Source organism: Atractosteus spatula, chromosome 15, assembly GCF_055471065.1.
Source record: "Atractosteus spatula isolate fAtrSpa1 chromosome 15, fAtrSpa1.hap1, whole genome shotgun sequence".
In the NCBI taxonomy this organism is placed as follows: Eukaryota; Metazoa; Chordata; class Actinopteri; order Semionotiformes; family Lepisosteidae; genus Atractosteus; species Atractosteus spatula.
Window position 1 is genome coordinate 18,286,823 of NC_142720.1, and position 72,089 is coordinate 18,358,911.

A 72,089-nucleotide genomic window follows, 5' to 3' on the forward strand; every position below is an offset into this window, starting at 1 on the left:
CGACCTCTCAGCATCCTTTGACTCAACAAAAAATATCCTGGAATATGAATTTCTGAAAGTTAACATCCTTTGTGATGCTGAAAATACGCAACTTTGCAAGGTGCAGTATGTGTATCTTAGCCCCAACTCTGTTTTCAACATTTCCTAGTGATTTAAATTTGAACCCCAGTCCAGAACTAAAAATACTCTCCAAACTACCATATTTACCTTAATATAAGTCATTTTTCCCCCCAGATTTCAGGGTGGTATAAATTGGCCTGTGGATTATAATAATCAAATACAAGTAAAAACAAATTCAGTTGATTTGGTTGTTGACATTTACCACCACAGTGCTGATCTGTGCATACTCTAACAAACAGCCATTCTGCTTGGATCTGGTGTGTTGTCACCAACAAGCGATATAAAAAAAAACAATTTATATGTAAGCTTTAGATTTTATTAATTTTTTTATCCAAAATGAACATACTTTTGTGTTAAAGAAGGAGGTGATCCTGTGTGCTAAACAGCACGAGAATCAGACTGGAAAGCAGTTTGGAGTGGATTCGCAGTCACAACCCATACGATAAAGTTTAAAGCCCTTGAGACGGCTACAAAGCTAAACATTCCCATGTAAGAATCCAGAGCATCCCATGCCTGGATGCTTTTCAGGAGGAGGAATGGGTTTTATCATTGCAGTGTTGTCTTAATTTGCTTTAGGCTAAGTGACATTACATGTCAGTCTGCTTTAATCTTATCAATCCAAAAAAGTCCTCATACCTGGAACTCCATCCCCACATTTCTTCCAGATATGAGGGCATTTACTGTATTATTCACCTTTTGTCTTTTACACCTCTTCATCTTCCTACATTTAAAACCCAAGACCTCTCCCCCATTTCAATTCAGAAATGTAACATGCTTCATAAAGTCTCTCCCCCTTCCACAAATTTCCAAATCTGGGTGCAGCTTATATTTGGGTGAATATGGTACTGTTAGTACTCTAGCCACAGTGCCTTGATAGAAATGGATCTTCAGGCAATTGTCAAAATCTTTGCTGAAGCATACAAGAAACCTGCCATCTGCTTCATTGCATGGTCATGTCATCTAGATGCCAGACTCCTAGCTCCTTGTGACAAACACATCACCCTTAATTTCCCCAGCATCACTTAGTTTTTCACATTTTCAGTGGACTGTCATCTTTCAGACCCCCTCCAGGAAAGTCTGTATGTTCTTCCTTCCAGATTAGTCTTCACTTGGTTCTACTCAAAATCACTAGCCTCACCCTTTATCTCCATTAAATCACTAAGCACTGCACATCACATTGATTAGATCTCAATTATTCACTCATTACCAGGCACAAGCACTCAGTTAGAATCACTCCATGTCACCCAACCAACATCTTCACTAATATCACCTCAACTCTATACTCTTCATCTTCACCAAGCTCTAGACATTAATCAGTAACTTCATCACTCTCCAGCCTGATCATATTTGGCCAGTGACATCTCTGTAGCCAAGATCTGCACCCCTGACAGCATCAGTTTGTGGTTCCCCCTCTCATTTCAGTCTCTCCAGGACTGTACATTTGCCAATGGTAAAGCTTGGGAGTACTCAGGACTCAACCTGCCATCTAGACTCCCCCCCCCCCCCCATCTGTAAGGAGCAGGTACACTACTCTACACACCTCCAGATACCAACACCAGTCAGCCCTGGTTTATCTGGCTGACTGTTCCCCAAGAGCACATGAAGCCTGGCAAACAAACTACCAGGCAGCTCTCAGTACAATCTAAACTATACTTTCCTCAAGTATCACTCATTCACTAAGCCCCACAGACATGGGGAACAGCACAACATAGTACTTCTGAAACCTCTCTCTAAAGCATTCACTCTCCCTCCCTATAAACTGAAGTCTACACTCAACCTAAGAGCTTTTTCCTCCTGGCCTTTCTTATATACCTCTTAAGTAGCTCAGAGGCGTGGCTAATTCCATACAGAGACTGTCCTATCAGCTCCTTTTCCTCATGTGGAATGCCACTCTCTTTGAGTGCTAATTACTCGATTGGCCCAGGTGTGCCTCATTTTATAGTTTTTTTTCCATCAACTCTTTCATCAACAATTTCTCTAAGAGCCACCTCTCACCACCTGACACTCTTAACGAAAGCTCACTTCTCCCAGTTTTGTCAAGGCATACATCCCAGAGGAGGCCAGGATGTGCATTTCAATTATATGGTAAAAGCAAACGTGAAATAAAAGCTTGATTTAAATGACGTCCTGGCAGATTATGGCCGTTGATTGAACCAGATGGAGGAAGAAAATCTGGGAAGGAGGCCGGCACTTTGGAGCTCACAATGTCAGAATAAGGAAACAAAATGAGAGCATTGAAGAGAACATACTATGACCAGATGTCTACCAAGGCATCACCTGCTCAACCTGCCAGAGAGTGTGTGCATCCCTTATTGACCTGTTCAGTCTAATACTAGCTCATGGAGGATAATCATCCTTATCCTGAGGGATAGTCTGTGAATAAAATAATACTGTCTGCAAGCCATAAAAATGTTACTCAATTATTGTGGCAAATATATTTGACGATTACAAAACCACTTTCACCAGGATTGTGTGTAACATAGAATGAAATCAATACAGAATTAGAATTACCAATGAGAGTAGAATTAATATTGGTGTGATGTCAATCATTTTGTTAAAACTTGTTAACTGTAAATGGAAAATGTGCACTGTTACAGTTTTACAAGTTATCTCGTGCATATGAAATATTTAGCATGAAATGGCACTCATCATATTAATTTACAATTTCTGATACATTTTAAAGGTAAGGCTTGCCTCCAGCTTTGTTGCCTTTGCCATATAGTAAATCATACCACTGAATTTATTATTAAAAACAATCAAGAAAACATTACCCTCAAAAAACTATGCACTTAAATGCAATTTTGCTGAAGCAGCCTTAAGAAAATTAGTGTTCCTTTAACAAAAACCAACTGCATTGCGTAACTCTTTTCTTTCAAGGCAATGTGTTTCCTGAGAGTTTCTGAGTGCTCAGCTTGTTAGGGTTGGCAGTGTTTAGAGCCTCATCCCCAGGGTGTGTGAAGGTGCTTCAGGGTTCTGTCAGTGGCTTAGCCTCCCCTCTGTGTTCCATCACGACTGTGTTTGACAGACAGTCCTCCCAGGAGCTCCACAACCTGACAGAGACCATGTGTCTGGGTTCTGGACAGGAGAAACACAAACAATGAACAAGCTCACTAGTTTAAAGCAAAGCATCAGCCTGAGGGTCTAGCAGTACTGTTACCCCTGACACATACATTAACACCAAGACACAGGCACATTCACACAATCAGTTTCTGATTTATACAGGGCCCTCTACCTTAAAGAACTTTAGAAAGGTCAGAATACGGTTTGCTAAATTTACAAGAGTAACAAAGGAGTGCGAACAGTATATTAGAACTCAAAAGAAAAATAATCAGTGCTGAGTATTAAAAGCTTTATACCTTAGACTCTTTTAAACCTTAGACCTTATTAACGGCCTTAGACTCAGATGGGGTGTATTGTAAATTTCTGTCTTGTAACTTACCCTTGTACATGACCATAAAATATACACTTGGTTAATATGTTAACAAAGACACAAGTCCAAATATTGAGCTTCTCTGAGGTGAAAACTATTTAAATTACACAAACACCAAAGCATTCCCTGCTGTCTTGAAGTGATTCTGCTTTGCTTCACTTCACCAGCTTCACACAGAAAATAATATTTTTAATCTGACTAAATGTATTACTCAAAAGGTAACCTCGTCGACATATTCTCTCTTAACAGCCTCATGTTTATTTTCTTTTGAGGATAAACTGGATGAAACAGTCTTATTTGCTTTTCAACTAAAATATTCAACAAACCCCGTAAAGTGAATATGAAAGCCCAAAGGGATTCAACACAGAAAGAAAAAAGAATGCATAATTTACCAGGCTTGCTTAACTCATCCAATGCATGCAAGCCATTTTCGCACATGTACAGCATGAATTCTACAGAACAAATACATTATGAAAAGCAAACATCTCCTCGCTGATTGAGTACTGAGTGTACAGGTAGGATTCTTATGCGATATCACATTAGCTGGGTTGCGTGAGGCAGGTTCACTCCCATACAGAGCATTTGCTAATTTATGGTTGCAACACTGTTGTATTTACGACTCCTAATTGCCAGAGCAATAAAATAAAACATCCCTTGGAGGACCAAGCTACTTATTAGCTTGGCCTAATGTGCAACATAATCTTTCAGCCAGTCCTGAGCCTGCATGTTCCTGTGCCAGGCCTTGGTGTAGGTGCCAGGTCCTGTTTGTTTTAGTCATGCAAGTCCCTCCATCTTAATTACTGTCATTATCAGGAAAGACTCACCCCTGGAACACAGAGGTGGAGGAGTGGAGCTATTGTACATGGTTTCTGCAATAAACCCTGCAAGAATGTTTTCCCTTTTAGGACTAATTTATTTTCTTGTGAATTATTGTAGCTTGTTCGTATAATATTTCTCTGTATTTCAGGCCCTCACAAGCCTAGCGTATTCAGGCCATTGGTATTCTGTTCAGTGCGAGAGCCCTACAACCGTAGTCTAATACAGTGATTATAATGACTGATTCTTTGCTGTGCTTTACTTTGTCAAAGGTGCTGTAAAGTAACACAAGCCAGCCCGGGCCAATGCTTTAACCAGTTCTTTCTGGAATGCTGTTATGGTCGTCTTCTTATATATCCTGTGACAGAAATTTAGTCCCAGACTTTGTACTTTTAGCAAATGCCATGTTATAAACCTATAATTACTCCTTTATTACACCTTAAAAACTAAAAATGTTCTGCATTTAAGAAAAATACCATGCATCCCTTGTGTCTAGTTTCATTGGTGATGGCAGCACTATCAGCTGGTGCTTATGCGCTTCCTTCACATGCTGAAGCCCGAGCAGAACTTTTCATTTATGCAAAGATCAAAGCTCCATGGTAGAGAGGTGGACTTGGGGTGACTGATGCAAAGGGGTGCAAAGGGGTCAGAGCTGAAGAAGGGGTGTGGGATGTTGGAGATCCCTCACCTTACTGTACCTCCCAGGACCCCTGGTTGCCTAGCCAGTGAGAGCGCATGCTTCTCATTATCAGCCTGTGGGCTCCAGCCGCCACAGGCACTGACTCATTGGCGGCTGCTATCCCCAGGCTGCCTTTACTTCAGGGAAATCCATAACTCCAATTCCAATAAAACACAGATGGTGCCTCAACCCCCCATATTAGAAGGCAGTTTGTTTTCAGATTCTCTCTTTATATGCCACTCTCTTCTTCTCTCGTATTTCCTTTTACATTTCCCTCCCTCCATCAGAATGCAATCTCTCCCATTGCTTTCTGTTTGTTTTCTTCCTCTTCCATCAAAGCCGTTCCACTTTCCTAGGCAAAGATCTTCTTTTGAAATGTGTTCTTCCACCTTGTCCACGCTGCTGCCACTCTTCAAGTCATCACCCCAGCAATACTCTATCGAACCACTCAGTCTACAGCTCAGCAGGCCTCCTTTACCTCCTTGTGTTGCTGGGAGACTCCTGGGCAGATTTTATTTGCAATGAAAAACAAACCTCATCTGGAATACAGCTGGTACTTAACTGCAGCACAAGTCCATTAAAAAGCAGAAACAGTAGTTTCTCATCCAGTTGTACTCATCTATGGCTTTATCATTACTGTAACATTAAATACTACTTAAGAACAAAAGATAAACCTGAACAGAGTTTTTCATATGTATACGCTGCACTGTCTGTGATGGAGCAAGGGAGAAATAAAGCCATGAACTTTTGTATCTTGTTCAAATTTTGTCTCTAAAAAGAACATTCCGACTGTCTTCTTGAGCTAGGCAAGGAATACAGCTGTTTTCTACTTATACTGATCCCTTCAGATGTTTCTTTGCCACAGAGATGAGTCTTGAGTCTTTGAAGTTCAGTTTTTCTTTTAAGCACAGTGCGACAGTGCTTACTGAATGTCAGAGCAGGTACCCAGCTGGGTTGTATTTCCGGGTGACTGTTTTAATGGGAGCTCTGGGGAGGGGTGACGACATTGGAAGGGGCTGGATGAGAAGAGCAGACAGGATGGCGACTGCGGGGAGCCTGTTGTTCTTCCGTGGAGAGTGGAGAGGTAGAGGTCGAGGAGCTGCTCAGTCGAGATGGAGCTACGAGGCGCCACCCCGACGCAGATTGAAGGAGTCAGGGTCCGGTCATGCTTGAAGAGGTGGCTAGTGGGGCGGAGCGGTGGCTCTGTGGCTCAGGATCTGCGCTTGTGGCTGGAAGGTTGCCGTCTCAAATCCCGCAGCTGGCAGAGGAATCCTACTCTGCTGGGCCCCTGAGCAAGGCCCTTCACCCCAGATACTCCAAGGGTGCTGTACAATGGCTGACCCTGCACTCTGACCCCAGGCTTCTCTCCCTGTCTGTGTGTCTCATGGAGAGCAAGCTGGGGGATGCGAAAAGACAAATTCCTAATGCAAGAAATTGTATAGGGCTAATAAAGTGATGTTATGTTATGTTTTGTGTTAGTGGGAAGAGAAGATGGGCAGGGAGCAGAGCAACAGCACCAGCTCCTGCAGGAACTGTGGGGTGGAGGGACCGAGTGTGGGGCAGTGTGAGGCATGAGAAGGAATGATGAAGGACGAAAGTCAGAGGTGGACAATTGGAGGGCTGCTGTTGGAAGATGTGTTAGAGGGGCCAGTAGGGGGGCGCTTACCCTGCGGTCTCTGTGTGGGTCCTGATGCCCCAGTATAAAGACGGGGACACTATAGTTTAGAAAGACACCATCCTTTGTATGAGACGTAAAACCGAGGTCCAGACTTTCTACGGACATTAAAAATCCCAGGGCGTTTCTCGAAAAGCGCAATGGGTTGCTTAAAAGGTTTTCTACGCTAGAGGGCAGAGGTCGGTGAGAATTTGATGAAATGAAAATCCAGTTTTATATTCAATATGTTTTGATTCCAACAAAAACGTGATACTTGTATGTCTTCCAAGATTTTATAAATCGAGCAAAGATAGTTTTTTACATTCATGATGTTCCGAATCCCCAGCAATAAATATTTTGTGAAACTTGATAGCCATAAGAAGGCATGCCTTACAGCCTTTTTTATTCACTTTTTACATTTCTCAGTGGGGATGTCTGACCACCTCTCCAGCTCCTCCAGATTCCACAGCCTGCTTTCTTCAGTTCTTACCACAGGTGTTAGGAGATTCACATGAAAAACCAAAAACTCATTCAGTCACTGGGTCACTGAACCTTTTACAAGTTCACAAGGGTAACAACACAATGACACAAGTCACCAAATGTTGTCTCTGAGTTCTATGGCTGTCACTACAGTTATTGAGGATGATCATATCGTGTTAGATCTTCAAACTGGCTTTCCCTATGATAATGTGGTGAGTGTTTTGCTTCTGTGTTCATCCATTTATCATCCATTATCAGAAAGTTTTTTTTTTTTGCTTCTGGTAAGAGTCTCTGCAACCTGTAGTCTGTCAAGGATGCACAGAGTTCAAGACAGGACTGCACACTGGACAGGACACCAGTCTATCACAGGGCACACACAATTCAGAAACAGCAATTAATGTAGCAAGTTTGTCTTTGAAATGAGGGAAGAAAGTGGAGTTCCTAAAGAAAAAAGAAAGACACTCATAAGGATTTGTTTAGCCAACACTGGAGCTATTGAAGTCAATAATCCTTTGCTTTAGATCTTTGGACAAAACTCTGACTTTGCTCATTGTGCATAATTTAATTGCAGGTTGAACGCTGTATTGTTTAGCTTGAATGTCTTGATAGCCACAGCAATCAGTGGCACTCATAGTCGGCATCAATCAAGACTTCCTGAAGCTTTGAGAGATTTTCTGAGAAATCTGAAACCACACGCTTTCCTTTTCCTTTCAGAATAACATTAGTCAATGGTCTCTGCCACGCAACAGGACAGTCCCTTCACCTTCACCTGCACTTCTCCTGGGAAACAGGATTTAAATAATTGAAGACTGAAATAAAATAATTCAAAACATACAGGCATGCAAAGTCATGTTAATCATTCCATTACTATGTTCTTAGGAACCAGAGAAAAGGTAGGATTGTGAAGGATGAAAGAACGTACAAAAAGGGGTTTCAAACAGTGACATATCAAAATAGAGAAAAACTGGACAAGGCTCTGACTGTCAGTGATGTGATGTGCGGTTAAGAGATACATATCCCCTTGGGTGGCAAATTGAGGTGAATAAAAGATTGCTAGCATTTACAGGCTTGGCTCTTCTGAGTAACAGTTAATGTGCTCTGGAGGGAGCTGTGGGGTGTCTGGTTCGGCCTGCCTTCCGCCTCTTACAGCTGTTTTGGGCAGTCGACCAAGGTGATGCCAGATGGACTGACAGCAGTGCCAGCACTCCAAGCCCAAGGCTTGAAATCTGGAATGGTTTCACAATTATAACATTTTGTTTAATTTAAAAGCACACACACTCACACTCTGATGGAAATATCCCATAAGGAGTGCAAATTAAAAATACACATCTCGAATTACCCATGTGTTACAGTTTTTTGGAAGCCCTGAAGTGTCTGCTGAAGTCTTGGCTTTTCTCTTTAAGCCATACCCCAAAACACTGTCACGCGAAATTTAAACACCTAATACAAGAGGAGCAATAAATTACAGAGCTTAATGCATTTATTGAGGTACACAGACTACATGTACGTTGAAATGGTCTACTGACAGCCACTATCACACAGATTGTATTGGGAACTCTGCAGGAATTCCAGTCTCCATGTTTAGAAAACAAATCACTGGCTCACGCCGCGCATGTCTCCTCTATCACAATAAACCTTTGAGAACTCTAATGATGTACTACAGCCCAGGAACTGTTAGCTTTGGCCAAATGTCTGTGTTTTCAGCTTTCCAAAAGCTCAGCTCAGTTTGGTCTCTCTCTATCCCCAAAGCCACCGTGACAAAGAGCTCTGACTGGGGAAAGCCAAGAGCATAGTTAATCCTGGTAGTTGGGCTTGCTGGGGGCCCCAGTCTACCTCCCATCAGATAGTGTTCAAACACAGGATGCATGGGTTAGAATCAGACACAGTTCTTTTTGCCTTACATAATATTTCTTGCTACTACAGTGGCTATTACCACAACTCTGTCTACTACTACTACTATTAATACGAGTTGTAATTTAAACAAGAAATGAAATGTTAAAAGATATGTACAGGTAATAACTGGAGTTAAAATGCGTTTTTCCCCATATTCAGGTTTCTCAATGCAAACAAGCCTCTTGTGAATATGCTAGCTGGAAGGGAAGCTGGATCTGTTAGGTAATTTTCACATTAATAAGTGGAGTGCCTAAAATGTTTAGCAAAGAGCTATATAAAAAAGAAATTCATTCAATTGGATGTGTAATCTTTCTCATTAAAAGCTGTCTGAAAATTTGGTTTAGTTTTTAGAAACCTTGTACAAAATGTGTAGCCATTTCTGTGGCTACAAATTTCAGGGGTTTTGACACTGGCATGAAAGACTATTTAAGCCACTAAGAGTGACATTTATATCCACTTTAAACCTTTGAAACTGAAAGTTAAGACACAGACAGGCACACCTTTTACAGCTTTTAGCTGTCAAACACACAGCACGTGTATTTTTATTTTTCCATACAAAAATAAACAATATATCTCATCATAATTAATGTTATCATTATATATAACAAATATCAATACAAGCCACAACAAAACAAAACAGATGGCAAATTAATATTTTGTTGTATTTTTTTGCTCTTTGCTTTCACTGAAAGCAAATCTTCATGGCAAGATCTGTTGCCTAGTCAAATATACATTTCTCATTTCCTTTGGAAACTTAAATCCTTGATTCATCCTCATGTCACCTCTCAGTTTTACCTCAGAGAACACTATAAAAAGGGAACCCTGCCCTGGAAAATATATTTCAGAAATGGCTGACAATATGCCAAATAACCTGATGTTTTATATTCACCGTTAACACATTCACTCTGATGTTCTTAAATAACATTTTTAAGACTGGTTTCATAGACTCTAATCAGCACCAGTCTGGACACTCTCATCTAAAATATTTATGTAGCCAAGATCAGGGCTAGGTGGGGTCTGTGAAACTACTGCTTCGGGCTTTGCTGCCAATGCTCTGAAGAAGCATTGTCTGTTTTAAATTATAGATCTTAGTGATATTTTTACACTGTAATGCATAAATATGAAATTTGGTCAAGAAGGAGATACAAAAACAAAAAAACTTAAAAGCATGATTCCCCAGGTAGTACAATATACAACATAAACACTAAATCCATATTCAATAAAAAATAAAAGATTATGAATGTGTTTCTCTAAAACCTGTTCTATATATACAGCATATAGAAATATGTCCTATAACTTTGGAAAGAAAGATAATCTTTTTTAGAACAATTGATTCTTTAGACTTCCAAAACATTTCCCAAAGCAAATACAGCTGAGAATGAAATTTGTATTGCTAGGAAAAAAAAATTCAAAGAGCACAAAAAGACATTATTAAAGACAAGTGACTTATCTGTGTCGGCTATGGGCAGTGCTCCTGTGTCATGAGCCACATCTGTCTGATTTTTTTCCAGTATTGTAAAGCCAGTGAGATTTACTTCATCGACTGCGCATGTCCATTTTCATCTGGTAAGGTTGCCAGCACTGATGTAAGCCTCTAAAAATGGCTTGGATATACAGTATTTCGTTTAAAATTTTCAAAGATGACAAAACACAATCTCACTATTGAATAATGAGGTGAACACATTGTAAAACATGAAAAAAATAACAGTAAGAAGGTTCACAGCACAAGAACATGGATTAACAAACCAATTTCCTGAAAACCTCCTAAACATCAAACACTCAAATTTCAATATAAGAAGTACTCAAGGGGGCAAATGATAGAACCAACAACAAATATTGGGCAAAGATACAGATGGGTCTACTGTAGAGCACAAATTGAAGAGCACAAAACACAAAGAATCAAGCCCTGGCACTAAACAGTACCTGCATAAAGAGCAACCCGAAACAGGAGATTGCCACATGTATCAGATGTAGCATTTAAATGCTTACAGCTCCCCTTGCTAGGAAAGATTTATAAATGTCAACGCCATCCCAATACATGCACTTTCTGCACTTTGCACCTCTGCAAAGGTTTCTAAGGAATGGGAGCTGTCTAACTCTTTGACAGTAAACATGAAAAATAGTATTTATACAAATGAATTACACTACAAGAGCAATAACAATACGAATGATACTAATCAGAATAATTATCACATTTTCCAAGCGGCAGTATTGCACATGGTCTCCTGGTTCAGTCTCTCTGCTGAGTAAGTCTGACACTTCAGAGACAAGTTTCTTCGAAAAATAGTGCAAGGGGGTGCCACCTTTTCCCCCGCCCTCTCTCACTTCATGCCTCCGTCTCTGCTCCTGCTCTGCTCTGTCTCTGTCTCCAGCGCCCAGGAACTCCCAGGGCCGCTCCAGGCTGCTGTGTTTGATCCAAGTCACGCTGAACCCTTGTCAACTAGTCGCTTTCAGGAAAGTCACCTTCCCTGGGGCTGCCACCAGGCTGGCAGAGCCCGTCTTGAAGGACACAAGCTGGTGACCTGGGGATGAGGAGGGGGAGGGAGAGTCACAATCCCATTTCTCAAGGCAGCTAAAAAGATACACATGTGCAACAAAGCTATGGCTGGACTGAAATACTGCTATCAATTAAACATGTTTTTGAGCTCCAGATGTATGGGTGTCTGTGTATGTGTGCCTAGATGCTGACATAATTCTAGCGTATGCAAAGCCAGAGAAACACTAGAAGCACTTTTCATTTCATTAAAAGAGACATAACAATGGCGGCTAAACATTGAAACTGTTTCTGTGAGGAAGTTCTTCATATTGTAGTGTTGCAGTAGTGACAGAAGTCAGCACAGCGATACAACATTGTGACGTTGCTCCTGCTGCACAGAATGTTATTCCAGTAAGGTAATTTTACCTGCAACAGCAATATCCCATGTCATGTAATGCAATATGTATATACCACACCGCCAGACACTCAGAGAAAGCTGAAGAAATCATTTACTATACAAAACGAAGGAATGGAGTCACGGGCACTTGTAAAAACGGTATGTTAATTTAGCATAATTATGTACTTTGCAAACAGCAAGGTGCAAATGGCTCACAATATACAAAGACTTTTTTCCCTTCTCCCTTAAAACCATTCCTTCAGCTCCGACAGACTTGAGCTGGTCAGAGAAAGTTAAAGAGGTAGACAGAGAAAGAGTGAGAGGGGGAGAAAAAGGAGTGGAAAAAGTAACCAGGCACGTGAAAGTGCTCTGGGTCCAGTAGAGCCTGTTTCAATAAAGATTAGCGATTGCGGTGCTGACGTCTCCCTTTCAGCTGTGTGGTTTAATTAAGTGGCTGAGCCAGGCTTCCTTGTGCAGCTGAACATGAACTAGGGAGGTTGTGGGAGAATGAGAGGCCTGATGAAAGACGGAGGGTGGCGAGGCTGCTATTACTGCAGCCATCCATCGACACAAAGCCTGTTTAATTAGGGAGTTGTCTTTCACAGCGGGGTCATTACTGTCGCTGGGTGTCTCCCAGCACAGCCTGAGAACAGCACCCAGTGAAACACTACACTCCAACAGCACACTCACAGCAACAAAAACACCGGGCAAAGTACTCTGCCCACTTCTCCTCTCGCACTTACATCATTCAGACATGTCTGAGACGGTGATGGGCAACTCTTTCACCACAAACCTGCAGTGGCCTCCAACCCTCACATGCAGCACGGAGAAAATGTTTGTGAACCCCCACCGTAATTATGGGAATTACAACTTCTTACCAGGAGTCCGTTATTTAATTGAAAACAGTCTTGTCTTAAATAGCCAAAAGGGTTTATATTTATCAATGCAATGTCCTCTGAGACACAATGGTGTATGAAGCAGAAATAAATGAATATTCATCCATTACTCCATCCATTGTCAGACAGACGGATCTTCCAATGGAAAATATTCAAGGCCATGGTGATCCTACCCAGGGGCAGCCTTCCTGGCAAGATCTCCTCCATCATCCAGGAAGTCACACAGAACCCCAGATTAACATCTAAGGATTTGCTGGCCTCCCTTACTGTGGCAAAAGTTAGTGTTCATGCCTCAGGCATCAGGAGCAGACTGAACGGGAATAGATTTTACGGGAGGATAGCCAGAAAAAAAAACATTGCTCTCTAGAAAGAACATTGCTGCCCATCTCACGTTTTCCAAAGAGCACCTGGACAATCCACAAGACCACTGGAAGAATGTTGTCTGGATACAAGAGACATACAGTAGGTTGGAACATTTTGACCCCAATGAGAAAAGCTGTATGCGGTGAACACCAAACACTGCCCTGTTTGAACCTCATCCCAACTGACAGACATGGATCAGGGCTGCATTGCTGCCTCAGCACCCCAACTGCTTGCCACCGTGGACAGAGCCATGAATCCGGCATTAGCAGATTCAGGAGGAGCATATCAAGCCATCCATTCGCTCACTTAACTTGAGTTAAAAGTAGGTCATGCAGAAGGACAATGATCCTAAACATATAAGCAAAGCCACTGTGTAGCATAATTGCTGAAAAAGAAGAAAAGTTACATTTTGGATTGGTCAAATCAAAGTCTAGAGTTAAACCCCTTTGAAATATTATGGGCATACCTAAAGTAGGTGTTCATGCAAGAAAACCCTCAAATGTCACTGATTCTGTAAACCAAAATCCCCCCAAAAATCACTAAAAGATGACCATTTCAGTAAAAGGTTAAAGTTATTGCTGCTCAAGAAAGTGTCATCAGTTACTGAATCTAAAGGATCACAGACTTATTCACAGGGAAATTTATATTTGACTGAGCTTGTTAATAATTCAAATCTATCTTATGTTTTTGTATTATAGGTTTATTGAGATTATCTTCATCTTTTATTAAGACTTTCATTAAGATCTAATTATGTTTAAGATCCATAATATATATAATATAAGAATATGGACCAACCAAGGGGGTCTCCTAACTTTTTTTGGTATTGTATTTGCCGTACCGATATTCTGCCTTGAGCAGGACAAGCAATACTCAAGTACTAAATGTGCAATGCAAAAAAATCAAGATGTAAGATCTGAATACTTTTTTTTACTATAACAAAATAATTGAAGATGTTTTGTTGACTGTTGAAAGACTAGTCTTTCAAAAGACTAGTCTGCTTTCAGTTTTACTTCTTTGCTTACTATTAGTAAATATGCACTACTTTTCATTCCTGTACTTTTCTGTTTTTTGCATAAAAGAATGCCTTTGACATTACACACTGTAGTGATTAGCCGTGTCAAAGCAAAATGCAGATGCCTTTCAAGTGCAATTCAAACCAAATTCTATTAAAATATCTGAACTTCAGAGAGTGGATGTACAGTATGAGGGGCAAGTCAGGTACAGGACTGCTTAACAGCAACATGCACAACACTGAAGATCAATGTAACACAATTTCACATTTTCAGTTGTGTCATTAGATACATGCGACCAGGATTCCTTATTCCCCTTGGAAGCACATGAAAGATTGTAGCACACACATCACTGTGATTCAGCAAGGCAGTGCTGGCAAGGGCTTCCTTAGTTTGCAGTACAGCTGGCTGGAACAGTGCTGATTCGACTAACAATCTGTGATACTGAATTAGGAAAGCACAAAATAGAAATATAGAGGGAGATTACAAGCTGAATAAAAGAAGTTTCACACAATAAGAAAATGAAGAATCCACTCACATAGTAATACATACAGAAACACAATAGAATTATATATTAAGCTGTTATCTTCAGCCACCAACAAAAATAATCAATTTAAGTAGAGCGAAACTGTCTCCTTAACACAAATGTTAAGTACGAGAACCTGATAACCTTTCACACCCATGCATAAATGCTATAGGTACTATACAGTTACTGCCTACTCAATCAGAAGCACACATAGCCAATGAGAATGAAAGGCATGTTACACTGAGAGACTGTGTAGGAGAGGGGAGGAGGTGGGGATCACCTGTCCATGTGGTCTGATTGGTCATCACAAAGGCTCGGCACTGGGCGTGGCTTTCACACACGCCAATGGCCTCGCGGACACTGAAGACTGATAGCAGGCAGCCTTCATGTTGATAGGATGGCCAACAGCGGTAGTTGTCCCCAGCAATGGTAGCATCAATCACACGCTTGTACTCTGTGGAAGTGGAAAATAAGCAATTTTTTTTTAAATGGTGGTGATTTTGTAATGTTTCTCTATTCTGAAATAAGATTGACAACAGAGGACAGGAAATAATAAACTGCATGGATACCATCGTTTTGATAGATAATGGTTCATAAAAAAATCCCTTAGAAAAATGTTCTAAAAAAATATGACAATTTCTGTTTTTGAGTACATTTACACTGCACAAAACTAGCATTCTCATAAGGAAAATGCAGTTTGCCTCGTAGTCTGTGATGTATATCCTCATTGATTCATGCATAAAACATTTTTACCCTGCCTGCGCGAGAGTTCTATTAACATAACTTCAGAGGAGCCGCACAGTTGTGTTTTCACAGATGCCCTCTGGGTTTTTAAAGGATTCAGTGGACAGAAGACATCCTTGAGCTGAAATCTTAAAAAAGCAGGAGTGATTGTATTTTACAGGATACTGATTAACTAGCAGAGCCGACAAACAGAGGTCCAGTTAGGCACCCAACAGATTAAAAAGAGGATATTGCAGTCTGGTTGCTAATTTATTGTTCTTTTGTTGTGTGTATTGGGTTATGTGTTTCAGCAAAACAAGTCTTGCAAATAGGCCCGTCTATCATCCATTGTTTGTCTGTATGGCTTTTACATGTAGTGTACCAATGCCTTTGCAAAGGGGAGGCTGTGATGACTAGCTCCTTTCTGCTATGCTGTTTAGCACAGGCTGTAAGCTGTATCTAGGCAACTGCAGGCCAAGGCAGCTAGATTAAACTAGAGCCACACATGCATAGGAGATAAAAGCATGGAATCTATGAAAAGGAATTATTCACTTTCCAGTAGCCTTTTCCTGAAGAAAAAACAGTCACACTAATGTGCCCTGGACGTTCATTTCAGAACACCATCCTTCACGTCTTAGGTCAATAATTTTATTTAAAAACCTTGGCTCAGGAATGCTACAAAGCCCGAATCAGTAAATATTTTTGAAAATACATGTGACTATTTAGTACACTTAACTACATCCGAGATAGAAAAGGATATAGAAAAGAGCTCCACATCATTTCACAGTAAAACCCAGAAACACAGCAGTATCAAGCAAGTCTACTTTAATAAATGGTGTTAAACTGAAGTATTTCCTCCCGTGCCATGTCAGCTTGCTGTACTCTGTGCAGGGATGGGTGTAAGTGAATGGGTATGTTCGCGTGTATGACAATTGTCATGTGTTCCTACTTGGGTTGACGTAACAATGAGAAACATGCGTTATGTGAACCACAGCCCCTGTCCACATAATTTTCTTGTTAATTTAAAATATTTTTTTAATACAAATGCTCATGATTATGGTGATTAATGCTGCAGTGGAGATTTAGTCTTCACCATAGTGAAGTCTCCCCCATCTCTGCTTTCTGCGTGTGTTTGATTGGGATACAAGAGTGTCTGTCTGCCAGAGGTTTTATCTCTCCTATCCCCTGCTAGTTCTTCCTCAGCACAATGGCTCAAGCTGAGATCAACTGTCCTCAGTGCACACCACAAGTGTCCCAGTACTCTAACACAAAGACAGCTCTGTAGGCTGGATTGTGCTGTAGGAGGACTAACATCTCGTAATTTCAGAGTGCTGACAGACTTCACTCAACAGGGCGCCGCATAAAATGGGAGAAAATGAAGGCAGTTAAACAGCACACCTGTGGGAGTGTTTGTGTGCCAGCACCCGCTGACAGCACCCAGACATCTAAAGCTCAGAAAGATCTCAGCAGTACTGAAAAAGGGCCTAAAAGCAGAGAACAAAGAGCCCTCTCCAGCATTTTGGGAAAACAATTTGTCAAAATGTCTGTTTGACGAGCTGGACTATTTTCATTGTCTATGAAACAAGAGTGATCCAGTAGAACTGGGTGTCAGACACTGGGGAATATTCATTCTTTTTCAGTGATGCTTTGTTCAATCCCAAAGTAGCAACTTATAGAACGTGGCACATGCTTGATCATATTAAGTGTACCGTCTGCCTTTTTTAAAAAAAAGGTCTTCTTTTTGAATGTGAAAAGACTGAGGCAGTTAAGAAAACTGAATGTCACGCATCGCTTTTTAAGACTGAGTCACTCCCTTGCCTGACTGCACTGTAACTTTCTCTCACCACTCACCACTGCACTGCCCTGAGCCATACATCACAATGCACTGCAGTAGACATTAATCAGGCAGCTCTGTGCTGACTGAAAAGGTGGTTAAACTTGCCATTAAATCTTGTTTTAAGATGGTTGAGCTGGTTCACGAGACTGTCATGATGACTCAATAAAAAGTCCACTTTAAAATCCCTTTCACTATAAACACCTAGTCAATTTACTGTGAATCAGTGCTCAGTGCACAGTGCCCATTAGTTCCAGCAAACATATTTGGATGCCAGGCTGTATTTGTACACCAACCAGCTGATTTTGTGGGTCAGTTTACAAACCTATTTAAGACTGCGGGCTAACAAGTTAAACATAAGTAAAAACAGAGATATTGTTTGGCAGCAAGGAGCCAAATTTATTACTTCTCCTCACTGGACTGGGAGTTTACAGAGCATGACCCTTCGCTATAAAGCCTGATACTAAAGCTAGCTACAGTAAAAGGAAATATTGTTGTATCAACAGTTTTAGTCTTAACAATTATTTGAAGAACTTCATTGAAAAAAAAACATTTGAAAAGTGAACTGGCACATTTCCCCACAGTTTTACAAGTCTTATACTCTAAATTTACTTTGGTCTTTCATCTTTTCCTATATTTCCTACTACGTTTTACCATTCTACTCTGTACGTTACTTTTCTTGTGATTTCAGTACATTTTTGTGAGGGAAGAATTTCAAATGAAAACTTCATGATCCTAAAATATACATATGAAAGTCTTAACTCTAGTTTTAGTCTGATAGCTCTAGTAGGTAACAGTACACACTTAGGTAGATCAACAAAATTACACTGGGTTAGGTTCTAAATGGACTGAATAGTGTGCAATATTCAATGCTCTTGCAACACGCAGGACGAGACTGCACAGAGTTAACTTAAGCCAAGTCACTTAAAAAAATAAATTCATATCACCTCTCCCTAAAATCTCTCATCAATCATCAACTGTCTACATCTGCTTTTCACTGCCACCGAAGCAAGGAGAGCACTACAGAGAGAGAAAGACAGAGACAGCTCAGAGCTTTAGATTACTCTGTTTTTTAACATGTCACTGATTATGACCTATTTGAACTCGACCAAGTTATTACTGAAGTCTTAACCCCTTTAATGTGTTTTCTTATTCAACTTATGTGAATTATATCTTACCCTTTCCTGTATCACCTGGTGCAAAACAGTCACAAACATTGGAAAAAATACATACTTGGAAACAACCAGCTACATTTTTTCCCAATATTTTTATTCTCTTATTATACATACATTATGTACATACATTAGGTCTTTTAGAGGAAAACATACAGATGGGAGTCGAATGTATTATGTGATTGTGCTGTACAACGACACAAAATTAATAGTATTTTTTGGTATAAAGGGAACTTTAACTCCTTCTGTTATCCTGGTTTTGGATTTAAACAAAGTGTTGCCCACGTAAATTGACAATCATGTCTGTCTCAAGCATTTCTTGGTCAGGTGTTCTAGAAAATGAATCTCTTGTCACAGTCATCTGGTCTTTCTCTTTGTTCTGTTCTGTGTTCTTTATGAGCATTAATTGAACCTGCTTTTTATCGTGGAGAACACACCTTCAGAAGGCTTTGATGCAGGAAGACAAAAGCTTCACCTTCGCACACTCTCAGACATGCATGGCAAGTCTCCAACTGTGAGCAACCTCTGGCATAGTGTACCATGGTAAATGCAGTTAACCTACATTTTCCTGTAGTTACATATGGTTTGGTTTGTGGTCAATTAGGCCGCGATTTCCATTATTTTATATCATTCCGTTTCATATTTCTGTATTTCACAGTATTGTGGGCAGGATTTTATTTTGCATGACTTTACTCTAAGCCTGTCTAAGGCTTGTGCGGCACAGGAAATTGAGTGGGCAGAACTCTCTGTTGTGAAACACAGACCTTGGGTACCACTCGGTGTAAATCCAGGCACCTCTTCCTGTCGGAGGTGGCACACCCAGTGTCAGCTTTCCACCTAAATTGAAGCCTCCTGACAAAGCAGTTAATTTGACACCTTGAAGACGTGATCTCTTAATTTCAGAGTAGAGGGCATGACAACATCTTGTATTATACACCAACGGCCACTTAACAAATAGAAGATTATGGATAGGTTTTCGCTGATCCTACTTTAATTGCAGTTTTTTTCCAGAAACCATATTTTGAAAACCAAAAAGAAAGAAGTAAAGTCCTTGCACGCTATGAAACACCTGCCAGAGTAAGCCTGTTTCTTTTAAGAACAAAAGCAGGTTAAACACTTGTTTCTTAATAAACAGAGGCCTCAGGGTGCTTTATCCCTTGGATGGAAATCAAGAACGTAGCCTTTGCTTCACAGTCTTTAACTGGTACCACCCCATTGCTTAAGAATACGGGACAGGTTTGGCATTAGTGACACCAACGTTATAGTAGGAATTTCTTCCCTAGAGGAAGGTAAGGGCAGGATGACGACATGTTTAACAGAAGCTGAAGAGCTGTTGATATATGCTATCTTTCAGCAAAAGGTTACGTTAGCTGCTGTGCAATTCCATGTCAGCACATATTCAAGTACTTTCTCCAGAGAATGAATAATACACTGACTAAAGGCTGGAACACATCAAACCTCCAACTTTACGTTAACAGACTGCATAACCAGCACTTAATGGCAGCCTTTTTTGTGTGTGCAAGAGGCCTCTTTTATCTATCCCAGAAAAACCTGCAATTAAGCAACGGATTTGTAATTTCCAGGCGGTAGAAGGGGTGACGTTTGGATTTAGTTCAGAACATAGTCTCCTTATATTGTAACTTACTTGAAACATTGAGGAGAAACTTAATTAACATGTTTAATTAAAAATTAGTTTGATGTTAAAAATAATTAAGTCTTTTATTCTTCAGGTCAGATAGCAGAATTGCCCAGTGGGTTTATTTGTATTAAATGGAGATGCAACAGTGGCAGTACAATAGTTAGCGTTCTTACCCGCTCTGGGAGTGTGTGTCATGTTCTGCAGGTAAAGACCGTTCCTGTAGAGGTGCAGCACCTTCTCCAGGTGAGCCAGAGTCTCATTAATCCCCCAAATCAACTCTCCTACACAAACAAAGGCACAACACACTATTATTTCAAGAGACCTCAGGTCCTGCACAACACACTATTATTTCAAGAGACCTCAGGTCCTAGCTGGCTGAGAGAACCTTCCAACTGAAGAAGTATAAGTGAGAGCAAGATTTGACACAAAGAAAATTCACAGAGGTCAAGAACAAACATTTCCAGAATACTACTGTGATAGGTTTGCATATCTCAATTTTTTAGCTTGGCAGAAGCTGTAATGTATAAATAGGATCCCACACAAGAGGGTTTCTTTACCAAGTTTTGTTAATTGTCAGTATATATGTCCCAGTCTATAAAAATTAATCTGTCATTAATTAAACCATGTATGCAACCACAGAAAATATCATATGAGCACTACAGTTATTTTGTTGCTCTTATGCGTACTGCAAGCATGAAAGGTTTTGGCAGATCAATGCCTTTGGCTAATGTGATTCAGAGAGTACATGCTTTGCCCCTTAACGAAGGCAGCTCTAACTCCCATTTAAGAAGGCTCAGTTCAGTGGAGGATGCACATCACTAATACAGGATACTCCATAAAGGAAACCTAAGACAATAAGCAGCCTGTCTGTGACTTCCCTGAAGAAAACAAGATAGCATCTTAGCCAGCCTGCCCCACGGCGCGACGGCCCAGCGCCTTCATGGGCTGTTGTGCCCTAGAAGACCAGATTTCAAATACCGTCTGACATACCATCTACTTGATGAGTACACAGATACTGCACACTAGCCCAGAGGGAAAATGCAAAAACAGAATTGAAAAATGCTGGTCTGTTTTGCGGTGTGGAGTGTGTCCAAATCATGCAGATGAAACAGATAGCAGGGGGCTGCAGTAACTTGAGCTTCTAGGAGCCACGACTCCTCTTTACTAAGCTTTAACATCAGTGAAAGAGAAGGTGGCGAATCCCACCAGAGTATCTCATGTGCAGCACATCACTGACCCACATTTTGACTTTTGGGGTTTATTGGCTAAAAACTAGAATACATCTAGTTCTCCTAGTCAGGAAAGCTGTCAATCTGCTGATTGCAAAAGAAGAAAAAGATGAGACCATGGACATTGACTGAATTCCAATATAAAATGAGCTTCTGATATCTGAGATACCTTTTGATTTACAAATTAAAGCAGAAATAAACCAATACATCAATAGTTGTTAGGAAGACAAAAGTCCACAGAAGGTAGACAGTAAAACAGATAAACCAGCAGTTTCAAAAGGCCACAGAGACCTCAACACTCCGGAGCTGTGGAGTCTCTCACCTGTAGAGTTGACAATTTTATCTAGTAGTGGTCTCAGAGCTGCTGGAGCACTGTGAGGCAGAAGGTATGTGAAGAAGAACCTGGAACACACAGAGCAGGGAGTTTCAGCTAATTGCTGTTGTCTACAGGAGTGGAGATTACATCTGTTGCTCTGAGAGGAAGATTGTAAGCAAACAGGTGGAAGAAATTCTTTCATGATCAAAAACAGGATTTTTTAAACCTTTAGTTGTGTTTAGGAGATTTCAGATTAAAGTTAAAAAGGAAAGATCAAACTGAATGAAACACTTAAGCTCACAATGTAAAATACAACATTATTTTCCAAACACTGATTTCCAATCAGACTAAACATTGTGGATCTTGGATACTTATTATACTCATAAGAAGAATTTAAAGATATTTTACCTGTGCTAACTTGACTTTTTCAAATGTCCAGTAATCATGAATAACTGTACTAAAAGGTTTCCAATACTCATTTGCTGCCTTTTGAACACTGTTCAGTATTTATATGAAAAAAGTCATTTTTTTCAATTAAACTTCACAGTGAGGGTCCCAAGGATACAAACCAACATCTACATGTTTTCAGTCTAGCTGGGCTTGTAATGACTTGAATCAGTTGGTTACTGGTGTTTTTGCACCAGTTTACCACCTTCTCCCAGCTCTTTAGGTACTGGTACTTTAAAGAGACCTGGACAACCTGCAGATACACTGGCCCTCCTGGACCAGGAGTGAGGGCCCCTGATTCAAAGATTCCTGTGGAGCACAGTGCTTTGAAAATGAGTGTTTCCTGGCTGGGCTGGCTCACCGGTAAGCATTGTAGAGGTTCCTTTTCTCATTGATGGCGAGACAGCGGCCCTGACTGGAGCAGGGCAGAGTGAAGTTGCGGGCAGGGAACTCCATGAAGCAGTCGGCACTGGAGGAGCAGGGAGTCTCTTCCGCGCTGGCGTCATCCAGGTCCGTTACCTTCAGCTCCCCCTCCACCAGGACAAACTGCCGGGGCCGGAAATCCAGGAGCGTGACGGAACCCAGGGGGGAGTTGGCCAGGTAGTGCAGCAGACGCACCAGACTGAGACAGATCTGAAAGAGAAAGGCTGCCAGCTGTACTTCCAGCACAGACAGGAGGAGGAACAGGACTGGTGCCACTTGAAGCTATGAGAGCACTCAGAGGACTGCAGCTCGCAAAGAGCAGTCAACACGCGAACTGTTGACAACCATGAAGAGGGTCAAAGACAAAGAGTACAGAGGTTATTGATGAGACTTTTTTTGAGTACTCTGAAAATCAATAATGCCAGAATAAGATTGTCACGTAGCAGTTCTTTCCGGGCCCTATGCAAATGACGCGATCCGGAATAGTGAAGATACACGAGGGAGAAAGTCATGCAGGAAAGGCTCAGGATACAGGGGGGCGTGTCCGAGGTGAGCTGGTGTCCTGGGGAAGTGAGTCCGGGCGAACAAACAAAGCCAAAGTCCAAACGGGGAATCCAAACGGGAGAGAAGAGTCCAAAGCCAGGAGATCCATCCAGGGTAAAAACCATGAGCCGGGTCGGGACCGGTGGGGCAGGGGATCAGGAACAGAAAGTTAAAACCATAACGGAGCCAGACACAGCAGGACCCCGGGCTCTCACGATGCAGAAATCAATGAGGAACCAGGAGTAAGGTCCGCGTCTGGCTTTTAAAGGGGAGTGGGAATAGGGAGCTGGTGCAGACAATGGGAGGGAACAAGGAAGGTCTGGAGCACCCTTAAGAGGAGGGGTTAGCGATCGTGACAAAGATGAAGTATCTACATTATATTTGGACTACATTGGACTCATAACTAACTGATTGTGGGCTCGAGTCTCTGCTGCAGACACTGCTGTTGTACCTTGAATTAGGTACTTTACCCCAGTTGCTCCAGTCCACGCAGCTGTATAAGTGGGGACCAGCCATTCCTGAGGGTTATCCCAGCGGTCACATCCAAAGGGTAATCGCCGTGCTCTCATGTGTGCTTAACACAACATAAACCAGGATGAGCTCTGGCCCAATAAACTACTATGGCTGTGGTACAGACTTTACCTTTATCTATATGCTCTATAGAAACCATGTATTACTGACCAACAAACAAATAAAGGCATGTATCTCAGACAGGACACTTTAAAAATCTGTCTCATGTATTCTCTGCTAGAAATAAATTCCTTGGAAACATGAAAACACACAGTTGAGAAATAGTTTCTGAGTGTGAAATGCTGTTTAAAATGTCCCTAATTCTTCACCTCTCTTCACTGAGCACCTTGGTCTTGCAGAGTCTGGCCTAAGAGTTGGACTGTGCTGCTTATCTCTTCTTGGCTCTGTTTCTTTGGCTCCACTGCCTCCATCAGCCCATGACCACCCGACCTCCCCCTAAACAGAACAATGGTCTGTTCGCTTTTGTTCCCATCAAACAATCCAGTTTTGTTTTTTTTCTAATTAAGCTTGGCGGCTCCTTGTTGGCCTGTGAATACATTGACTCGGGAGCATCCCGCCTGATAGTTCAAAACAGACAGTTATTCTGTGCTTCGCTGTGTGGATTAAGCCTGTTCTATTGTGTCTGTGAGGCAAAGGGCTCAAGACTTGGCACACCAAGAATGACAAATATCTGTGGTTGGGAGAAAAGCGGGAGGTGGAGGGGATTTACTTTGTTAAAGGAACAGTACATGATTCACCCTATTGAAATCACATTAGGCATCTTTTAATATACTGGGCTTTAAGAGAGACTCAGAGAGGTCAAGGAATAAATTGAGGGGAAGCTGCATTCTCAATCTCTGCTCAGCCTTGTCCAGGCCAGGGCAGCCTGGAAAGATATTTCAACACCGGCTTCAAGGGACAAAAAGGGGATTTAATATATGCAACCCTAGGAACCCTGAGTGGCTCAATGATTATGAGCACTAACTTTGAGAGCAGGTTAAACTCCACAGTTCAGTCATGTCTGGGTATTGTCACAAGCTGCCTGTGACCAGGATTCCCCAAACTATTGCTGCCAGGATCTGGGTAGGGTTTCAGTTAATCGGGTCCTCTAGGTTGCCAGCATTCCAGTAACTCCTGCCTGCAGCTTGTGGTGATGTCAGTGCGGGACGCACTGCAGCTCCAATTTATCTCTAAACCTCCTTTATGTTGCTGCAGAGCTTTGTAATTTGTGAAAACATGAATGAGTCAAGGGGTGGAAGGGTGAGAGCAGCCTGTCTACACGTCCTCATTCTCCCTTTGTGTGTATGGGGATCATTCCTGTGAGTTAAGACACAGATGAACCAAAGATTCAGAATGGGTGGGATATACAATAAATGATCGCCAATGTATAACAGATAAGGATCGCCTAGTAAAACCCCAAATTTTAAAAGGCAACTTGGCAATGCCTGTGCTACAGATCAATTCTCGACTTTCTTTTTGTGATGGGAAAATCCACTCATATATAATAATGTATGGAAGCATGTGTCAAACACCAAGTCACTCTGACAATCATAATCTATCCACCTCTGGTTCCAAACAGACACCATCAGAGCAGAACAGCTTAACCAAGAGCTTCATTTAAAAATAAAGCATGAAAAGAAATCGTGTTGCCTTCCATTTGCCTGTCTGAGCCCCAGTGTATATCACTCCACACAACTGTCACAATTTATTTTTATTAGTTACTGGTTTTTAGTCTGATTATTCTCTCTCCTGCTTCTTTGATAAATTAGATTTCTTGTTTGGAATGCACAAGAAGCAAAAATACCCAAGTATAGCACAGACATAACAGCAACATCTTTTAAAATATAACTAACCACATTTTAAGACCTGAACACCATATACAGCAGCTGTATGTGAAAATGCATTTTCTCCATATGATATTTAAATATTGGTTAACATAACACATTTCCCCTAAGTGGTAAAAAAAATACATTATGTTGCAATGTACAGCATTTTAGGGTTTTATGTTCTCTTACTTAATGGGACTATAATGCTTTAAAAAAACAAAGCACATATGAAAGCAAGTTCCTGTTCTAATCTAAAGAACAATGAACATCTATCTTGTTTCACTGTTTATTTTAGCTTTTTATTCAGGCTTTTTAAAGCAGATTGTAAAATCATTAACCCTAGACATCAGCAACAGCATATGCAACCTCGGTAGGGAATAAGCCTACCAACATATATTCGTGCATAATATTTCTACTATGAAAAACACAAAATAGGTTGTCTGCTGGATTTCGGCACAATGAAGTGAGATACGAAAGCATATTCCCAGCGGTACTGTGATATGAAAGTGTACATCAACGCACATAGGAAATGGCTGCAGACCTAAATAGGCTATTTGAAATTCACTGAATTTACAGAGCTGTTCCCTGGGGTCTATTAATGCCTCATATGAATTGCAAATGTCGGTGAAACATTTGTACACGCCACGGTTGGATGGTGAGCAGTCTCTGGATTAGGTTCAGTCTTCAATGCACTGCCACAGTCAGGCACAAGGAGGGACATTTAGAAAATAAAACAAATTCTGTTTCACACTCCATGAAGAGAAGCCATTCAGGCTCAAAGTCAAACCCTCCTTTCAACTTTCCACTGAAACACTGTCCAAGACTAGCAGCCAGTGCATTCCGTTAAGCTGTGTCCACCCAGTCAAAATACTCATCTCATGTGCTCTTGGTGTATCTGGGTCAAAGCAATTCTATCCATTTTGCTTACAGCTTATATAATAGAGCGATCTCACATTAAGAGAGCCAATATCTAATATGACAGATGTGTTTGGGCTATAGCACACTCAACCTTCAATTACATAGTTATTTTAGTTCTCTTTTTTGAGTGCCATTTTGTAGGCAGAAGACTATTTCCTGCACATCTCTATTTCTTTCAGTCTGTCTTGCCTTGATCAAGCAGACAGAACAACATGTTACTCCAGATCTCTACACACGGTAATATTTTGTGGTCTCTCATTCCACGCAAAGCCACGTTCAAGCACTAGCGCCCTATTGCACTTTGAGTCCTGCTCTTGCAGACAGTCTGTGCCCTGCGGAGCGCACAGGCAGCCAGTGAAAGTGTGCTCCTCCGCAGACCCTGCTGGAGATTTATGTGCTGTAATGATTTCATGCTCCCAATAGCGGGACACTCCCAGGCCACAGGAAGCAATAGGAAATAATTACAGGGGCTGCGCAGCGATAAAGATCGGCAGTGGAGCTCGTATCTATCACTGTCTGTCTGCGGGGAGGAAGCAGGCTCTCGCCACAGGGCAGTGCTGGAGTCTTCCGCCCGTCATCAGGGCCCAGCCGGGCCTTCTTGCCGCCTGTCTGTCCACTGGCTCCTCTGCACTTGCCAAATGAGAACGAAGGGCCAGTTGGATGGAGTTCGTCTTGCGTCCTTGTGTGTGCTATATCCTACCCTCCATACTTCCTTTACATTCCACCCTTGTTCTGGACTCAGTCCAACATGTCCTATCAGGTACAGCTCATAAATGAAGTAATGCATTCTTAATTTCTCTAAATCCTCTTACTATGCAATCATAAAGGGGCATCATGTGACTCTTAAAGAAGTCAGAAAAACCTCAAAGACCACGCATAGCTTTTCCTTCAGTTTTATTTCCCTCTGCCCCTCCTCCCATATTCAAGTTCTATTCTTGTTCAATGCAGTAATGCTTTTTTCAGCATAAGTGTATTTTAAACACTTTTTTTAACATGTTCAAAAAAGGATTTAATACTTTCCTAGCCGCACTAAAGTCATCACAAACCAGTATACTTGGCTGGGACTGCTTTACTTACAATCATTAATCGGCATGAAGTAGGTGCATTCAAGGCAGGCAGCACAGTTAATATTTCAGATTCAAATTAGTACTGAGGGGTTTGTTTCACATCTAAAGCTTCCAGTCTGCTTTATACTGCCTACCTGCAGCTGGACACAGACAGTGGGAGCAGTGCAAATGTAATACACGTAATGACCCCAAAACAAGAAAATATACAGTGCATATAGTACGTTGTGCTCAGGTTGAACTGTGAGAGGAGCACAAATTCCTCTCATGTTTAAAATAGTTCTAAATACTAAGAACATTTAGTTAATCCATGTGAGGGAAGTGTTTTTTCATGCCATTGCGCTCGGCAAGTGCAAAATAATGCCTGGATATGTGCAAATTGTTGTTGCTGTTTTCTTCATTTCCAAAGGTTATAAAAAAAATCACAGATATTAGAGCTTGCTTAATAGAATGAATGTTTCTACATGCGAAAAAATATTTAAATTTGAAAAGAAAACATCCGCTGTTTTCGTTCAAGTGGCATGTCAGGGGACTGTCTTTGTTGGAGACTCTGAATTGTCACACACAGCCTCTTCCATCACAGTCACACACAGAACACTGTTTACAAAGATAGGTTTTAAATACCAATAGAATGGACTTTTCTAAAGGCTGGTAACTGAATTCAAGTCCCCTCCCCCAAATTATAGAATCTATAGATGAGTATTCTAACTAACATTAGTCCGTCTGTAGTCTTGACACCTAAAACTTTTCGAAGTTTCAGTCCAGCCTTCTCAATGTGTTATCCCTATAATTGAATATCACGTGTTCGTTTCATGTTCAAATATGTTGTTTGAGTTTTCTTTTGAAGAGAAAAAGTGTGCACAAAATGTCAGGCAGGGCAGCACTCAGGCATGGTTAGGAACAGAGGCACTTACAGACAGAATTACATGATGACAAATGCAAGCAGGCGGGTAAGCACACAGACAAGCAGACACATGCACACAAATCAAACCAAAATCAGTTTCAGGACTAACAGACTGTTGAAATGGTCATTCAACAACAGATTAACTGGCTGGCGGACTGAGGGACATATACAGACAAGCAGGCAGATGCTGTCCCAAGCTCTGTGTATTACTTACTCTGAATCTCTCCTCCCAGGAAGTCTGCAGCAGTTGGATCATCTCCAGCGGGCTGCCCAATTCTGTGATGGCTGTCAGAGTGTCACTTATGTCATTGCTGTCGTGGTAACAGTAGCCGTACAGCTGCAGAGACAAGGAAGTGGCCAGCGGTCAGAGATCCGGTTCATAACTCAACCCACCAACCCACGAGCTTGCACTGATACACCCATTCAACGTCTGCACCCCTAAGCTATGAAAACACCAAACCAATAAGAATATAAACTGGATTTGGGCAGAGCAACAAGGATCAAAGGAGGTGCAGGCTGAGAGTCAAGTGCTGAAATAAACTGAGGGTCACATTCTGACCCCATTATTTCACATCATATGGTGCATTAAACTCCGAAGCAATGTCTACATTGCACACTGTATACAGTACATGTACATATCCACAGCCATTAGGATGAAGGCATACCATTGTGAAACCTGTTTAAAAACTGGCACATATCATTGGCCACAATCCCCAGCTGTTTTATTTCTTACATCTCACATATTTAGATATTTGGATTCTGGGGAATCCAGCTGCCCAGTTGTGGATTTCCTTGCCCATTATCGTACTCTTTTCAATCGTAATATATTTTCAGCTATCATTTTAATCACTGTTTTACTCACTTTGGTTTTAAAGTGTTTCACTGTCATTTTTAAGGATAACAGACATTTGTACTGTATTGTATTATACTGTATATATATGTTGTATTATATATGTGTGCCATTCTGATCAAAGTAAATAAAAATGCTTCTGGTGCTGTAAAGCTGTTTTCCACAGAATGCAACTCCTATAGACGTTCCAGTGTCAGAATGCTTATTTACTTGCCCCATACATTTCCTGGCAATCATTCACAAGAAATATTTCCATAAGCTAATTTGCCAGAATAACTAGTAAGTATGGAAAATAATGAATTTAAACAAATTTACAAGAAAGAAACTCTTGTAAAGCACTGCACAGTACATCCAAGGAGTATTAAAATAAAAAAGCAGGAGAAAGCATATGACAGAAAATCTTATTTAAACTCCTAAAATATAATTTTACTAATAATATTGGTAGGTTATTGAAATATAAACAGGAAAGGTTCATGTTTATAGATTATTATCATTCTTGTTAATGGAGCATTTATTAAAATAATATCAAAGCACGGACTTAAAAAAAACTCTAAGAGTGACCAACAAGTATACACAACAGAATAAATATTTCCTCTGTACTAGCACATGTATTTACTCTTATTTTATGTGCATATGGAACCCATAAAGTAAGGTCTTTTTAATATAACAGAGAATAACCAATGCCTACCCAGGCAATACCAAGAAATCTAAATATACATGTTTTTAGATCAATTATATACCACCGTGGTACTAAATAATTATATTTAAGAGAACACTTATCAGGCCACATTATTGTACTCACTCCTTCTCGAGCTAATTTGTGTCAGAATTTCTATTAAAATGTTCAAAGTGATGTCTGGGCCTAATCCACACACTATATATATAATATATTGTAATAAATATAATATAATATAATCTTGTTATATTTGCAATCCACCCTCGGAGTCTCCAGGATAGGGTAAAAAAATTCATTTATAACCAAAATGTGTTTTTACAGAACACACATTTGTAATAAACCTGGAAGGTCTATAAAATTAACATTTCAATCTCTCAATTATTTATTCTCACTTTGCTGTAATTGACAAAGCTGTATTTTTCCATGGTTTTGTCTGAAATGTTTGCATTCATAAATTAGCAACAATGTTACTGATTCCTGAAAATCAAAGCTTTATAAAAATTACATCTTAATCCAACAGCAATAATCTGGAACAAATGTGTTTCTAATACAATATACTACAGAGGCTGCTTATTGCATCAGATATTGAATGTTGCAAACTCAACAGCCTGAACTGCAGCACACCAGGGACTGTGCAGAGACTTCAGCTTGGCTGAGGAGGAGGGTTTTACTAAAATAAAGTTGTTTCCAACCCTGTAAATTGTATTTTGTTGTTATGTTTTTCATGTTTGGACAACCAGGCCAGGCAACTGGGTGGAGTGAGACAGGGTTTTATTTTGGTGTGTTTTTCGTTTTATTGCTACCTTAAAAAAATTGCTTGTGCCTTGGAAATGTGTCAGGCAAACATGGGTGTGAGGCAGGGGAAAGCTCTGTGTGACAGTGCTGACATCACCTCTTCATCCAGACTGAATCATAGCCTTTCCTCTGGCCAGGGAAACTACTGCAGAAGATGGGTCCAATTAGCTAATTAGGTCTAAATTAACTGATTACAGTGTAGATGGAATGACAACCTGAGGTTTAGTGGATGGCTGGCCTTAAAGTGGTAATCAACCAGGAGACAATGACACTGTTGAAGGCAGGAGCATAGCCAAACTCCTGACCAGGTGACCAGAGAGAGGCAGCCAAACAGCAGGATACGGAGGTTTTAGAAACAAAGGCTGGGCTGCCAAGCGTGTGGGCTGAGAGTGATTAAATCTGGGAAGGCATGCTGGCAGGGAGCTGCTGTGCTGTGCTGTGGTCACAGCAGGCCAGGCAGAAGAGTGCTTTCAGCTTCATCAACGGCTGCTGCTCCGCACGCATTTAAACAAATGCCGAGGCAGAAACTGAGTTTTAAAAAGGAAATTCGCAAAAGCCCTGCCATCCTCACATCCCAATGTGCATGTGTAAGACAGAAAACCCCAAAAAGGGTTTATCCACAAGCTTGTCCATCTGGTCTCTGCACCGACTTGACCATACTAACCAACTCTGAAACTGTGTGTTTCAGCATGCTGAGCAAAGTTAACACATGGCAGCTTCTAGCACCTCTCCATATCAGTTTGCACTCCTTGCAGGCCTTAAGCATTCTTCTACAGTAAGTTTCATCATGTTATACATCTTTGGACTTTTAGGTTTGTGAGTACACTAGCAACGGTCCTGCTGCTCTTAGTATTTCTAGTAAATTAAAGGTGAAGATTAATATAAAATGCTTTCTAAGCTTTGTATGCATTTATTGTCAAAAAACAGCCTGCTATTTGTCCAGATTGAATTCAGTCAGGCTGCTGATATTTGTGTTCTCTAATGGAGGTTGTTCAGCTGTCCTGTGGAGGACACGGCTGTTCTGTAACCTTGTGCCTTTGCTTGCTTTTTAAAGGGACAAATTCTTATACATTGTTTTGTAAAATGTTTGTTTTCAAATACCTTCTTTAGCCTGGTTTAGAACTCTTGACCTGTTGGTCTGCTTTAAGGACTAGATGTTTAAGGATGCTTATGTCTAAAAATCAGGAATTGTAACCCACAGTGCCCTACGTACAATATGAGTGTATTGCCTTGCTTACAGCATCTACACAACTGAGGTTACCATCTTCATCAAATAATGAGCTACCTCTTTGAGGCCAATCACTTCCCATTTCAATAGGCTGCGCCTGCATCCAAGCTGAGCTATGGTACAGCCAAAGTTTATATTTACTTTCGTTTCTATTTATTTGGTGCATTTTTAAATCCAAAGAGGCACTCTGGCATCTCCTACTGTGAATCCCCAGAATTTAGGATTTACAAGATCAACACAAAGATCCAGCTTTTTATCAATTAGTAGATAGCTCTCAAGATTTGCTATGCTTATAGCCCCAATGCAGAAATAAACCTAAGACAAACCATGAACAATTAGTCCCAATAGGCAGGTTTTCCATAAGCAACATAAGCTATCCTGATTTACTACATACAGGTAAAGGGATTAATTTGCCACTTAAAGTGTACAATCGCATCTTGAAAAATAAACAAGAGCTTCTCAGCAAGGAGAAAGCAACAAAAACAAAAGAATCTGTTTTAAAAGAGAGGGTGAAACTGCAGGAGGTGAGCTAAGTGTGAAAAATTCAATCTTCTTAAAAGAACTCATCATAACAGGAAACCCTGGCAACATCCTTGTTCTTGACAAGAAACGGTGAGTCAGCACCAGGCTGTGCTGATTATGAGGAACACTGTGGAGCTGAGAAGCTGCTCAACAAGGAAGGCAGTCAGGTATCTCAGAAACAGCTAGGAAGAGTAGAAAAAAATCTGCCTCTAGGTGCAACACATCCAAACGAAACACCCCATCAATATTCACCAAACATCTGTGCTCTGTGTTGTACATTAACAAACCCGCACTGTACAAAACATTTATGTGTCTGACATTATTAATACATAAATAAACTCATGGCAAGGTAAAGCTGGCTGTTACCCCAAGGCACTTTTTAATGAGAAGGTTCTGGCAGGAAATCAAAATAGGAATAGAAGCGGACGTGTTTGTTCAGAGCAGAGAATCAAACGTCTGCCTGTGAACTTGTGTGCCCAGAGTTGCCCAGTGTAAACTTCACCAGAAATTAATGGGGGGCACTTCAGATTAACAGCTAGATTTTCTTGAAGGACAGAATAAGGACTTGTCTATAAAATATACAAAATTATTTTACTTTTTTAATTCAAATCTAGCTCTCAAACTACTGCATGTTTGCCTTGAAAGGTTCTAGAATAGTGAATAAGCCCTGTTTTGAACACTTTGAAAGTGTTCAAAATACTTTAAAAGAAATATAGTTGATAACATTCATTGGGGGAAATGTGCATTGCACAGTCCTGCAACAAGTATGCTTATCAGTTGAATTATTAGCTCTTTTTTGTTCAATGCTTAACCATTAATTATCAATGCATACTGTACTTTACAGTGTTTGCCCTACTTTTTACATTGACTGCTTTGAATATATTAAATGGATTTCATGACAAATTGAATTCAAATCAATACAGCCTCCTGTGATTCATGTGTAAAGAACAAACACTGTCATTAACTTTTTAATGAAATACAATGAAGGTTTAATTAAATCCATAATGGGTTTTGTGTAATCACTTGACAACAAATAGTAGCTACATTTGTGCAAAAGGATACGGGTTTGTATATTTGGTAAAAGAATTAAGCCATAAGGGCTGACTGTTGATGACAGCTGTTGAACTATTTGTTGTTTTGAACTTGTTTGCACCTCTCTTCTGCCCAGATTTTGATCAAGTGTTTGAAGTTCTGGAAGAAACACTGGAAACAAAGTCTGTTTTCCAGTGCAGGACAACAGAGTTGAGGTAGCTGGCCACCTTTCAAAATAGATTTACAAAGCCAAGACAGCGGTGAAAGGAGGTTTTTTTCTGATTTGAGAATCATTAACACTTATGCACAGTGGGAATGGATTTTTTCTGTACAGGAATGAAACAGAAAATGAGTCACAAAAATTGGGAGAGGAATATACACCCATAAAAGTATTAAAGTGCCAAACACCTTAAAGATACAGTCAAATTCTAAGGATAACAAAATATAAAATTCCAGGACAGGAGCAAAATGAAAAAAATCAGCATACAATAAAATTAATGACAAAAAACAACACAGACTTTAACCTTGATCTGACTTTGGAAAGTTGCTGTTGTTGCTGCAAGATGGTATTGCACAATTGAACTTTAAATGTATTTGCATAAAAAGTGAAGTGATTAAGCACTCTTAGGAAAGGTGATCCGACATTCTGGTGTATTTATTTTTTTTTCAGTTTCCTTCCCATAGAAGGCTGGGGTTAAAAGTGTTAACCCTGCCTTAATTGTGCCCAGTGGCTGCCTTATCTACCACCCCAGAGTGGCCTTCATTCTAACACATCAAGGACTGGCCAGTTTTTCATTAACACAACCTGGTTATTTATTATCACACTGACCGATATAATTGGATTCCCATATTTGTACAAACCAAGAAAATAAAGACTCTGTCGGCTAATAAGAGGGACTGAAAAATATAGGTTTATGACTCTGACCGTAAATACCAGAGCATGATGCCATTACCCTGAGCTAAGTCTTCTGTTATGTATTTTATAAATAAAATTCTCTGTTCTCCTTTGGGCATTTGATGTTTTTATTTGTAGGCATTGATAATTTGAATTATTTGTCTTTAAAGTAACATTTATAGTTACTGTTACGCACAATCAGGCTATTTTTTAATCTTCAAAATGTGCTTAATCTCTCTTTCGCCTTTTCTCCGAGCTCCCAAGTTCTGTATGTGGTTGTTTTTTGTATCTCTTACTACTTTTTCGTGCTATTCTGTCTGGAAAAAACCAAAACGGCTCAAAATAAGACATACCACGGATAAAATAAGGTTGTGGGCATTTCTCCTCCATTACACGTTTCACTAAAAATGTTATCCATTACAACTGCTTCAAAATATTTGCTGATTTTATGAACATACAATTCATCGTGAAAAAAAAATGCTTATTTTCACTTTACAACCTTTCCCCATTAGAGCTGAACTGTACCGTTCACTTCAAAAGCACAGTGTTATTTGTTGTTTCCTTTTAATTTTGCTTTATGTCAAGTACAGCTGTAGGGCAGCCTACCTGATACGTTACAAGCGCACTGAGAAGAGTTGCCATTCGGAACTTTAAGCGCAGTAGTCTTTGCCCACAGAGATTTGTTCCCGGCAGACATTTATCTCATTCTCAGATCAGTACAAGCCTGTTTTCCTTGACAAGAATTTATCTTGTTCACACTGTGAGTCACAGGAAAGAAAGAAATGAAGACCGACTTTGAGCAGCGTGCTGGGTTGAGATACATGCCCCTGCACACCTCCACATTTTGGACTCGCAATAATAATCCGTGTGTTTAGATAGCAGGTGTGCCTGTTACAACGTTGGAAAAATCCTCCAAAAAGGAAACCATAACTGCCACGAAACATTACAAAACCATGGCAGTATTTAAAACTTCCACACTGTTGTGGAAACCTGGAAAACAATTAAAGGTGTCTGGCTATTGTAAAAAAATGAAGCTTTTTCAAGCTTGCAAACAAAACTTGGTTTTTGCATATGCTGTTAAACTATTGAAAACAAATTAAAGTACGGTTCACTGGCTTCGAACCTTTCTGCTGCACACACCAGTTACTGTTCCAGTATAATAAGAGGATACTAAAAAGATTACGATTTGATGCTGTCTGTGCTATCACAAAGATTGTTCTGCGATTTGTTTGAATTCCAATATTCCACAGAAATAAGACAGTGTAGAGCTCCAGACAGAATTTTCCAAGCCTCCATTCCATTTCCTCTGACGAATACGTGGCAGTGAGTTTAAGCTATGAGATCTGAGGATGAAAATGCAAAAAGCAAATCAATGATGCTGTGCCAGGTCTGAGTGCTGAGGACCAAGAGATAAGCACCACAGTCTCTCTGCTCTTTTTATAGCAAAGATGACCACGTTTGTTTGTACTTCTGACCCCATTAATGCTTCTTAATTACTTTTGATTTGTGTATTAAATTAACATAAGTTGAAATCAAGTACAAATATGTTACAAGACAATTCTGAGGTTGTTTCAGGCTTTCTTTTACTAAATAACACATCTAAGGTATTTGCCAGACTTGTAATATGTTGCATGATGCTCCTTGATCAAGCTTAAGATAGTAGGTCTGACACGTAAAGGGTACTGGTGCACCATCAATATGCCGACCATACCTTTGTTGGATATTTTTTTTCCCCTCACACACAGTGAGTTGCGTCTAGCATCCACATCCATAATGGCTCAGCAACTGCACGCAGTTTGATATTTTAAAAAACTCTTGAATGACATAAAACACAAAAAACATCAGGACTCCTGTCAGCAAATGAGTCACGACACCAATGAGAACAGAAGAGCATCTGCTGCTGTACGATATGTATAAAAATAGACTAATCAAAGTGCATTCTACTATGTAGGACAAAGCAGCAGGCCAGGCGACACTTCTCTGCTCTTTACGCTACTGAAAAGCCCTCCTGCAATTTCAGAAATGAAGCCCTCGGTACACACTGTTCCTGATGCTCACTGTACTAATGTTGGATAAAAAGGAAGAAATTGCTAATTTCTCAAGTGCTGTCTCTCTGTTCCTACCCCATACCCATAGAAGTATAATTTGATAGAAATAATCTGCATACATATGTATGCTTTCTGCGTTTTACATATAGGTCCATGTCCTGTGTTATCATATTGTGTCTTAACACGTTTAGACAACTCTTTAAACTTTTAATACAAAATGTGTTGCAAACTTTAACAGTATGTATAATATACACACATTATTTTGTCCCAGTATTACTGTTCTTTTGTTAATTTTATATCATTGTGTGTTTTATGAAATGTGTTTTTTTTGTTACTGATTTCTCTCAGCCCTTGACATTTTTCAGAGACATGCAAATATATCACAGAGATCTTTAACAAACGGCTGGCGAAATAAAGCCTTCTCCTTTAGCACAATCTGTTCATAAAATGAAATAAATTTTGTCAGACTGATTAAGCAAATTCTTCATAATTTTCAACAACAGTAATAAAGCTATGTAAAATCCAAATGAAGACTCTGTAACTCCTATAAATCTTATTTAATTGAATCTGCAATTACTTTTAATTTATCACATGAATATAAAACTCCTCACCCTACCTTCAAATTAACAGCTCCCTGGAGTATTCTACTGCAAAAGACAGGACCTTAAAAATATTTTTTGCTCTTTACTTAGTTACAGTATTTTTAGCTGCATTAACAGTCCTGCACAGACCTAGTGTAGAAATGGCAGGACAACGCCTTTTCTGGTAATATCTAACAGAGCTGTATATTGACATTTCTGGCAAGATACCCTTTTAAAGACACATTTAATGGAAAATATTTTGATGATGCAAAAGCATAGATCAAATGCAGTATTTGAATTTTCTTATCGATTTGCAGTGTATGTAGTTTATTGGTGGTAGACTAACACTATATTTGTTGTCAAACGGCTCAGTGATTTTTTTTAATATTGAAAATTAAATCTATACCATTTAACCGCATTGCAAAATAAAATGTTTCCCATGTCTGATAATGTAAGAATGACCATAACATTTTCTCCCTTCACGATAATTAGCCTGCCTGTGCCTGGTGCTGAAATCTTTTTACACTGACCAGAGACGAACCTGCTTTAATGTTGGTGCACTGTCAATTTCCTTTAGCAAAGAAATATCATTCATTTAAAAACGAGCGTTGCTCTATTTCAATATTTCTTAATTCCTAACAGAACCTGCAGAGACAGATTTCCCTTCTACTCCCTGCAAAGCTCTGTACTCCTGCCTCCCTACGACCTGCTAACTCCATTTGAAGGAGACTTGCGTGGGATGAATTTTTATCAACCGAAAAGAGCTCAGTACTGACCAATTAGAGGTCGCCCATGCTAGTCTTTTGACGGAACTCCTAATTAGAGGGCTCACTAAGGGCGCGTTAGAAAAAGCCTTTGTACCGAAAATGCACAATTAGCTTTTGAGCACAGCATCGTGCTTTTGTGAAATTCAGATCTCAAACGTATACCCGATTATCTGTCTTTGGCTGAAGAGCTTTAATGGTTTTGATCGGTGCTTATTGATGTGTTTCTTTGTATTCTGTATCTTCGAATAAGTCGAAAATTCCCCCAAATAAATAATATGTCAAACATGCTGGCTAGATTACAGAAATCCACTTGGATAATAGTTCGTTTATGAAAGTACTGATTCAGGTTTTTTTTTGTTAAAATAAAATCTATATATTCTGGTATCTAATGGTTGAAGAAGTCTCTTCTTTTCAGAAACTCTTACCACAGGTCTTTACTGCTATGCATAAAAATATTTACACGGACGCACCTACGATTATGTATATGGCAACCATTGAGCCCAAAAGAATACGGTTTACCGTCGGGCAATAATTCAGTCCGACGTTGAACTGCCATTACAGTTTAACTGCCACTTTTGAGTCGTTGATTGTTCTCGTGTGACCTCCTGCTCATCATGTGCCCGTTCCCTAAATTAATATAGACGTTGGTTTTAAAAAAGAACACAGACTGTCTGTCTTGTCTTAACTCATTTCTGAAAAAAATGTCAGTGCTTTCCATAACTTGCAAACCACAATTTATTTAAAATTTGACATTTAACTTTCACCTTCAGGTAGCTCTTGCAATTTTAATTGAGCTGCCAATATGAGTTTGGAAGAATAAAATCGGTACCATTTTCTGCGACTATATCTCAGCAGAAATAAGATCAAGTTAAAAAGAAAAGATTCCCCACTCAGTTATAAACATATCTGGTTTCGGTTTTCATTTCAGCCGTAAAGAATATAGTCAGTTCAATTGAGATATTTGACTAATCTAAAGGGGTGCGCTGTTCCTAATTTGTATTAACAAGAAGGGAAAATAAAAATGTTAGAATTTCGGAAATGCTCTCCTCTGTTGTTTACAAGAGTTGATTATTGATTTCCCAAAGGACCGGGCGCTACAGAACTTCACTAAAGCAAATAAACTCGAGACAGACCAGAGCCTACTACCCAGGGCTCCTCCGCGGCTTGAACTTTGTAGCAAAGTCGGTTTGGGAAGGTCAGAGTAAAATCACTATTATAAAGAAAAAATGTCAAAATACAAATGTTAACCACAAGGATAAACCTCGCTTTCCACAATGGTAAAAACAATTCTTCAGTGGTAAGCGTTACAATATACAGTAATCAGTTTTGAAACAAAACATCGAGTCACTGGCATGTCAACAGGGGAAACTAAAAAATTAAATGTAAAATGTGATAATAAATCTCTCAATGCACTTAGACAAATGCACAATTCGGCGTTAAAGGTTAACAGTTTATGTTAATATAAACACGTATGGTGTAAATTTTAACAACTGGGGGCTGTCTTTTATTAAGCCATTTAAAAATAATGTGCATTGGGTAATGGTTTGTGAATGAGTGAATGATTTATGTAGTAAGATACTTCCTGTGTTAAAGGATTAAGATGAGATGAATTTAGAATAATAAGCAGTATTTGGTGTCCGACCACGGAAACCAAGGTTTATATCGACACGACTTCCAATTAGTACGAGCGCACCTTGTGAAATTGACTTATTCTCTCAAAACGCTGTGATCCAATAAGCCCCCTCTTAATAATTTAGCTTTCATTGAAACAGCAGAACCGAAAACAAAAGCTTAAGAGAGCGAACAGATTTCTGCTCAAGAGGGGAAAAAGTTAGGTGGCCTTTGTAAGTTCACCGTGAACTTACTGTCGCATTTGTAACATTTCATCTAAAACCCCGGACAATAATGCGCGCACTGTGCATTTTAGGAATCCATTTGTGCATCATTACGAATTCGTGTGCGATTACGATTATGCGCGAAGTCTTGTTTACCTTCAAGATGTTAGGGTGTTGCAGTCTCTGCAGCAGAGTCATCTCCTTGATAATTTTGTAGGACGCCAATCGGTAACAGTTCCCAGGCGAGGCGTATTTCTTCACGCAGTTTTCCATGTCGTGCCCCCCGAAATCTACGGATTTCAAAGCCACGGAAAAGCTTTCGTTCAGGGCCACCTTGTAGACCGCTTTGGTATAGCCCGAGCCCAGATACTGCACGTTTGTTGCACTGTCTATGCTGCTGCAGCCCAGCATCTGTCGACTGTTAACACTGTTCATTTTCAGGTCGAAATCAACCTGGGCTCTCGCGTATAAGGATGCTGAGGATGAGGAGCCGCGGTGGTGAGGTTCCGTGTATCTGTTATTCAGTCTTTCCGTTGCTCGGCTTTGCTCCGAAGAGCTGCGCGGCGCCAGGTCCATCAACCGCCGTCTTTCCAGAGTGCGAACGGGGTTCCCGGACCCCGGCGGCGGTGGCCAGTTCTGGCGGTACCGAAGAACCTCGTCGTACCTCTCCTGGATCTGCTGCAGGAGATCGCGGTGGTGGCTGCTAGCGGTGGGCTCTCTATTCATATAGGCACCAGGCGGAGCAGCGGGGTCCCTCAAATTAAGATCCCTGCTTCCCGCGACGTGCTGCTGCTCCTGGTAGTAGCGCTGCACTCTGTTGCTGTTGTTCCGATGGCGATCGAACCCCGGGATAAAGAGCAGATTCATCAGGGTGCCCAGAAAAAAGGAGAAACAAAACCCAGCCGCCACAGCAATCTTCCTCCGCTTCATTGTGATCGGTTTTATTATCAGCAGCCGTATTCTTTTCTGTCCTTTTCCTATTCCCCCACGCCTTCCACCTCTGTAGCTGCGGCAGATGTTCAGTTGTGCAATCAAAAGGGTTGATTTTGACAGCTATGAGGTATCCCGATGGAGCGAAGGATGCAGAATGCGCGCAGCTCAGGTCTTCATTTTGTATTTGTGTGTGAAGAAGTCGCGCAGGTCCAGGATCCACCCCATATAAGGCTGATCATTATGACACTTGCCTCCGATGCCTGACTGCACACTCCGCTACTACTGCTATAGAATAGGCGCATTAGCCAAGGTCCGGTCTTTCAGAGAAAGCCCTTGAGCGACTGAGCACGAGTGACGTCAGTTGATCTACAGCTCAGGGTTTCTTTCACAGCCTCTGCGCCGCCCTGGACGCTGTAGTTCTTTCGCTGCGAGCCTCGTACACGTAAGCGCAGAAGCGCGGGCGAGAAAGACCACAACTCCCGGAGTGCGAGGAGGCGCGGCGGCTTGCGCGATGCTCGCCAACCAGCAGCGGCTGGGCGGGTCTCGGGGGGGCGGTTTAGTCCTGGCAGCCTCAAATCCTGCTGGCACGCGCAAGGTGTGAGCTGGAGCTGCGGCGGGGCGCGGGGACGGTGCCCGCGCCGCTGTCAGGTTCTCCTGCGGGCTTGTTGGGTCGAGCGCGTTCATTAGCCAAACGCACATTTACTCTCTGCGGTTGCGGGTGTTGCGAATCCCTTCTCACCTGTCAGAACTTCAGTAATAAGAACGTTAAGGGTTGCGAGCAAATGAATTCTGTCTTGTAGTGTGTAAAGTATACAGTATGCACCAAAATGAAATACATCTACCGTTACTGTGAATAAAACAGACGTTGTAATTTTACTGTGCATTTATATGTCGAGAGATTTCTTTTCGGATGTTACAGTAATACCTTTTTGTTAACGTATTAAATAAAATTGCTGTATACATTTTCCTGAAATTATGGTTTCTGTTAAAAATGGAATTGAGCATTTTGTTTCCCTCATTTAGTTTTTTTTTAAGGAAAAGTGTTCGAATAATAGTCCGTTATGTCTTTATAGAAGTATAATTTCAACGAAATGCGCAGTGAGATAGACCTTAATAACACATGCAACTATTTTTCACCACACTGGTATTCTGACACAGGAGCACCTCTATTTGATCTGATTTTATTATATCTCAATCTTTTATATGAAACGAGTTAAAATACAGTTCTCTTCAGAGTTAAGGACTTTTCGATCAATTGTGTAAAACATTATCGCAATGGTGAGAAGAGTTGGTTCTTAACGTTTCAGTATGTTTCAGACATCTTTCTCAAAGATGACTAGCGGATAACTTACACTGAACGAGTTAAAGCGTTCATATTATTTGAATTCAAACAATCTATTTTCCCATTACAGTCTTTTTTGCTGTAACTACAGCAAGGATTGAACGAAATAAGTGAGCCATATATTTCTGTCACGCATGCTGATTTATGCCTATTTTTAAATACGGAATAATATCTGTCATATTTACTTCTCACAGGGTAAATGGCCTCCGCGTTCAACAGCTAAACCACAAATCACGTCCGCGACACGGGGAGCCCCTTTGCCTGCCCGAGTTGTGAATTGTGGAGCTAAATGCCAATGACGTGGCTATCCATCAAATCCACATTACCATGCTGTTAGCAGCTAATTAACAAATACAATCAACCTGAAAACTCTACAAACAGAGCAGGGACAGCGGGAGGCAGTAATGAAGAGAAGCTTGGAGCGAAAGGGAAGTATTTATACAAGGGCACGAACTCATACTTGCTAAACAGTGATGATTAGGCGTGGGGTAATTTAGTGAAATAAACATTAAAGTGCAAGAGTTAAAACCAATAGAAACGTAAATACACATCCCTTAATGCTATATATAGGCTATGAAATACATATCAATTATTCAGAATTCCAATTTTTCAGTCTCTGCATTTACAATTCCTACTACAAAAAAACACATTTTAATCCACAGGAAGAAACCAATTTTATTCATTCAGATGTAAGGTTCTCTGCCTCAGTTTCTGTTCAGTTAAGGTATGTGATTATGTAATCGGCTGCATTTTACATATTATTATGCATATTGTCTTATAATGTCACCCTTGATTTGGATACTTCGCAAATAGGTATAACCAATTCACAGCAACCTATCATTCCTCTGACACTGTTATATCATAAGCTATATTCTTCAGTTCAAAAAAATAGTTTTCTTCAAGAAATCACAGACCGTACATGATCTTACTTTTGAAACTGTGGTTTTTGCTTTTCTGTTTTGGAAAGTGCACGCAAGGAAAATAACCTACAGTTAATTTTGGAGATCGCCTGAACACCGACCAGTTAAAATTATGTGGAACCGATGAATCACAGATTGCGAGAGACAAGCGGTTTCCTAGCTCAAGGAAGCAGTTTAGCAAACTGGGACTGTCATAATGCTGTCCACAAATAATTAAAATGACGCTACAGATTCCTAAAAACTTAATATAGCCCTAACGAGTTACTAAACACCGGTTGAGACACGGGCTGCAGGTCCTAGCACATTGTTCTCATAGTTGGAAGGACTCCTGTCACTTTAAGTCTTGCTTTATTGCTTCTTAAATACCCTAGTCAGCAGAATGATTTTGAGAAAGTTTTGAGAACAGGACAGGCGCGGTAATGCCGAGAAGGATGGAGCTCCATCTTCCGGACGTTAGGATTTCTGACCAATATCCAGTATCGTACCGAACTATTTTGATAAATTAAATAGACTTTTACCCCACCCTTAACGTCTATAGAAACTAACGTTTAGAACCGGGGTCTCCGGCTCTGTTAGTGGAGGGCCTAATTTCATTCGGTTTTATACATGCTTGTAATAAAAGTTTAGTAACCATCTGTAAAATAGCTTAAAGAAATCCTTAGTCTAAGGACATAATGAGGTAAATTGCTTAATTCATAGTTAATGTTGGATTAAACATCCGAAGACCACAGGGCCTCGAGTTTGAAACCACTGATTTATACGAAGATGAACATTTAGAATTTGTATGACGGATTCTAACATAACAGTATAAAATCTTAAACTCCCAAACTTGCAAACATAAGAGATTGGGTTGGGGTTATAATAACCAGTAATTTACAATGCAAACCACCAAAGCAGTTTTCCGTGAGTGTTATGTTAAGTGTCTGGTTTACATTATAATGGATAATGAGATCTCTCAGGAGCATCGTTTATTCTGTATGCTTATTGTAATGGTTATTTAAGACATTTCCCAAACAAGGAAACAAGAATTGCTGTGGCGGTAGCCTTCGTTCAATTATACATCAGTCCAGAAACAGAAATACGGTTTAATAATGTCGTCTAAATCATGTCTATAAAAATTTCAACGTTTACAACCATTTCTTCTCGATATTTACTTACAGTGCGATGTTTGTCCATATTAAAAATAGTTTATCATGAAATCGCTTTCTCTAAAAGGAATAAAATGAAGAGGAAATGCAATACATCTATTTCATGTGCTGTATACGGGCACGCCACTGTTCCTTAAATTTACAGCTAAAAGCTAGAAGCAGCTAAAAGGGCATTTGCATTGAACTGCTTCGGGCGGGTTGGACAGCCCTACTGGAGGTTTAATTAAGATTTTGGAGAGCAAATAGACATTAATCCGTGTTAAATTAGTCTCATTTTCTTGGAGATTTTAACTGACAATGGAGTAAACATGGCTTTCTTGGAACACCGCGATGGAAGAAGCTGATCTCTTTTAAAAGCACGTTTTACATCTGAATCAGACCTCCGGGGGGTGACGGAGTAAACCGGCTCGGGAGAAACCAGGGCGTTTCGGATTTTAAGGGGATTACTGCGATACAAGACGACTGTGAGGACCGTCCTGGTGTGCATCATCCCGCTGCATCGCGCTCTGCGGGCAGCGCTGGAGTTTAACGACTTATTTAATCCTGTTATGTGGTGCACTGAAAGGCGTCCTTTCTAACTCTCATACATATTTATTAAATAGATAAGATCGACAAACGTGTGTCTTTACAGTGCATTAGGAAAGAGACCGATCAATTAGTTTAACAATATATTACCCGTGTACAGTATACCGACCGACTGGAAGGACCTCACCTATAAATCTACTAAATCTACAGGTTCTGTGACCGAAAACATTTTGTCCATTTAAATCTTAGATACTGTAAATGGCCAAAACTAAAATGTGTATGTTTTTCTTTTTAATTTGAACCCCATTTGGACACGTATGATATCGAGCATTAATGTGTCAGATTTGACTAAACGATGCAATAAATACAGTCATACTTGTTTCAGGCTAAATTGAATATTCCCCCGTTTTGTTTAGTTCAGGGACGTCTGTCTATATATGTGCTTGAAACAGTTTTTTAATACTTTTGGCCCTGGATTGAATGGAACATTGACAAATTCTCAGAACTAAATCTGTTCATTGTCACAGATACTGATAAAGTTGAAACAAAATGTATCTAATGGTTACAGTTTCTTAAAGTCTACACGTGCGTGTTAGAAACACTATAGTCAGCTTTTGAAGAAAGCTGTTTCACAATTTATTTTTTAGTGAATTGATTTTTTTTAAATGAATGCTGTTCTGAAAGATTCACGTTACAGGAGAACACCCTCTCTGCTTACCCTCACAAGCACAGATAATCAATCCAGATCTGTTTCCAAACAAAGACTTTGAATTCAGAGGATGTTCTGCTAAGTGTACACATTGTTAACGTGACTCACTGTGACATACTGTGAAAAAGTATTCCATACAGTGGAAAAAGTGCTGAGAAATTAATGGAAAACTTTGACAACCTCTTCAATAAAGCAGATGATGAGAATTTTGCAGTAAGGCAAATTATTTAAATTTTGTCCTTTGCTTAAAAAGGGGACTTTTAATTCTCCAAAAACAAAATATATTTGATTATTGTACCAGACATTTAATTTTTTACCTTGAGAAATTAATGACATAATAATTTTAAAAAAGATTACAAACAAGTGGAAGACTTGTAAACTTACATTTTATGTGCCTTTTGTCTACTACAGTCCCCACTGTTCTGTCCCTATCCCAGATTACAGTGTAGCCTGGTTCAAGTGGTTAAATTGTTTCACTTTCTGTTTTCCCCTTTCCAAAATGATTTATTCCGCTTATCTACTTAGGGGTGTTGAACTGATATCCAGAAAAATCATTCTTCTAAATCTATGATTACCCTTAGGATTGGCCTAGCTTTAAGTATTTATCAAAATAAATTCTCAGTGTGATAAGAAATTTAATATTTATCAACGAATCTGATCTGAATGTTCTCCTGTTACAGTTAACAACCTGTGCTTGCATTATCAGTCTCTTGCTAATCAGGAACTTAATAAGGTGCTGTTTGTCCAGGCATGTGTTGGAGTTTGCATTTTATAAAACGTAAATCACAGCCAGAATGAATACAAATTGGTGAAATTTCCTAAACCCTTATCTTACATTATATGTCATTTTCCCAGTTTAGATCTATGTGAATTAAATTTGAGTATGATCAAACAAAAATTTGCACTGGAGTAAATAAACTGTTTGTGATGAAAATCATGAACAATGCACTAAACAAAACAAATGTACAAATGCAACAGAAGATTACTTGCTGACACAAAGGTGATATGTGCATCAGAGATATTCATACTATATAAAAAAACGTAGTTTTGAAAAATGTAATGTAATTGGTTTATGAATTTAAAAATGTCAAGCACACTTCTATTCTAAAATTAAACAAAATATGTAATAACATATTGCTAAAGTGTTATTGCTATTGTCCTTTTTCTCATAGCAATTCTACCAGCAGTCATGGGAGATGCTGCCTTGTGTTTCTTTGGGGTTCTTATAGAACAGCGAACCTTTTGTAAAGGGATCCATTCTCAGGTCTGGACAGGAAGCCTACGGCTGAGTTGATCAGTTCTTTGGTTTTCCCATGAACGTAAGGTTGTATTCAAATCTATCTGATCTACTGTTTTCTAATTGTGGGGCCAACTCGTGCCTGTAGCAGGACGACTATTTATGTAAAAGAAGCCACACGTTCCTGTTCTGTGGATTGTTCATCGCTCAAAAAGTGTATCTTTGGAATCTTCTGATTGTAGTCACAGAAACAAAAGTTTTCCTTATAGGATTATCCACTCCTGATAATGTTAAAATGTGAATTTTCTCACTTTTTGTCTTAAAGGAATATTTAAAAGTTGCAAACGTTCGTCACTCATGGTGTCCTCATCCCAGCTGTTATGTTTCTTTTATGTGGTGCTCAGCTACAGCATGCCATTCATACTTGAGAATGGTAGCATCGTCATCTGTTAGGCCCTAATGCCACCGCAGTCCAGTTAGTAGGGCAGCCCTGCAGGATTCTACAGCACAGTGATAAAATGTGAGTACTGCCCTCGTTAAATAAAGAGTGTTTGCTTTTCTGAGGAGGTCAAGTAGAGACATTTCACTGCTTACTGCTGGCAAACAGAAGGCTTACAGACACTATAGGGAAGTCATGAGTGCTACTGAACTGGTACACTGACAGCCTTGTATTGTACCAGATAGCCTGGTTGTTCAACGATCCAAAGCAAACCAATATTAATATATTTGTTAGTGTTGCTTATTTCCAGGATTTCTCAAATCAGAAAAATCTAAAGCCCACATCTGTTACAGATGAGGAAAAGCCAGGGTGTTGTTTGGAATAATAATATACTGTAGATCAACAGAGCAGGCCTCAAAAGCAAGATGCAGATGTAATGTATGAGCAAGACCTATAACTGCAATGCAGACACAATAAAACTTAAACAATTCCATGTCAGCACAGCAGGGAATCCATATCTGAGTGATCATATTGCAAGGTCTAGACTTGATTATAACTGTATAGACAAAAACATTTGATTTTGTTAAATACTATTTGACTGTGTCTACTAATGCAAAATAAATTGTGTGTGTTACCATATACCTAGATAATGATCACACCAGGCATCTCTCTGAGCTCATCTAGCTACTGTATGCATGTCTATAACAAACACAAACAAGGCATTGTGTTCTTGGACCATTATTGTGCTGTACTTTAAGACAATGCTGCCAGATTGCAGTTATCACCAGTTAAACAATTGCATTAACATGCATACTGTATATAATCATTTTGTATTGTCTGCTTTACAAAATATTTGTAAAAATAATGATTATTTCACTTCTTGCTTCAACATACCTGTATTGTCTAAAATTAAGAACATAAGAACTTCAAATCAATTGCGTACAAAAAACAAAACAAGTTAAATTAACCAAATGGTCACCTCTTGTTTGCAAAATGTCTTGTGGTCTTATGCATGTTTCTAAACAAGAGAAAACCTTTCAGTCTATCTAGCTCATTTAGCTTTTAGTCACTAATGAATCCAAAGATCTCATCCAGCCGTTTCTTGAAATAAGAAAGGGTGCCAGCTTCAAAAGTGTGGCTGGGCAGCTTGTTCCAGACCCTTACAACCCTTTGTGTAATAACGTGCTTCTTCTTCTTGGTTTTAAACCATCTTCCCAAATTTTATTTTAAGAACGTAAGAAAGGTTATCTGGCTCATTTTTGTCAAGAATGTCCTGAACTTTACATAATGAAATTGAACTCCCTCCTCTCTGTGTCAGCGCTGGGTGGGAAACCCATCTACAGATGGTTACAATAAGAGATGTCTAATAAACACGGCCCCAAGGGTCAGCCAAGGTCAGTATATCTCTGTGTAATATAATTTCATAGTGGCAGCCAGGCAGAAAATTGTATACCCATTTTACAGTTTATCAGAGGTATTTTTGCCAGTTCCTTTCGTATAACAACATTAAAAGAGAAGCTGTGATTATAAGAGATCACTCCTGTGATACTGTCACTTTTCCCCTGGCTTGGCTGTGTTAAATGGGGGGCCCTTGTAAACAGCCTGTCAGCCCCCTCACTGCTCCTCGCTTAACTTTATCTGACTGAGTAATTGCTCGCTTGTTTTATGTATCAATTACCTTCAAACCACAAGACTTTCTTTTCCTCCCTCACTGGGCAGTCAGCCTGCATTTCCTTGAATTGCCCTCAGGCCAGGCAGTCCTACTATTGGCACAGTGTGGCAGCCAATCAGTATGCTCAATGGGATCCGGTTACCTCTTTAAAAAGGCAAGACACTCTCAATGTGAGACATGAAATAAAGGGCTTTGAGCTCACATTGTCAGTTAAGTAAACACCTTAATGGATAATGTGAACAGGTGCTGCAGTGCTCCTACAATATTCTTAACATTCATACTGTTTACAGTAGCAGGCCAAATTCGGAGGATGAATGAGATTCTTTTCTCATGAAAGCTGGACCCATAAAAGGAATTCCTCTGAACTGATAATACTCTTCAGATTTGTTTTTCCTTTTTGCCAATAAGATCTGTTTCTGTTAAGTGTTAGAAAATCGGTCATTCTCACCTTTCAAGTCAAAAGATTCATATTTTTGTGTTAGCCCTAAAGTTATATTTATTACACGTCATCCCACAGCACAGCAGTCCAAAGGCCTTAATGTTCATGGTTCTCATTTTAACTGGTGTTTCATAATCAGACACAGACCTTTAAGCAATTAAAATGTTTCTTACTGCAGCTGTTTCATTTGGTAACAAACATGTAGACAGCGTGACTGTATCACAGAAGAGAAGGTTTTTGTAACTGTGGACCTAACCTTGGAAAGCTTAGATGTAAAGATTCTGGTTCGCAATTCAAACTTTGTTTAAGGTCACCTAAAATGCTGGTGTAAAATGCATCTCCTCAGCGTCTTCTTTCAAAGGTGTGAACAACCTTGTGGAAACTGGATAACAGTGTTGACCTGTGCCAATTAAGGCTAATCTAATATCCTGCTTGGCTAAATTAGAGTAAATAGCGTAGCCCAGGGAAGGGGAGGGTAATGGAAGTGGGCAGGATTTGCTTGAGGATTAACAGAATTGCAGGGGAAAAGTTAAGTATTAAAGTAAACAAGCTTGTCATTTTTAGGTGTCACTGGGAAAGTTCCAGAAGCCCTAAACTAGTGTTACTTGTTCCAGAAACTTCCATGTAGCATTACCTCATTCTTTCATTGCCAGCACTCACTTCCTCATTCAAAGTTTAACTTTTCTTGCTTTGCAATACAAACTGTGTAGGGGACAATAAAATGTGAGTGGTCACCCTGAAATGCATAACAAAATCTACACATATTTAAAAACACACTTTGAAAAACCTTGTGGACTGTTGGAAAATTCTGACTATGAAAGGTGGTCAACAAGGCCAGTGTGTCCATTAGCTGTGCAGTTGGTGTTCAAAGATTGCTTTGCTGTTGCGTAATAAATGTCAAAGTTTTTGGCCACTATTGCTTAAACGTTCGGGAAGATATTCTGGCTACTTTCAAGAAATATGTAAGTGAGTGAGATCCTTGGAAAAATTAGCTATCACCTACCAGACCAGATGTCTGGTAGGTAATGCCAGATGTCCCCCCCTCAAATGTAGCCTTTTTTATGTTCTTAAGAAAAAATAGTCAATTGGTCAAATCAGTCTTAGGGTTAGCCATTGCTGTTGAAATGGAAAGCCATGAGAATCCTGCAAGTAATTAGCCCTGTTTATCACTGCTCTAATTGGAGTTTTTAAAAGCACAAACATAATTTGAGGCCTAAAGGGAATGTCAGAAACAGGTACTATAAGTTAAAAAATGCAATCTCTTACAATAACTCAAAATCTTGACAGGTAGGTATGGATAAAGCCATCCCAAAGTATTACTTCATACCATGCAGAAACAAGGGTTCTAATGGATGTTAGAACCAAGTGTATTAGGACAGAGAATGGGAGACATTTTACTTGTCAAACAAATTGCCAAGTCATGTTGGTAAAGCTGAACTCTTCCTATATTCCCAAGAAACAATCAAGGGAAGGGCAGATGAGAGCCACAAATAAATAATAATCACCATAGTTTGAACGTGTTCGTCTGATTCCAGTACCTGAAAAGACCTTTTCATGTTCTAAATTTCCACTATTTGACAAGTAAGCATTAAAGATAAATATGAAAATCTCTAAGACTGGGGGTCTCCAAGCCTGAACTCAAATACCTTTGTTTCCCAGTATGAGCAGTAATGGTTATTCAACAATAACAGAATCAAATGGGTACTATGGGCTGAAGGACTTCCACTTATTTTTAGTCTTATTTTAGAATATCCTAGATTCATTCAAAACATTGGAGCACAGTTCAGGGGCATGAATCCCATCCCGTCAACAGCTGTAGGCATTTGAAAAGTGTTGAATTGGTCGAGTGAAGTACAACTGAGTCAATAAAAGCAGAGGTGGAATGAAGACCTGCAGACACTATGGCCTTCCAGGACTGCAGTGCACTTTAGATATTCAACACTTATGTCTTCAATTTGCTGCTATTTACCTAGTAAAGCATGTGCAATCTACTTTCCTTTCATTTGAGATAATCCCTGAAAATGATGAGAGTACCATTTAAGACATCAATAGTTCGCTCAATAGCTTGAAAGGAATAACAAGCTATAATCATGATCAATACATTATTACAGATTCAGATTTCTCAACAACATAGCAAGCCATTAAAACTGGTGAATACATGTGAAAAATATGCATGGTCGTGTTTTCTCAGATCATATAAGTTAACTGATGTGCAGACCCATTGTTTTGCAACTAAACCTGAAATGGTAACTCAATCTGTAACAAAACCTTTCAAGTCAATATCTGGTAAATGTAAGAAGGGGACTCATGAGCAACAGTTACTACAATGAGGTTCTTCATGGCAGTTCCCAATAGAAAGAGGCAGGCTTTTCCAGTTCAGGGCACAGGGAGAGAGCTGTCATTGTCACCAGAACAGGTAAGGGGATCACTCAGGCTGTAGCACCATGAACTTGAGAAGCCTGTCTGACTGTTTGAGAAAGGCTGAGCCTCTTTCTGCAGAAAAGGGGCTCTGTATTTGTGAGGTCAGTAAAGGACAGCCAGGTGTGGGGGGAGAAATGAGAACCTATTACCTCTCATACCTTAGCCGTGTACATCTCTATCTTGCATTAAGTCTCAAGTGTTCTTACTTTTATGTAAAATATTAAATGTATGGATCAATACATTAGCTTGCACTATAATTACGCGAGTTGTAATGTTTCAAAAGCCAAATAGAAAAACAATGTTTACATTAATAAGTACCTTTCCAGGATAAACGGCAGCCAAATTTCCTTTTTACAAAAGTGTTCAAGTAAGCAAACACTCAGTTTCAAACCACCAACATACATTTTTTTGTTTTTCAGCTCTTCATTACAGACCTAAGCTGTATTTTCTCAAGCATCCTAAACTCAGTCTCACAGGCCTATAAACCAGCTCAATCCAAAACTGGGAACATCCCCACTTCACAGTACAGCTCTTACACACGCACTCCTTCCAGTCTGGATTCTAAACACATGCATCTGTCTCTTGCTCCTGGCAGCTCTTATAAATCTTACAATTAGCCCAGAGGTATGACCAACCACAAATAGAGCCAATCACACCAGTTCTTTTCCTTCATATGGAAAGTCACTCTTGCTGAATGCTAATTACTTATTAAGGGCAGCTCTATATCATTGAACAAATTCTTTCAATGAACAGTCAGCTATCCTGATACAGTACAGTGACCAATTTGGAAAAAGTTAAAATAATAATTCACACCATTATTCTCTATCTCCGAAGCTTCATTCCAGTGCGTATTGGTTAAAGCTATGAGGTAAAGTTGTTACATACTGTATATTGTTGTTATCTCAGTAATTGCTAAAATGAAAAGACTTTCTCACAACGTGGAGTCTGCTATTTGTTATAGTACAAAGTCACTAAATGCAAATGTCCCTTTACAGAAAAACAAAATGTAAAACTCCAATGCAGGTGTTTTATCAGTTACAGATATTTTTTCAGGTCGTGAATACAGCAGAAGATCCAATTCAATGATCGGGATTCGATAACTGATCTGTAAGAGATCAATATAGTTGATTTAAAATGAAACCTATAAGGCCTTTGTGGTAATGGATGGTCTGTCAATGATTACATACTTCATGGGTTCTTGATTTAAAAGCATGAGATATCTACATTAATTTTATTATTTCCATATATTAGCATTAAGATTGTGATGAAGACCACGTGGTGTTAGAGGTCAAACTAAGTGCTTTACTCGATCATAGTCGTTAAGGTTCTTGAAAGGGGTACTGTAAAAGATGAATTTACTAGTTTATAATTGCAGGTTTTTTGCATGTCACATTGTTAAATAGTCAAGTTAAAGTATATTCCACCAACCTAATGTTACAGAAATCATTTTTGTGCTCTGTGGTAATTGCCTGTTAATTTTAATCATTTTTATAATTGCCTATGAATGTTTATAAATGATGATAAATCTGTGCTCTGATAAGACTGAATATGTTTTATCAGAAATCGTTCCTCACAAGTGGACCAAACTGGACTAAAATTGATTCTTGTAAGAAATTTCAAAGTCCTCTGTCTTTGAAAGAACATGGATCCAAGGAGACAAATAGCCCAAGATAAGGAAAGAAAGAGTGGGAGTGTGATGTGGGAGACATGGGGAGACAGAGATGGATGTCACACAGCTGAAAGGGGAGTCCAGGCTTCAGAGAGGGGAAGAAGGCCCGGCTGCTCCCTGTCACTTATTCCCAGCCTCCTAGGAGTGAAATTACATGCCTTGTCCGTCCTCACTGTTGGAAACCCTCCACCAACAGAAAAGGCATGATGGATGGGTTCCTCACCCTGCAGAGAGGCAGCCATCCAAGACAGATTAGAAAAACTCGTTCTATTTTGTTATGACACAGAGACCAACTAATAAGATCCTCGATCCTTATTAGGCAGCTGGTCCCAAGTGACATGTTGTTCAGTCACTACTTGAGCTGTTCAAGTAATAGGATGTCTGAGGAACACATACAGTAAAATATTGTTCTAATGAATTTCACACTCCGGGCTTTCTGATACTGTGCATTAAACAATGTTGAATTGGTCCTCCAGAACACATTGGGATGATAGAACATAATAACACAGACAAACCAGTGGACGTGATTGAGAGCTTCTTTGCAAAAGTGTGGTCCAGATCATTATTTATTTAAAATTTTACATTATTATACTTGAGCAAAGTTACTGCACATGGAAAACAGTCACATTTTAGATTATATCCATTTCCTTAGTTAAAAATGCAATATTGCTTTTTGTTTTGGATTATGAAGCCAATGCCAAGCAAATGTAAAACAAAATGCCTGCCTGACAGTTTCCAAAGATTTTCTAATGTCTTTAGTAATTATTTATTTTTCTACAGTATAGCAAGACCTTGTTAAACATAGAACTTGTACAAGAACAGGTAAGAAATGCTGCTGTTCAGTCATTGATACTGTGCATGAAAATGACATCAATGTCTTGAATGGCCGTGAAATACAATTTCAGGCTTTTTCCATAATGCTCTTTACAAAATTTGCAGCTCTGGAAAATTTCTCTAAAAACATATGGACAAACATTTTGGGAAGCATTGCATTGAAGTCTTCTGCAAAGAGAATAAGAGTTTATATAAGACCTTGAAAGTGATGTAAACCATTTACCTCTGAATGGCTTCAGTTAAAATAATAAATATTCTTTAAGGGGCTTTTCGTAGCCTTGTACAGTCATGTTCCAATACAAGCAAGATGCTGTTTTACAAAATCATCCACTTTAATACCGAGCAGATGAAGACGCCAAGGGAAGAGGGCAGGAACAGTTATGTCAGGGGGTTAGAAGAGAAGAGCTCTTGAGGATAAAGATCTCTCACTGATGAATCTGAATTAGCCTAATGTATACACAGGGCTTGGTTGCAGCACCCATGGCTGCTTTGGTATATTTGCTGTGTTTTGTCTGGGATATGAAATAAAGCCTCTGTGGTTTCTCGGGCTGGCCACCCAATTGGAAGGCATGCCTACATCTTAATTCTGTTGCTTGGCAGCTGACATAAAGTGCAGTGGCACAGACAGATGGAGAAGCATCAGGAGGGCTGTATCCGAGCCAGGAGCCCCAGTCGATGTGTCATGGCATCACTGGCACTGACAGGGACTAGGCCAGCTGTCACCACCCTTGAGTGCTCAAGTTGAGGCCCCCCTGACAGTCGGGAGGAATCCCACCCGTATGCACACACCCGTGCAGTCTGTACTAACAACCACGTCACACTTGTAGCCAACCACATTTGAATTCAATTAAACTATTCTCTGTTGGATATACAATCATGCTTTGAGGACTGCTAATTATATTAGTGGAAGGCCAATTTGCAGTCATTCATAAATATCCCTCTTTATGCTAAACCGCCTTCTAATCTTCATAATGATAGTTTCTGAATAACTATAAAATATTCTTTTATTAGTGTTTTGGAGACAGCGTAGAAGAAATGATGCACACTGCTGTATACTGATTTCTCAATCAGAAAGCTTTTCTTCAATGTAGACACAACTGTTTTGGGTGCCCTGACCACTTACCAGTAAAAACCATTCACCTGGCCTGCTCTGATCTGAGTAAACTGCTTAGATTCTAGGAGTATTTATGATTGGATCCTTGCTTCCATGAAGTAGAAATGTGTTGTCCTGCCTCCGTACAAGAAGGAAAGAATGTAGAAGAATGATGGATAAAATGATAGATATACTTTATAGAATTCACAATGCTGTTATATTCCTGTTAATCACTTTCCATGTCTTGTATGATAAAAGAAGGATGTGCATGGTAATTTTGATTAATAGACACACTTTCTTCAGTGGGTCAGGGATGGCAATTTTTCCCCATATTTCTTGAGTGGGGGAATGACTGGGATATCCCTAAGAGATTTAGGGTGGATGGGGTGGGCGTGGATCTGGAAGTGTGCTTTCAGCAAGTGGACACATGTGGCGATACCCTATAGCTCAGAGGAAGCTGAACAAATACGTCCTCATGTGTCCTTCTAAGTGAAGTACGTCTGTGCTCTGCTTTCTTATTCTGTGTGTAATTTTTCAAAATGGAAAGGGGGAGGGGAAAGAAGTTGTTTAGTTTGGATTATTGTGAGGTCAAAACACAGGCAGTGGTACTCTGGACAGACACCGCCGAACTGACTTACCACGGATCTATTTATGATTAGGAACTATACGTACTGTTCTTTTACTCAGTGTATTCTCATGCACATTACTAGTTTGGTCAGATAAATAGAAGGGTGGGCTTTATAGCAGACAATCTGAATATGGTTATGCTGAACTAATATGATCACCATGACTGTGGCAGAAAAACTTCCCTTGGACCACACTCAAGCTTTAGCTAAAAAAAAAAGAAAAACACTCCACTATGTTCTGTATTCAGTAAGAATTTTACAGTGAGGGTGTCAGTGTAAGACATTTGGGGTAATTAGTTGTTTAGATAAAATCACTTTTGTTTTTTTAAAGAATAGGGTGATGCAAATGGAGCAAATGTAACTAACTGAAACTAGAGTCAACAGGCTGCTGAGACTCAGAACAGGCACCTGTTCTGTCTGTGTTGCACAACAGGCTGAGTACCTTGTTATAGAGTGTTAAGAAAGGTATATTTCTGCTGCAAGTGTAGTGGTGCCCCTCTGAGGAACAGACCTGTCATTCTTTTTTAAAAGTGTTAAAATATTTTCTGAGAAAAATTAGTCTTGCACTACACTAGGAGTGAGCACTACAGAACAGTCGAGCTGTTGTAAAATAACCTAGTTTTTATATTAGTGCAAATATTTTCAGTGAACGTTCCTGAAATGTGATCTGTATAAAGATGTGATATGAAAAAAGTTGTAAGTGTTCATTTGGTTCAATACTTTTTACACCTTTTAAAGACCTAAACATAATTTGTTTGTTTGAGGTCTTATCTGACCATTCTGGCTGGCTGATTATAGTAGCACATTGGGAAAAAAGAAAATACAATTTATCCATTATCCTGGGCTACATCATCCTATGCAAAAGACAGGACTAGACTCTGGACAGGACAATAGTCCATTTCGTGGTGTACATGTACATAGGGACAATTGAGAGGTACCAATTAATGTGGTCAGCATGTCTTTACCAAGTGGGAGAAAACCAGAATATCTAGAGAAAACCCACATGAAAAATGGAGAGAACATAAACACCACACAGAAGACCCCCCAGAATCTAACTCAGGACCCAAAGACCTATAAGACAGCTGCTATGTTACCCACCATGCCATTCTGCCCTTACATTGGTGGACTAATACAGAAGTTGTAAATAAGTTCTCACTTGTATCACAGCTTGGAGTAACAGAATACGGGGAAGAGCTCTACCGATCCTGGAATTCTTGAAATACACTACTGAGGGATCTTTTTAAAAGATGTTGCCTTCGGGCAAAAACTAATAGCTGCTTTCATTTTGAATCTTTACAAGGAAAATGTCAACAGAATGCTACACTTTGCTGAATAGTAATGGCTTGGGGCAAACTAATTCTTTCAAGTATGACTCTCAAAGCAGCCTGCTGCATGGAAACAACAATGTTTCTATTCAGGGTCTGGCTGTCTCCACCAGTGCCGCTGTGCTATGTGGGACTTCATGGCTTATTACAATCAAATAATCATGGCATTGACTGTGGGCACCGTGTTGCTATCACTGCCATCTGGTGACTGGGGGGTTTAAGAGTGACTTATGATGACCAGGCTACAAAGCCCCCGGGATCTTTATACCCAGCTATGAAGAGTGGCACTGTTTTTAAATTGAAGTATAGCTCTGCAATGAGCAGAGATGAATGAGCCAGTCCAACTGACAAATGAGTTCCTTTCATTTATAACAAACAGCCCTTTTAATTGGAAACACAAATCCCTGGCTATGACCCTGGGTCTTAGCACCTAACAGGTTTTACACACTAATAGCATTCCATTGCTTTCATAACTTTACGGATATCTGATAGAAACTCCGGCTCACATGTTCTTTCACGGGAGCTAGCAGTTGTACAAAATGTGAACTCACTTGAAAGATGTCTGTTTCTTAGGACTAGGATTGTTAACTATTGCTGGTATATAGGAGCTTCTCACGTAAGATAATGAGAAGGTCTTTGTTCTGTATACCATTGAACCCAGTTCCTTAATGCATTTGGTGCCATTGATTTAACATTATATGCAGTGGCCTGGTGGCATGGTGTTTACCTCTCTCTCAGAGCTCCAGGGTCTTGTGTTCAATTCCAGCTTGAGGTGCTCACCTGAGTGGAATTTGCCTCCTCCATGTTAGCAAGGGATTTTCACTGAGGCCCCTGGTTTCTTCCCATCTCTGAAATACATGCAAATTGGATTTGATTGGCTGCTTTAAATTGTTCTTTTCCAGGACAGGTTAAAGGAATTTCAAACGTTGGAGAGTTTGCTCCCAGTACCTCCAGTACAGGCTATGGGATGAGAGCAAAACAAGATTCCCGTGAAATACAAAACAAAACATTTAAGAAAGATAAATGGATTTCAGTCTTCTTCAGGGAGAGCTTGTTAGCATTAATATGGTAACATTTCAAGTTTATGAACAACTAGTACAGATTTGTCTCTTTTCACATCCAGGTCATAAAAGATGTCACTAAGCACCTGCATATAATGCCATTTAATGCCTATTCAGTAGTGCCCAGAGCACTGAATATACACAGCCATCAAGCCCCTAACAGCACCTTCCACCAGGTGGAAATAACATGGTTGCTCCCACATACTGTAGTTATATTACTGATATAAAGCATTAAAGGAAACACATGCATTATGGGCAGTGATGTCATTTCCTGTGATCCAATTTACTGGTAATCTTTATTACTGAGCTTTTTTTCCTCCATTCTCATCTTTTCAACCTGTGAGGAAACTAATTGGAAACATTGTGATGTAATAAATATAGTATGTTTGTCTTAAAGACATTATATGTTCTGCACATTAAATGTCAAAATGTTTGCATGTTTTTAACATGCATATAAAAAGTATCATAGATGTGTATGGTGTATGTACTGTATGTGTGTTCATTTTTCTAATCCAGAGGAGCTGAAAATGAGGAGCGTGTCCATTTTTCCAGTCCTGGTGGAAAGCAGGAGTCCTGGGCTGTTTTGGTGGGAGTTCAATGTGGTAGAAAGCCACCTCAGGGCAAATACCACTCACCTGAGCTACAAGGCATTAACTACAGTCTTTAGGCTTTATTCAAGGGAGCAATTCCTGGCCTTAATCCTGACTTTTGTTCCATGAGAGGTAATCACATTATTCTAGCAGCAAGCAATGGCCTTCCTGTAATTTAAAACTGCTCAATTGTCTTCTATTAACAGATAAATGATAATTATACAGGCTTTGTCTGCAGGGCACTCACACACTGATTACTCAGTTTCCTATAATTAATCTTATGTGAACCTCATTATTGCCAGGGATAATCATGTGTTAATTTCCAGTGGTCCCAGTTATCTGATAGAAGTGATTTGCTGTATGTTAAGAATGCATACATTAAAAACTAAGACAGGTATGCCAATTTACAGTATGTTAAACTCCCACCATGTATTTTTAAATTGAAAGTCCATATAAAAATCATTAAACGCAAGTTACATTTTTCTCACAGGCTAACTTTTTGCTGTATTTCACTAAAATGGGGGCAAATAGCAACATTACATTACATTAAAACTCGTTTAAAAAGGTTATTTGGATAGAATTCTATTATCTCTTAAAATACGTATATAAAAGCCTATTAATAAATCTTTTATTATTAAGGTGGCTATTTTAATGAGATAGACATGTCTTGAAATTCTATTAGAGTTCCATTAGTATTTTTACACAATCAGCCTTAGAATCTCAATGATGGAATTCACTGACAACTTAAACAATCCTTTATTTTTACAGTTAACTACTAAGTATCTTTTTTAACACTTACACTTAGAACTGTTCAAAATCAGATTCGTACAATTCCTCTCTAATAAAACATTTCTATACCGTTTTGATTTGATTATTGTTTTAATTGCTTATTTAAGATTCCTTTGAAGCATTTCCAGTATTCTCGTCCCTCTCAGCTTGGCCTATACAAGCATGTTTTCTTTGTTAGATTTGTTAGAGTTATTTCTTTCTCTGAGTTGAATGAGCAAAATGTAGATGTGTCAGGCAGACAGGGCTGTGGTACAACATTAGCTTCCCAAATCATTGAACACTGACATGGCAGTTTGCTTAAAAAGTTAACAGGGTTTTACACACAGTACCACAGATGTCCTGCTTCTGTTTTAGAACTACACTTTTTTATTACTTTACTAAACAAAAATTCACAGTCAGAAACATATCTGTGCTTCAAATGTGCCTGCTTTGAGGACTGGCAATCAGTTCATTGGTAACCTTCTGCTGTAAGTTTAGTTACTCACTCTTCTGTTTGTTCTTGTTGTTGATTTTCTGGATATAATACCATATAAAAAAAGCAAATTTGCTTTTTTTTAACACGGTGATAGAAATTTTATTTTTAATCTGTCCTAACCTTTCACACTTTCCAAAAACTAAGCTGTACTTTTTCTAAAAAATCTTTTGAATCACTGACTTTGTTTCAGCTCGTTTTAACCACATCTTCTCTGCTTTTCCAGCATTCCAACAGGGTGAAGTATGTTTTTGTCAAATCTCAATTATAAAAAATCTGGAGATGTAATAAATAACAGGGATTAACTGCAGGGCGGGGGGTGTGATCTGGAAAAGAGCTTTGCCAAATCTTACCTAAAATGACAGCACAGCATTCTTCAGATTCTCCAAAAAATCGCACACTTGCTGTATAAACACATCACAGGATGAGACAGACTGCAGCAATTAACTGTCTGAATGATTTTCCTCCTATGGCGTCAATTTCAGCTTCTCTGGTCAGAGCCGACTTAGTCCCTATTACTGTATGCACTACATCTTTTCATCCAAATTTCGATCTATTAAATTCAAATGAAACTCATTTTCCTTTTAGAAAAATGTTGGAAGGCTTAGCATACTGTTTCATTAGCTTTGTGACTACTAGTCTTCAAATCTCTCCTCTTACTCTTTAGAAAGGCTTTTTGTCTGAAATGTCATTTGCACGTTAAATAGAATAAGTAAAAAAGAACTACTTAAAAATGTAACAATATATTTTTTTCACTAAATGGAATTTTTATCACAGATTCAAGAGGAAGATCAGATCCTAATCTCACCTGCTTCCACTCTACCACTTACTGAATACTGTATATCTCTCCTCTTGAACTTCCCTTTTTCTCATCTCACTTGTACCCCTCCAGCCACCACATCTTCACTCTTGTAGCAGCTCCCTAGCTCATTCCTCATGACAATAGACTCCTGTCCTGTCCTTTCAGCCCCATCCTCATAGGTTGGTTGTCATTCCCTCATATAGGAAAGATACAACAGACAAATCTCCAGTTCATTTTATGTCTATATTGCACTTATTAGGATCTGACTGTACTTAAAAATGGATTGAACACAATCTTTCCAGTCTTGGACTGAATGTTTGCACGACAACTACTTTAAAATAAAAGAGGAAGGAAAATAAAGCTCATGATCCATCTGTAGCCATGTGCAAACAGACAAGATCACATTATTAATACTAATGTTACATTCTGGGATATTCAGTTCATGCTTTGTAATAAAACCTTTGTTTTCTTCTTTTAGATGATATTCTTGCATGCCTTGGAAAAATGGTCTAAGCTTTGGCTGTATTGGATCCCCATACTTAATCAAGAAAAGCCTATCCACACAGCTGTTCTTAGTATTAAAAACCCAAACATACTGCAACCATCAAGAGGAAAACAGACACATCCAAGACCAAAAGACAAATGTTAAAACAAGAAACGTAGCCAGAACAATTTTTCTCTAATCTAAGGGTTTTGACCCCTGCATAACTGATATGCCAAAAATAAAAAACAGAACAAGTTGTCTCCAGAAAAATCCCTAACGCACACATTGAAAATGTTTCATATGTCTGAGCCAAGTCTCAAGTTTAAAAGAAGTCGATCCCATATCCTAGCTGCATGACAAGTGGATCACATTGTGTCTGTGTCTGTGTGAGGATGGAATGGATGAGCAGAGCCAACCTGAAAGTGGCCTTTATGGAGATATTTTGCACCAAAGGCAACTTGTGAAGCTTGGATATCATTTGAATTAAAATATGTGCATTTACAAAACAACCGTGGAAGATAATCTCTGGAACAGAAGATCAGTGAATCTGAACAAAAGCATTTGTCCTCTTAAGATAGGATTCCTTGCAGATCTTTTGTTGGGCACCTAGAGGGGAAACGTTAATTTGGTTGATCAGATTTAAAAAGAGAGTTGTAAGTAAATTACAGAGGGATTCTAGTTTCTGTATTTCTCCTTGAGTGCACCGATTATAAATTTCACCCCCAAGCTGCTGTAGCTGTGGGCAAAAAAGGTCAGTCTTTCATGGGACAAGGAGTTCTCTGCTCTCTCAACCACAGTGGAAATCTCCTACCTTTTAATCCGGCCATGTGTCAGCAAATAGGCTCAAATCTTCCCAGGAGGGAGTTTGAGAGGACTGAGGTCAGCCCTCCAGGAAACAAGGCTCAGAGCTGCTTAGATACGAAGCACAACAATCCCCACCGTTTATTTGGGCTGAGAGGTCAAAGTGCGCGTATCCCACAACAGGAAGGCACTCCAGTCTGAGTGACAGATATTAAGAGTCACTTGTTATTCAAATAAACAGGCAAACCCCCTTCGCACCCTGCATCTACAAAAGACCATCTCTTCCCTCTACACACAGCGCTGCAGGGACTCCATCCTGTCTGTCTTTTTGCTGTGACATATGGATGGAATAACATGAAATAACACAGAAAAATACATGGAAAGAAGCAATCAAGTATTTAAGCAGCTAGTATTATTCAAAAGTAAATTAACCTGGCTGGAGGTATTTAACCATAAATCTGTGTGTGTGGGGGTGGGGGGGACAAAACTTTAATTCTCTAGCCATTAATATGATGCAAAAATAAAGCAGCTCTGATACTGCATTAAGATTTGTCAAGATATGTTGCTGCCACTGTGATAGAAAATGTGATAGAAAATGTTTGCAGACAGTGCTTTTGAAGTTGTCCAAATCACACTAAAGCTTGAAAACTCCTCTGTGGTGTAATGAAATCTGGGAGCCTTTTAAATGGAAGCATGGGGATCGCATTTGCACGGACAATGACTGTAAACACAAGATGACACTAAAAAGACTGGTGTCCACTAGATTTTACTGCTCAGGAATGCACTGGGAATCCTCTAGTGAACAGTAACAATGTCCCCTTTTATTCCCTTTTTTATGTATATCCCATTTAGATATTCACATGGTGTACAGTTTTTATGCTACACAGTGGTCTGAATATTGTAACCAACTTTCTAAGCATCCTATAGCACTGCAGCTATTTTGTGAAAGAGCAGACAACAGGTAGATGGGATAAGTCTAGCAAGTCCCCTAAAAGCCAATGGCTGCCATTTACAGTATGTATTACCATTTCTGCTTGATGCTTTGGCACACAATGACCATGACGTTGGGTCTTCGGCTTCTAAATATTGAGCAGAACTTTTATTAAGCACTGCTGCTTCAGTGGAATGTCCCTAGAATATATTTTATTGATAGATTTAAAAATATAGGTAAAGTAATTGTATCACTGTATATTTTGGCAATAAATAGTGTTTTATCACTACAGTTTAAACGTATTCCTCTTTTTTAACCCATGTTCTCCTATTCCTGAACACTCTCCTCTACAGCTCAGGTTTTATTCCTATTGGAGTTCCTACAGTATATACATTGGTTTTGGTAAAGGAACTACAAATTTCTCTGGAATGTTACTTGTACTCATCCATCCATTTTCTATGTGCTTCTTCATGCTTCTTCAAATTCAGGATCACAGGGGAGCCGGAGCCTATCCCAGCAAGCACGGAGAGAAAGGCTGGGTGCTTCCTGGATGAGACACCAGCCCATCTCACAGACACACAAACACACTCACACCAGGGCAACTTTTCCCAGAAGCCAATTGACCTACCAGTACGTTTTGGACTGTTGGAGGAAACCAGAGCATCCAGAGGAAACACACATGAACAATGGGAGAACATAAAAACTCTAGACATACAGCAGACCAGGTCAGTAATTTAAATCAGGGCCCCAGTGCTGGCAGGCAGCAGTGCTAACCACTGCAACACTATGCTGTCCATTAAATGTCCTGCTAAATATAAAGTTATTGTGACAAGGAACAAGAATGTTTTCCTCTAGGAATGTGAACATTGGAGCCTATTTGCAATTTTTCATGCAGCAGGACTCATACTGCTTCTGTAGGACGGATAGAATTAATTAGAGAAGTGATGAGACTTTAACTGACACTGCAAACTCACAGGTGCCCAGGAGACTGGAGGGCTAGATGCTGTGTGACACGATACCCTGACAAAGTCAGACCAACACAGCCCCTGGGAGAGCTCAGATAATGGACTCGAACTGGTAATGCCAGGATATTGCTTCAACCTGGGCTGCTAGAGCTACTCAGGAGCCTCTATTGTCTCTCACAAAAAACAAGATACCACAAAACTATTTACATGAGTATCAATCACACTTCAGACTTCGCTGTGCTGTGTACAAGAAAGATATCGAAAAATGTATCACTTTTCTTTTGTGGAATTTATGATTCCAGACTGTTCTTAAAAGCCCCATTTAATCTGGCTGTTCAGATTCATTTGGTTATTGAGAGCCTTCATTCACTGATACCAGCAGATGGTAGAAATCAGTATCAGGATACAGTATATGCACACTGAGCCATTTTATCTGAGAAGGATCCCTCCTATCTAGTGTTCAGAGTTACCAGATGGTGCCATAAGGTAACTCTGAACAAAGCAATAGAGTTCAATCTGAAACTGCCATAGCACACAGATAAAAAAAAGTTGAGAGGGACTGTACTAATTAATAAATAAAAACAGTGTTATTCAGAAAATCCTAGACTTGTAAATATAGAATAATTTTGTTGAATAATTTCTCCTCAAAGATGTCAAAACAGTAAAGAATAAATAACAATCAGAAAGCTCTTGGTACTGTCAGTGATAACTTTCACAGAGTATATAAAACAAAGCTTTTGTGGGATTGTTCACATTTTTTAAAAAGCAATAGTTACAGCAAGCCTGGTTAAAACAACATCTGTGAAAAGTTACAGAAAGCTACTGGGTTTTTATACAAGTCAATTGCAAAGAAGAATGACAAATCTGATTTGAAAAAGTGGTCCTTTAAAATTCTTGAGAAGCAATGAAAAGATATGTCTTATCTTTCAGATTGTTTCTCTTGATAAAACACTTTCCTTGTGGCAACTTCATTACCCCAGTGTGTGAACAAAGAATGTACTCAATCCCTTGTATGAACAAAATAAATACCAGTACCAGTAACAAAGATACCAACCATTTGTTATGCAGAGACTGCACGATAAAATTGAATCCACAGTTCTTTCAATTTTCAGTGCGAGTCTTCAGTATTTACTCATGAGAAAACCCAGAAGTTTATGATTTGTAAAATGGTTTTGTGAACTTTTGTTGGATCTTACATTTGTTTAAGTTAAACCAAATTTAGTGGTTGTGTATACACATACAAAAGAAAACAATTCATAATGTCAAAATGAACCATGCAATACTGAAATTGGTCAAAAGGAGAAAATTCAGTTTCACAAATAACCGCAATAATCTGATTTATTGATTCATGTTCCTGCCAGTTCTTTGCCTGGTATTCTGTTAATTTGCATTGAAGAGAAACTCTTAAATCCAAAAAATATTTTGTAATTTATTCACTATGCTTTTTTGGGACAATTGGCCAACATAAAAATTAGTATTATAACTTCATTTTATACAAAATGCAATAAATATATTTTTCACTCATAAACTGAATTTATCCCTCTTAGAGAATTACCGCATTTACTTCTTTGTCCAGATAAACCCTATTACATTTTCCAAACTCTGTTTAACAATCATCTGTCTCTTCAAGCCTGTGAAATAATTCAGCCACAAAATTACATCCTGTCTGTCTGTTTTTATTACTAATGAAATTAAAATCTCATAAATATGACACTTTAAGCTTTTTTTATATGAGGCTACAGATTAACATTGTTTTTCTGTGGGTTCTTCTCTTCATTCTTAAATAGCACGGAAGAAAATCCCATAGTTATTAAAATGTTATTGAATTATAGACTGTCTGATCCATACCTGTCACACCAGACATTTAACCTTGAACATGAAAATAATGTGACTGATAAAAAATAGAAAACATGTTCTCTATAATCTCATTATGTAAAATATTTCTCACAGCAAATAACTCTATAGAGAGTTATTGTGCAAGAAATGCTTTCATATTGGTGCATCTCATTCTGTACATAATACTTAAGCATATATGCTAAATTCAGGTGTGGAAGATAAGTTCCTAATTTAATAAGTTTAATGTTAAAGATTAAGTCATTAATCTGTCAGACAGTTTTAAGACAAATTAATCTAAAGGTTTCATCTAGGAATGCAGAAAGAAAGTAATACTGTACCAGAATTATGAGTCACTCCAACAAAATGTATTTTAAAAGCTATTCTAAACGATACAAAAAATAGCTTTACACTGGATGTACAGCCTCCCAAAGGATTTAGTAGAATGGTTCAATTTGGAAAGCTACACTTTTACAATAACAGTCCTTGAACTTTCACTGAGGCATTATACAAAAAAAGGAGTAATGTTTACTGCATTTTATTAAAATCCTAGACTTCAAATTTAATACTGCACAATGAACAATTCAATATAATAAAGGTGTGACAGTTAGCCTAAATTTCTACCTATTTTCCTCGTATAACACCCTCCCGTTTAGAACTTTAAACAGGGAGAGCACTTCAAAAGAGACAACAAGGTAACGTCAACCATGATCAATTTTAAGTTTCCGCTCTGGTTTGTTTGAACCAGACGAACCTGATCATTTTAGATAACTAAACTTTTTGGAGAAGCCACAGCGCCCCCTTCCACTGGTTGGTGTCAGAGCATTGACAGTGATAAAATATTGATATATATGGAAACCTCCTGCTTTTGTTTTAAAAAATGGAAGAAAACAAGGACCTTTGTCTCCGTACCTGAACTGCACTTCACCCCCTTACAATGCGATAATAGTACCAGCATTTATATTTTGTACTTTTTAAGCTGTGTTGTTAAAGACAGAGTGCAAAGCAGTTTTCTTTTGTCTCTTGTTTTAATAATCTAATCATCTGCAGGGGACAATACCACTGACTCATTATAATTTATCTGTAATTACTGTTCTTATTTCTTGTTCTGTCTTCCTGTTTTTGTTTAGTAAACAGTGCATTTGCAAATGAGAAAGACCACCAGATTGTTAGTCTCATTCTCCTTAATACCTTGGTTCACATTTATCAAGCTGTCCCTGACAGGGAGCTGTTTCCTTGCTTGTGAGACTCGGGGGCCTCAGTTTGAACAAACACAGCAGGCTGTGACCTCCACTGCGACCTCCTAACCCCTGCCCTGTGAAATATGCACTGCCAGTCTGACCTGCTTGCTAGGCCTTTCACGTTTAAACACAGCTCAAGACAAAGGCTGCAGAAGCTTTATTTTATTACATGTTTAGCATCTGACTAATCTCAGAGTCTCTGAATGCCAAACACGGTGTTGTATATCTAGTAACCACGGTACTAAACTGAAGTATGCCTTTATATCTTGAGCCTCATACTAATGCTGTGAAAGTGAATCGGATGCATAATTATGACAGAACATGAATTTAGATATTCATTTCTAGATATAGCTTTTGCACTGCCAGTACCATCTGGTTGTTTTTATTTTTATTTTTAGCCTAGTAATTGGTAATCTGGCCTAAAGAAAATTGATTAATTATAAAAGAAGCAGTCCTTAGGCTTGGAGCCCAAATGTGGTAGTTTTTCAGCTTCCCTTCTGAAGAGGGAAAAAAAAATATTAGGATGATAGGAGAAGCCTTGCATGGCTTAACCTTCAGGATAGAAGAGAGATTTTTGTTTAAATTTACAAGCACATTCTTTCCCATCAGACTCAATTCTGGAGTGGCATTTTATGCACAAATAATTCCTCAAAACTGGCATTTAGTATGGAATTGACTACACTGGATTAACGGTGAGATTGATTCAGTACTGGAAGTTAGTTATGATTTGTTTCTGGGTGGTTTACAATAAACCAAGGAGCACCGCTTGCGTGTCTAAAGCCACATGCTCTGTCAGGCCTGCAATTCAACATGACACCTAAAAGAGAGGTGAATAGGGGGGTGGATCATTGAGTACCATAGGCACAGGAAGTGGAGCTGAAGCTTTAGGAAAGGGCACATTTGAACAGTCAAAGGCAATTACTGCAGACAAATAGATGGCATTAATTGTTGAGCAGGTCAGTGATGATCTACCCAAGCTCAGAAATGGGCAATAATCATGGGTTATGAATGGCAAAAAGTCGAATGTCCACCAACTAAGTGGAAGGCAGGAGCTGGGGTCACTGTTTCTTTTAATCGGCTCTTTAAAGTCAACATGTCCTGATTGTATTACAAATGTTCGGAGGTTAAGCAAAGAGGCAAGAACATTTCCCTGCGTATTGTTTTTACCCTCCAGGCTGTTTTTACTGTGTTGTTGAAGGTCAACTGTTAATATTTAATTCCACGCCATAAACTGGAAGAAAAAATAAGTCAAGAGTCAAAGTCTCAGTAGCTGAGCTCTAAGTCTATTTCCTTGTTCAGCCTATATGCTGATTCATTTAATCTTTCTTTATTCTTTTTGTAGGAAACATGCAGTTATAGGTATCTGTCTTGTTCAATTGTTTTACTGTTCAATTACAGTTATATTTTTTTTCTGATCAGAAATCCATTTTATTAACGGATTACTCAATTTTTTAAATTATTTAAGAATTAAGGGATTCCCAGCTATGTATTAAAAAACTGCATATATTGTAGATAATTTATGTCATGAATTCAAGTTTCCCAAATTGCAAAAAAAAAACAGCTGATTTTTCCCAACACATTAAATAATATATGAAGGCTATATTGTAAACTTTTAATTACCCCCGTAACTCAGTACAGGATTCGTAGCTATAAAGCAACCATATTTAACAGAAGAGACTGGCAGGAGAATTAAAGTCTTTCTCTGTCATTCACCGTGTTTTTTCTGTTTAAAAATGTGTATTTATATTGGTGAAAAAGTCATTAGTTTGAAACTAGGGTACACTAAATTCTGGTACAGTGTCTGTGCCTTGTGCTCTGCATAGGATTTCCAGGCCTGATTCTTGGCATTCGGCAGTGAATTTGCTTACGCTGCAGTCTTGGTGCAATGTGTGTACTGTATCTCCCTCCCTAACACATTCCACTGTGTTAATATACAGCTCCCTCTCGACATCTGAATGCTTCAGTGTCACAGCAGGAGGAACAGGAGAGCCCAGCTCTCACTGCCTTGTCTTTAAAATAAATCACACCCTAATTGACCCGCATCTCCGAACAAAGTCTGGCCATGGCTGGGTTTTGAATGCTGAAGCAAGGTGCTGGTTTGTGAGAGCTGTAATGTTCTGTGGAGGACCAGATCATGAAAGTCAGAAGAGGACGGTGATGTCACAGAGCTTTCCCTCCAACTATTTTTTTCAACTTCTGAAAATTCTGTTTATGTGATAGAGTATCTTAAGTAAAGAGAAACTGTGGATATATTTCACTATCTTTGAGAAGGCTTCACTTCTTCGGAGAGGGCTTTGTAATAAAAGCAATCTGTAGAATGCACTGTGATTTTGTGCATTTCTATCAGAAATGTAAAATTTCTCCCTGTGTCGCTTTTTTTTACTGTGAACAAAATGTCTAATTTAACGTCTAATTGTTTTAACCATTTCTAGCATCAGAATGACAGATTTTTATGTCATGTTGCCACAGCAGTGAGGAGCAAGAAGTAAGAAGTATTGTGATTCTCCTTGATGGGCCAGGTCATTACTTGCTGATGGTGAGAATCCTAGGACGGGACAAAGAGGTGCAGTGAGGATCATAGCAACAACACCCCCATAACTAGCATGGAGGAGGAAGCTGATGCTGTTTTGAAATTAATTTAGTATCTGTTATAATTTAAATACAGTCAAACCACTTAGTGATAGCATGTATAGCTCCGATAAACTAATGAGTTGTATTCTACAATACAAACAATAAGTATAGAACATAGTTTATAACAAACACTTAATATATCTAATTATCAGATTCACTGAATTACATTGATTCAGTTGATCAAAAGACAGTTTTACAGTTATCAAATGTTGAACAGGTTTCTCTCGTGATATCTGAACCATGATATCTGATAGTCTAAAACATGTTTAAATGTGGGAATATTTTGAAATCTCTATTATGTAACATTACTCTCCCCTCACAAGCAACCAAATGTCCCTTATGCAGTATGTTTCATCTGGCTCTGGACCCAGATTCCTCAACAAGACCTCAAACAATCAATTTCCAGATTGCAAAACTGGCTGTATACTGCATGTAAGATTCCAGTAAGCCCAAAGAGTACTGTTTTAGGGTACTGTGTTACTGGAGAGTCCAATTAAATGCTAAAGTAATAGAGTGTGTAATGCTTCTAGGGGAATATGGAAATCCAAGCTGTTGGCCTCACAAGTCAATTGGCATAAAACAAGTTGAAGAATAAGCAGAAACAGCTAACCTCATCTCATTCAGAGCCTTGACTTACTCTAGCTTTTGAAAAGCAAAACATCTTTAAAACACAGTATTCCAAATCTCTACTGTTCCATGCTGAGCAGAAAAGTATCCTCTAGTGCAGATATCAATATCCTCTAGCTCAGATATCAATCAGTGTAAACTATAAGGGTCTGTTGCCTGGTAGGGGAATCAAACACTAAAATGGAATATCTTCTCCAAGGAATGGGAACAGATGTGAATGTGTTTTCCATGTTAGTTGGAGGCCAGATCAGTGAAACCCAATACCTATCAGGGATGAGGGTGGTCTGATCCAGTTTGCTTTTGAGCACAGGTTGAGAACCCCAGCTTGTCTATGTGATAAAGGGCCCCGATAGCACCATACTATCAATAGTGTCACAGAGCACACCCTTTGTGAGTCATGACACAATGACAAGGTATTACCACACAGCATGGACTCCTGTTCTGCACTTACTAGCTTTAAAGTAAAAAAAGGTCCTGTTTCTTGATGATACAATAATAGCAACGACAACAACAGAAGCCAAGTGGAAGGAAAGAAATTCAGGAAACGCTGTTAAATCAAAATTCAGTTTTAAAACATGGAGAGGAGGTATGTTTAGTCAATGAATGCCAGGTTTCTATGGTAGAAATGGCAGATTTGTGCCTGTTTGGGCAGCAGCTTAACGCTTCACCTAAAAAAGCTATTTATTCAGTTACCCTTTATGGGTCTATTGAAATAGTATTACTTTGGTTTTATTTTATTATGCCATTCATTGTACCTTTTCCAGGGAGAAATGAAGATACCAAAAGACACAGACAAGACAAGGGTGACCTGTAACCTATTCAAGAGTACAGTGTGGCATCACAAGGGGACGGTGCAGTAAGTGAAACCAGCACTTGGGTCACAGGGCATGTCCTAACGGACAGTAGGGTGCTTAGGCCCATTAATGAACAGCTTGATATTTCCAGACTAATACGTTGTGAACAAATAACTTTCTTTTCCCCTGATGGCCACAATGGCATCTGACATGCACAAATATGAGGGCAAGCATCTGAATACCTTTTGTACAACATAGGGCAGGACACAGAGGAAAACCAATCTTGCCAACTGTTTCCAAACATCAGTGCAGGTAATTTTGCTATGAGCAGCTGCTTTAGCAAAATGTTTAAGTTTAAGTTAATTATCAAGTTAACTCAACTAGTGTCGAGGTGGTAGTACTTATATGAGCCAATTGTAAATTTAGCATTTGACCAAAACTTAATTGTGGTGTGTAAACTTTTGTCCTTTTACTAGAATAATTTAATTGTGTCTTAAATGTCTATGAAAAATACATTATTTTGATTTTCATTTGATTACATCCTTTTCATGGGTATTTTAAGGAAACAGAATTAAATTAATTACTTTGTCCAGTATAAAAATTGCACATGAGTCTTCAACCAGTTTTAAATCAGAAATGCCATGCATTGCATTCTACACGATGGTAGCACAATTTAAATGGCTTTCACTGTTGTGTGTGTGTGATTAAATCTCCAGTAACACAGTTCAAAGTAAATAACCTCTGTTACACTGTCATATGTCTGCCTAGAGCCCCTTGGTTAGGGATCTGAATTCATGCCACGAAGGTTCTGGTTTAAATCAAAGGTGATGTATTACAAGTCACCTTGTATCATAGCTCAAGGTAACATCACTAAAACTGCTTTAGAAAAATACCCAGCTGTATAATAAATGAATGTTTTTTATACATTTTCAAAGGTGTATAAAAGGTCACCTTTAGTATGAATTTATACACCCTGTATAAATCAGCTTCTCCACTTGGCCTGTGTTGTGTCTGTAGTTACACTCATTTCAGGTTGTTATCCTGCTGGGCCCAGACTTTAAAAAGTTTAATTATGCCCATTACAGCACAGAGTGCTATCAAACGTTTTTGGCACATTACAGCATTATAAACACTTCATTTTGCGGTGTTCACCTGTGGTTTAAAGCATCAGACTGCAGACGCCAGCGGGCCACAGGCAATGACTGTTTGAAATGTGAAA

The 72,089-nt window shown here is 39.3% G+C and overlaps 1 protein-coding gene across 1 annotated transcript; it reads right to left on the reverse strand.

Moving 5' to 3' along the window:
• Positions 1-9,573: 9,573 nt before the first annotated feature.
• pkdcca (protein kinase domain containing, cytoplasmic a) lies at positions 9,574-40,865 on the reverse strand. The gene is made up of 7 exons (XM_088934092.1): positions 39,674-40,865; positions 28,503-28,625; positions 22,462-22,733; positions 21,660-21,739; positions 20,282-20,389; positions 15,021-15,194; positions 9,574-11,594 (listed from the first exon to the last, which is right to left on the reverse strand). The coding sequence occupies exons 1-7, from the start codon at positions 40,445-40,447 to the stop codon at positions 11,509-11,511; spliced, it is 1,617 nt and encodes a 538-aa protein (XP_088790218.1). The 5' UTR covers positions 40,448-40,865; the 3' UTR covers positions 9,574-11,508.
• Positions 40,866-72,089: the final 31,224 nt, after the last annotated feature.

Excerpts from the sequence above, each read along its gene's own strand:
- pkdcca (XM_088934092.1), bottom strand. The coding sequence starts at position 40,447 with ATGAAGCGGAGGAAGATTGCTGTGGCGGCTGGGTTTTGTTTCTCCTTT. Across the intron at positions 21,740-22,461 it reads AACCTCTACAATGCTTACCG|GTTCTTCTTCACATACCTTC; the intron begins GTGAGCCAGCCC and ends TGTGTGTTCCAG. Across the intron at positions 20,390-21,659 it reads TAAAATTGTCAACTCTACAG|GAGAGTTGATTTGGGGGATT; the intron begins GTGAGAGACTCC and ends TTGTTTGTGTAG.